Consider the following 72,089-nt stretch of genomic DNA (forward strand, 5'->3'; position numbering starts at 1 on the left):
AGTTCTTACTAAATATAAACTTACTATAAATAGAAAAAAAACTAGTTCTTTCTAAAAATAAATTAGTTCAACTAGTTATATTAATTATCTTACTAAAACTACATTAGTTCTATTTATTCAACTAGTTCAACTAGTTTATTAATTTACTTATTAAACTAGTTCAACTACAACTAAAGTAGTTCAACTACAACTACTAAAAATCTAGTACTAACTAAGCAACATCTAGTACTAGCTATGAACCCTAAATTAACATCTACTACTACTAAATCTAGTACTAACTAGTGGCAGGGTGTGGGGGTGACAGAGAGGTAGCTAGGGGCGGTGAGGTCGAGGGCGGTGGGAGGAGGGCTGCCGGCGGAGGAGGGAGGAGGGGCGGCCGCAGGCGGAAGGAGGAGGGCGGCGGCGGAGGAGGGAGGGGCGGCCGGAGGTGGAGGGAGGATGTGCGAGGAGGAGGGAGGAGGGACGGAAGGAGGGGAGTACCTTGGCGGCGGACGGACGAAGGCGGCGACGGCGGCGACGCACGACGACGGTTATCGGCACGCGGGCGAGAGTGAGAGTGTGAGTGAGGGACGGTCGTGCGCGTGGGGATAAGGTAGGGATACTTGTAGCGCGTTTGCCAAAACGCACTACAGCTAATCTTAATAGCAGTAGCGCTTTGCATATAAACCGCTACTGCTAAGTGTAACTATACAAAAAATACATCAATGCAAAAATACATTGGCCATCAATGATCTTTTTGTGTACAATCTGACTTGTCAATATGAGTCCTTTCCAGTAGGAACCGGAGAGGACTCATATTGCGGCCAAAAAATTTACACATAGAATTCAGTGAAGACCAACTGGTTGTGGTAGTTTCAGAAATAACATATTTAAGGTGGTAAACACCCTGTTCACGGAGCGAGGTGGGACTAAACTTGTGGGCTGATCTTAGCAGTAGTGGTTTTCCTAGAAGCGCGCTGCTGCTAACTTCTATAGCAGTAGTGTTGTTCAGTATAGTGCACTACTGCTATAACTAGCAGGGGGCGTGGTCATGGCAATTATAGCAGTAGCGCGGTTTGTGGTGGACGCGCTACTGCTATTTTCCTGTCAGCATCGCGTTTTGATAACATGCGCTGCTGCTAAATAGCAGTAGCGTGGTATTTTGAGCAGCGCTGCTAGTAAGAAGCTTCGAAGGAAGAACCACGTGGTAGAGGACAGTGAGGCGGAACAACAATGGCCATCCAATTTTGTGCAGTTCCACTAAAATTGAGGAAGACATGCCCGGGTATGGAGACACACATTGTTGTTTCCAAAAATATAAAAAAGGGTTAGCAACGACATCTCAATTCTCAATAAGAATTAATGAAAAGTACACCAACAAACAGAAGCATCATAATTATCTTGATGGGAACTAAACCGGGATACCCAAGAAAAAAAGCATTTCTTCATTTAACCAGTGATAGTACTACCACCATATGGACAATGACCGCACAACCACCATGTACTTTTTGTCAAAACAACATGTATACCTCCACCGAGGCATAAATCTGGACAACTTTTCGAGTGGCATTTCCTCTATAATAGTACTAGTAGGTGATGTTGGACCAGCCGGCGAACCCTAGCTACTATGCATGGGGAGCTAGGGAGTAGTCGTATAGAAGAAAACCCGCACGCAGCGACCTGGGGAGCTGGACAAATACAAGAAGTTATACCTCAAGTGGGCGAGATGTCGTTTAGGCGGGCGGGCGGGATCTGCCCACACGACGGCAGTGAACAAGGGCGCGGAGGATCTTCGTCCGCGCCAGTGCTCGCTCCGAGAGGACGGTGCACATCGACTTCCTCCGTCACCGACGGCGACAACGTCAACGCTGCACCTCCTCACCTCCCGCAGCGGACAGGATTCGGCCGGATCTGTGACCACCGGTGAGGAGAGAGATAGAGTGGACACTATCATCTTGTTTTGATATGGAGAGGGTGAGAGAGCGAGACGCGAGAAACTCTATCAAACAAGAGGCTATAATGGAGTAAAAAAATCTCTCCATAGCAGGGGTTTTAAATAGAATACGCGCGTTCCCGGAAAAAAGAAACGAAAACTGGCGGACAATTTTTTAAGGGTCTATCTAGGACGTTGATGTCCACTCTGTTTGTGGTCTATTTTTTTTTCCTAGTTTTTTTTGTTTCTTGTTGCTACATTATATACTTGTGGGAGCTTAGATGTGATATCCTTAAATAACATCTAGATGTGAATTAGAAAAACTGATTTTTGAACGTACCAAGAAAGAAAACTCGATCAAAACACACGCCCTCGCTTCCAGGTCGCGAGAGTCATCGCACGCACACACATCGACATAGACATGCATATCCGTGTTTACGTAAAATTCCATTTCCATCTCCATCTCCAATCATATTTGTCCAACTGGCACATTATTTACGTTGTTAATTATATACGCAGCAATATTAACGTACAACATCTCTTGTTTGCGTAAGTTCGGATCGCTGCCACGGCCGGTCCTGACCAACCCGAACCCTCTTCATCATCCGCGCGTGCTTCCCGCCCAAAACGGTCAGTGCCGCATTCATGCCCGGCCAAAGCGGATGCGACCTCTCACTGGCGCCGGCATTGAAGCGGCGCACCGGCCGAGAGAGCGTCGCCCGCACCGCTTCCGGGTGCACGCGGCTGCTCCACGTTCAAAGGTCGCAACAGCTGGCTACAACATGCATGTAAAAGTTCTTGGGAGTCCGTGCTACAGCTAGCTGTCCTCCCCCAACTCGTCAATCTCTTCCAGTAGTGCTAGTACTCCATGGCGCGATCCATCGACAAGCAGGCAGGAAAGTTATCGTATACTCGGTTTGCGGTGAGTGGCATGCCGAGCGACCATGTGGGGTCGAGCCGTGGAGGAGGGTGAGACACGAACACGGCAGACGTGATTTAAACGTTGGTTTTGCTCGATGGCGCGATCTAACGAAACAAAACGTTGGTTTCTCTCCGTTTCCATTTTTTCTCCGGAAAAACGGAAACTTTCCACTCCATTTTCATTCCTATTCCAGGGTTGTCCCGTTACAACATTCCATCAAATTCAAAGGAAAACTAACACACATGATGATGCATCTCAATGATTCACAGATCATAGCTGACATTTACTTCACAACTAAAGAAAAAATTTGTGAGAGCGTGTACGAAAGAAAAACTACTGATGGGGTCACTACGACTTAAACCCTAAACCCTAAACATGATTTAATTTCCTGGCCAGGTAGAACCTGTCGAAGGAATTTGGCTGGCACCCTCAGATCATACGATGCTTTTGTGCAGTTCCACTAAAATCGACCTGAGCATCCCTGATGGCAAAGATATTGAAGAAGTGTGATTAAAATAATAGTACTGGCACTAGTTCATGAGACATAAACTCATCACAAGTAGAAGCCGGTAGAAGTAGAGAAAGATTGACATAGAGATGGAGGTACGGCAGTGGAGCAAGCCGACTCCAAAAGGAAGATGGACTACCTGGGACCTCGGGCTGTCACTAGAAGGGCAGTTGGGACGCGGCATCGGCCCATACCGCGGTGACCCTCGATTGGGACGCACCGACTGTGGGTTTTCTCCCTCGCCGATGTCGACCGCGTCTACGCAGAACATTGTTCCCTTCCCCCAGTTGCGGGATCAGGCCCGTCATTCTATGCTTGTGAAGAGAGCAACCTAAGCAAGCAGGCTTGTAGCTTAGGCTCCTGCTAGTGTATATATAGTGGTTGTATTTTTCTCTCCATATCAACCATTTTATATTGCGTACGTGTCATTCAAGAGTGAAATGATGGTTGCTTCTTCCGACTAACTTACTGTGTGATTTGACTGCTCCTTAGTGGCCCCTACATGTACTCCCCCTACCTGTATGCAACAGTCACACGTACACATGGATGCAAAAACGCGCGCGACGCCCTAATGCATGCATGTCCGAGCACACGAAGGAACACACACGGTCACGCTCAAGTGCTCAACCTACATGTGCATGCCCACACATACTTAGTCAGGGTGAGCTAGTGACCGTATAAACACCGGAAAATATATATATTGAGCGCAATGAGCGTATTATTAAGTCCACTGACCGTATTTTTACAAATAGACACTGACAGGAAGTGTATTTATCTCATTTGAAATTAAGCCATATTACAAATGAGAGGAGGCAGTATGGACTAGCATTACTTTGCTGTGTCCCGTCAACTTGACGAACGAGGAGAAGGTTGCAGGACGGGAGAAGCTTGCGCGTGGTGGCTCGAAGGACAAGGAGAAACTTTTGACTAATGCAAGCTCTCCCTCGCTCAGGCGGTGGATGTGCAACAGTTAATTCCGTGTCAGATTGCCAGAAGCATACACTATACTACTAGTGCTATTATTGTTTGACTTCCCGAATAGGCGAATAGCCAAGCGCAAAGTTTACTAGTAGTACTAGTACTACTACTATAGTCTGTAAAGGTACATACTATACTAGTACTAGGAACCGGATGGAGGAGTGTCTACATTGTTATTATAATTTTAAAATGTGATAAAGCAATCTTCAACACATTTGGTTCTCTTTGAGGGTTCTCGCATGTGATAATGGAAGTTGATTGCATGGAACACTCGCCACAATTTTTGCTTAATTCTGCCTCATATCCTGTTCCAAATAGTAGCGCTTGGTAATATTTCCCCTTTTTTTGTTATTCAGCATGTAAACAGGTCAGCAAACCTTGCGGCGCATCTTTGTGCGAACCGTGCTTGCTGCACTTTGAATGTGGTTGAGAGCTGGCTTGATGAAACACATTGCTTCCTACTTCTTTTTTTGCGGGGTACCTCCCTTCCTAGTGACCAGTGTCTTGGCTGATCGTCCTAAGAGTGCTTATATATATGAATAAAGCTCTCTCATTTACCTGAAAAAAGATTAAGCCGTATTAACCGAAAAGGAGGGAGTATGGACTAGCACTACTTTTTGGTGTGTCCCATCAACTCGCAGAACGAGGAGAAGCTTGCAGGAAAAGGTGAAGCTCACTTACGCCTTTTGACTAATGCAACCTACCCTCACTGGACATGCATCAGTCCATTCGGTGTCAGATTGTCAAAGGCATACACTGTAGTACCCAACATGCGGAGTACCATCATTGTTCGACTTCACGAAGAGGCGAAGAGCCAAGCGCAGTAGTACGAGTAGTACTACTACTAGAACCGCATGGTGGAGTGTCTATACTCTTATTTTTTATGTCTAATAAAGTACATGTTTATTCCGGAGAAGGGCGGAAAACGGCAGCCCAACATGTAATGAATGATATCAATCAACCAACCATGCTCGAATATATCTTGGCCTTCGTGCGAGCCCGTCTGCGTGTTCTCGCTCCTCGTCTCTCTCAAGGAACGGCGGGTTGGCTCTTTGCCGTCAATTGAGATCAATTTGCTCACACTCCTGTCCCACATGTCAGTGATATGCCAAGAGGAGGTGCGTTGACCGACTGGCAATACGTATACTTGGTTTTGCACCTTCATACTACTCCTCCCTCCGTCACAGTTTACGGGGCGCTCTTCATTATGATGCATTTCTCTCAATGCATTTCCACCACCAGAGAGACTTTAGATGCGTTTGGTTTAATGCTCAATTAATTAGGGCATGGTAACCGCAATCAAGTCCACAATTTTCTCTCCGTGTACTATACTACTACGGAGTGGAGTAAGTGCATGCATGTTTGTACCCGGGGTGGAACCACTGCATGCATGTGTGTACACATTATTCCCTCTAGTAATAGACACCGTGTTATAACTACCAATGCTATTTTTCAGGCCGATCGCTAGTCGCCTTGGTCCCATAGATTTTTTTTCTTTTTTCTAAAGCGCGCTGTATAAACAGTGACAGATGGAGTAGTATGAGCGGATTCAAAGAAGAGCGTATTGATGGTTGCTTCTTCCGAGCAACTTACAGTGGGAAAGGTGGGGCTTATGATTTGACTGCTCATTACTCACTATTAGTGCGGCGCAACGACCGGGCTGAGTCTCCCATGCGGTTGTGCACTACCCCCTCGGTTCTAAAATATACTCCGGAGTATTTGTCTTTTTAGACATATTTTAGAGTGTAGATTCACTCATTTTGCTCCGTATGTAGTCACTTGTTGAAATCTCTAGAAAGACGAATAGAATATTTAGGAACGGAGGGAGTACACATACACATATGCCCGTTTGAAATTTGTAAAAAGACAAATATTTAGGAACAAATGAGTATAATTTTTGCGGGCTTCTGGCAATGCTATCAAGCTTCCATCATTTGTTTACATAATTGACGTAATATACAAATAATTTTCCAGCGACATGAAATTGTACAATGGTGTGAGCTTTCAGCTTTTGTTTCGCGTGTCTTGCCATTGATGCTCTTTCAGAAATAATAAAAAACTAACTTCCTTGCTAATGCATGTCAATTATTAGCAAATCAGAGCTAATAATTACATCACAACTGAAGATAGAGTTGTGAGAAGGTGTTAAATTAAAATTGATCCATGCTTTCATTGGCAGCAACGTCCCCCCGGCTCTGTCTAAATCAACAAGGCATGTTGGGAAAAAAAGTAGCTGTCTGGAGCATGCAACATTCCGATCATTTTGTGCAGTTCCACTAAAATAGAGCTGAGCGTCCCTGTTCCAAAGATATTAAGTGTGATTACCATAATAGTGGACTGCTGATGAAAAAATAAACACAGAAATAGAAGCCGCTCACCTTTGCAGTCTCTCTTAAGACTAACTAGTTGGAGAAGATTAAGCTCGGAGTTGGATGAGGAGGATAGAGCAAAACCAATCTCCCTTTGTGCAGTCGCACTGAAATGTAGAGACGTTGCCCGTGTGACATTTTAGTACAACTGCACAAAACACTCTTAAGAAAAAAGTGATTTGTGCAGTTCACCAAAAGGTCGCAATAGCAACGAGGTGAAATGGATAGCCCTGTTTGCAAAAAAGAGGTAGAAAGGAAACAATTATTGGCCAATAACAGTTGATGACACATGCGATGACAAAAAAGAAGCATATTTTTTGTCCTAAGGGAAGATAACAGCACAGTTGTGTTTGTCTAAAACGGTGTGAGGACGAGAATGCAATATGGAAAGTACGCCGAACAAGCTATGTTTTGCGCAAAGAACTATGGAAGATCCACATGTAGCGACATGGGAAAACGGGCAGTGGAGCAAGGCCAGAGGGGATACCTGTAGGTCGTCGGGATGTAACTAGGTGAGCGGCGGCGGGCGGAATCTACGAGCAGGTGGTGTAGGCCCTGCAGCGCCGGAGCTTGGTCAAAGAGAACAACGTGTACCGCATATCGGGAGTGCTGCCTCGGCGCCGTCGAGAAACGATGCACTTCCTCCCTTTCCCCCGGCAGAGGAGATGCGGCCGGATCAGTGACCAACGGTGAGAGAGAGAGGCCACCACACTCTCTTTCCCCCGGCGGACGAGATGCGGCCGGATCAGTGACCAACGGTGAGAGAGAGAGAGGCCACCGCAGCCTTGTGTGAGATACTCTGAAGAGCGACAAACCAGGCAGGCTGGCTCCATTGTATATAGTGAGCGGACTACCTTTTTCTCCATAAAAATCATTTTATATTCTGTGTATGTGCCATTGAGCGCTATAACTTTATTTAAAAATAACGCGGCAACGCGTCAAGTCGAACTTTGTTTCATGCACGCGTGGTACACGACCTCCCTAGGTAAACAATTGCTACAGGCGTTCAAATTAGCATGTGGGCTGCCATTACGTAAAGAAATGAGCTCCACCATGTACCCGCGTGGGTGTGGCTGGGCACGAAGCGTGAGTACGTGCATGGTGCACCTATTCTCTTCTTGTATATGTACACCACCTACGTGGGGTTGTGTGAGAGAGATACAAACCTAGAGAGATATAGTGTGTGGGTTCCTGAGAGTTTTTGGGGGGGGTCAATCAAAAAATGTAACATATGCAATGTGTGTGAAATAGAGTCCTGGATATAATATATATAGAGAGGGGGCGATCCACGAGAAGGGAGTGGAGGTATCATTGGCTTGAGGTGTCCATAGAATCGAAGAGAGGGATGATGTGTGTATGTGTGCGCGCGCGAAAAATAAAGAGTGCCGTCGAATTTGTGTGTGCCCACATCAAAGATATAGAGTGGCTGGCCTACTAGAACGTCAGAGGGGATATGTGCAGTTTGTCTTTGTGGCATGGATACCTACCTGCAGCGCTCAACTATTAGTGTGTGGTGGGGGAAGAGGGAGGCCCAATTAACTATAGAGGTACAATGGCTGGTATATGTGTGGAGGAGGAGAGAGGCCTACCTCATGTATTAAGGAGATCGATCTGCCTCATGTATTAAGGGAGATCGATCGTCATCCATGCGTATGTGCAGGAGAGGAATAAGGTTGGGAGAGAGATAGAGCTAGAGTGTTGGAGGGGGTGGTAGTGGAGTTGCTTCTAACAAATGGTGGGATAGGCTTGCTAGACAAACGGAGGGCACGCCGGCAATATCAATAAGAGAGGAGATGGCTGCTGGTTGTCTATGCATGTGCGTGTGAGAGACGGCTCAGGAGGCAAGCATGAATGATGAGGGGGGACGATGTGGCTGTGGTAAGAAGACGTAACTACATAGGAAGATCAATCACCCTTTGTTAGAGAAAGGAGAGACATAACCTGTGAGGTACGTCGATCGATGGGGGGGGGGGTAGTTAAAGCCGATCTAGATATATGTTGGCAGATCGATCAGTATACATGCATGTGTGTGTTAGAAGCAAATGAGGCACGAGGAGAAGGATAGAGAGAGAGGGATGCATGTAGGAGGTGGTACAAGAGGCATACTATATCGACGGGGGAGGAGTGTGCGAGTACGAGAACGATGAAAAGAGTGGTGGGAGTGAGGCATGGACGGTGACAAGAGAAGAGGGGAAGCTTGTGTTTGTGCTAGGCACACCTGGCTAGAGAGGCATATCGATCGATGTGTGCCATAAAGAAGGAGTTGGGGGGCCTACACACACCGTGGGTGAACGACCTAAAGTGAAAAGATGAATTTGCGTGATGGAGCTAGAGAATGCTGAGGGAGGGTGAGAGGGATGCGGGCGTGTGCATGCACAAGAGAAAGTTAGCGCTAGCTACAAAGATAAGAGGGTTGTGTGGGTGTAAAAGACGAACAAAGATCATATATACTTCATTATAAAAAGCAAATTCGAATATTTGAAGAATTTATCATAGTGTTTTAAATCGACGCATGTGTGAATATATATAACGGTAATACACATGGTGTGGTTATGAACATGTTATACTACATTTAATATATTTTATCTCTACTCTTATAAAAAAACGGAGTTGTTGATGATGGTGTGCCTGCCATCCTGCATTATAGGCCGTTCGATTTATATCTGGCAGATAGCAAGGAAACTATGATGGTTGAAGTTGTTAACAATCATGATTGTAGATTCTTATTGAAATAGAGAAACGAATTCAAATTTAGTTTGAATTGCAGCGGTAGTATATACATTTGGAATGGACTAAAATGTTGGTATGAGTAGGTTACATACATTATACAACAATCAAAAAAATTTAATCGGACATAACATGGATTCATACTCCCTCTTTCCATCTATATAGGGCGCAATGAGTTTTTTAAGACCGCCTTTGACTATTGACAAGATTGATAGTACATGACATGCACAATGTGAAAATTATATCATTGAAAGAACCTTTCACAGACGAATTTAATGCTGTGCTTTGTGTAAGTTGCATGTGAAATATCATTGCTCTAATATTTGGTCAAAGTTAGCATCAAAAAACGCATTAGGCCCTATATAGATGGAAGGAGGGAGTAGCTTTGAATAGCATTTGTATAGTAAAACGGGGCAAGACTCTCTCTTTGTGTGGTGTGAATAGTTTTAATTTTTTTTGTTTTCTTTTTGGTTGAGGGAAGTGCGAATTAATTTGGTACATACAAGTACAATATTACTACACGTTAGGCTTGTCCCTACAATTCAACCCGCGTCTTGTTATATCCCGAAAATTCAGATATCGTGCTCCCAAAACTGGCGCCTTCACAGCCCGCGCCTTGCTATCCTGAAATTACAACGCGTGCGAAAACTCCCTCCAGCTGCCAAATCACGACACGCGAAATCCCCCTTCTAACCCTGACCCGAAAGGGCCGCTAGTTCAAATCGGTGGGGGGTACGTTTGTAACACACCCTAAATTTTGGACAAGTGCGTCCCTAAGTCATGTTTCACCCCCTCCCATCGCCCCCTTTTCGCCATTCAAAATCCCAGGCCGCGAAACCCCACCCTCCTCTGTCCGCAATAGCTTGACGTCCCTCATACACCTCCCCGCATTAGGATCCATCGTCCATCTCGCTGTCCCGCTGGTTCAGCCGCCCCGTCCACCACCTCCAAGGAGCTGCTCCGACGATCGCCTCGTCTATAGTGGCTGCTCCATCCCCACAGCGCCGCCTTAACCTACTCCACCGGAACCGCAGCATCCTCACCGACTCCTCGGATGAAGCCGAAGCCTACTCCGCGCCACCAAAGAGGTTGTACACTCATCGCATCGCACCTTCTCCTTAACTCGACCTCCCGGCGCTGACGGTGCTCCATCTTGCACCCCCATTGAGGGGCTACCTTGAAGCCGGCGCCACGGGCGACATCTCCACGGCGGCTCTCCCCCAGTGCGAGGCCCCTTTGGCGGCGGCGTCCATACCAACCGGATCTGCTACTGCTGCTCCGGCTCTCGCTCACTCACTCGCGCTGCTACTGCTCCGGCTCTCGCTCGATCGCTCGCTCGCCTAGCTCTTGCTGCTGCTCTCCCCTATGCTTGTGTTGCTGCTTTGCTCCGATTAAGCCACACTTCAGTCGACTGAATCGACTTTTGGGTCAGTCGATTTTCAGGGCTTGGGGGGGCTCGCCGGGGTTAAGGAAGAACCACCCGCAGCGGGGATGGGGGCTCGCCGGAGAGGTACCCCACTATCTATCTTAGGGTTTAGGGTGGGGGCGGGAGGCCTAGAGGGTTGGCCAGGGCGGCGGTGGCGAGTTCTTTCGGGGCGGCGAGGCGGCGCTGGGGCCGGCGGTTCGGCTGGTGGTGGCTGGCGGCTCAGGGGGGTGCAGGTTGAAGATGAACTGCAGGCCCTCCCTAAACTACATGTCAAGTGCCTCTCTGCTACCATTGCGTTCAGTTTCGACAGTAGCATTCAGATTCCAGAGTAAATTTCAGTTTCGATAGTTAAGTTCAGAGTCAACAGTTTTTATCTCATCTCTTGTAGTCAGGTAGTTTTTGGTGATGTTAATTTTACATCCATTTTACATCATCTATTGGAGATGCTATTAGAATCCCACTTGAGATTGACGATGTCTGTCTTGTGCTACTTCAGCCTTGACGTCTTACGGCTCACTGGAGCTGCTCCAACGACAGAACGATCCATCACAACAAAGCGGTTCCCTGGACGCCGTCTACAGATTCCTCAGATCTTCCTCCACACCTCCGATAGCCACCTCTGCCTCAACTGCTTCAGCGACCAACCCAATGATGTTGAGGTCGATGTGGCTACGGCAAAGAGGTGGTACACTTGTTGCATCCCTTATTACTATACATTCACGTCGATCCACTAGGGCTATTTTGGTTCAACGGAAAAACATCGATCCACTGGCTGTTACCATCACTCTAAATTTCTGCATGCTCTCCTTACATAATCTCACCTTATTTTTTCGTATGCATGTCAGATATTGTACACAGTCATGCTGAACATGTAGAGAAAAAGAGAAGAGTTTTGCGCGGCAATACAATGTCATACAGACATCGCTCCATGGTGGGTTCAATGGCAAACCCTCCCCACCCCTCTCCAGATTGTAATCCAGAGGAAGAAATCTGTTCTGAGGCGGATTCAGATGCCGCTGACCACTCCTATTTACCCCCAAGGTGTTTGCTCTACCTTGGCATGATGATTTTAGTCATATCATGCATATGTTGCCTTGTAGTGCCTACTTTTGACATCATATATGTCATCTGCTTAGCTTAGACATGTTCTGTAATGCCACCTGTTTAGTTTCTATATCATATATGGGAATTATGCAGTCTCATGTCTTTTAGCCAGCCATAATATATGTGAAATGTGCAATGCCATCCTATTTAACCAGGCATCATATATTTGGATGATATCTTGCCCATCCTTTTCTTCATTACATTTCCATTTGTCGATAATGTTTGTACATGAAACTACTCTTCGTGTGAATCAGCCATTTGGGTGGGAGAAGGAAAAATCTGGAGTCAAAACAAGGCCTTCAGAGCAGACAGTGCTACCTGTCGAAGGCGATCTATTGTTGGGTCCCGATAGCTCCTCAGAGATGGATTCAGAGACAGATGACCAGTCCTATTCCCCCACTGAGGTGTATGCTCTAACTTGGCACGGTTATACTGCTCATATCATGCATACGGTGTCTTGCATTGCATAGTTTAGACATCATATACACAATATTCAACACCATGTTCTTAGTTCAGACATCATATCAAATGCCCTCTGTTTAGCATATAAATCACATATGTGAATTAAATGATGTGATCCTGATTACTTAGATAACATGTAGGTGAATTATGTCATGCGATCCTGTTTAGTTATTCATCATATCTTTGAATTATGTTATGCTATGCTATCTAGTTTAGATAGACATCATATATGTGAAATTATGTCATGCTATCCGTTTTAGTTAAACAATATACATGTCAACTATTTCATGCCCTCTTTTTTCCACACTATCTATTGCATCTGTCTCTCATACAATGTTTGTACATTCAACTATGTTTCCTGTTTATCAGCCTTTTGAATTGGAGTGGGTGATGCCAGTATATAGCGGACTAAAAACACGATCTTCAAATAAAATAGCTACCTCTTGGTGGAGATAGCACCCCGGTTGTACATGCACAAGAACCAGCCCTACCACACATAACCCAAACTCCCGTAGATTATACCCCTACTGCGATGGACAAAGAACCAGCTTCACCCAATCTAACCCCAACCCCAGCCGATAGTAACCCAGTTCCTATTGACACAGCACCATCTCCACCACAGAGCTCCCAAACAAGAGCAGTTAGTAAGGCAGCTCCAGTGCCCAAAGGGCCAGTACTATCACGGCAAACCCCAACTCCACCAGTTAGTACACGTATTCCTGTGGAGGAACCACAACCAGCTAGTCGTAGTTTAGCATCTATCGCATTTGATGTTGTTAAATCGTATGTGTGTATCTTCCCATCTTGGAAATATTATACTGAAGATGAAGGAAACTGCTAGCTGCAGGTGTTTGTCCAGGAGTTATGTGCAATTAATGTTATTCATGGCAATTAATTTGCTTCGTCCCATACATCCTACCTCCATGATGGTTATAATACATCAAATTTTCCCATTTTTCTCTTTAGAGAAGGACCGATTTGGAAACTCACGATGAGGTAACCTGTGCTAATACCTCTACTATCTTCAAGAATGCTTGGTGGCAGTATCGGAATTACCTGAAGAAAACGTACTTCACCGGCAAAGAAACTCATCAAATTCCCTTACGTTCTCCTGAGACACATTTACTGGACGATGACTGGGAACGCCTTGTTCTGTACTGGTCCCGAACCAAGAATGTGGTAAGGTCTATAAGCTCATTTTCTATTTTTAAGTATTATATTCTTGCATCTTACTGTACTCTGTTCATGTAGAACAAATGCCTAAACCTGAAAAACAATTGTTCTAATTTAAGATTCCATTGCTATCATAGTTCAAAAAAGCGCTAGGCGTTAATTGTGCGTTTTGCCACCGCCTTGCGCTTTACTGACCAAAGCGCATGCTTATGCGCAGTTATGCATAGATTAACTGTAGTTACGCGCAATGCATTTTGCCAACGCCTAGAGCCTAGGCGCACTTAAGCGCTCGCTTAGGCGCGCCTTTTTTAACTATGATTGCTTTGCTCTTGTATCACTGTATTTACTCATACAAACTTATTTTTAAATTGAAGGATCCAATCGAAACTCCAATGGCACAGCAGGTATGTTCACGCATGTTTCTTTAATAGGTTTGCTCTAATCAATAGCTTTGTTGATTTCAATTTCAATTGTGTATACAGTTGACTTTCATATCATGCACATTACTAGCGTCACAACAGAGCCAATAGTGTTGTTGTACATGTAGACACGTGGTACCCATCTGAAATCTTGTTATGCCGTGTAGTTTCCCACACTTTGTATTCTTTCACTGCTGCTTTGTCTTGAACTGATATGATTTGAACCGTGTCTCTATTTTTATTTGGAAAGACAATGCAGTGACCATAGGACATAGATATATGTTTGTTTGATGCTTTTATTATGTACTAGTACTTGGCAATAGAAGACTTGGTAGTTTAATCATGTCCACCTTACTAATGAACTAGTTCACTGAAATGAGTTTCATATACTAGTACATGCTAAACTTGTTATGTGTCTGCTTGTTTCTTCTTTTAGAATGCTGACAGAATATTGGGGAAGAGTGCCTTATTAAGCAATGGTAAATGAAGTAATGCAGATAAGGTTCAGGATAGTGACACATCCTTGTTGGTCTCCAACAAAGCTGATAAAACAGCTAAGGAAGACTATCTTGAAGACAGCGAGACAACCCCAAAGTCCTGTCTTGGTTTAGTGTTCGAGTTACTGGCCACTACCGCTTGCACAAGCTATTCAAACTCACTGTCTGAATCAGTTCGGTTTCTTGAAATCAACTACAAGCTAACAGACATCGAACAGCTGTGCTACGACAAGAAGCGGAAGGACTACGGAAGTCCCTGGAGCATTCAGATGCATACTTTCTGGTGCAACAGCAAGCGTTGGAGGATTTTAGCGCCAAACAGGACAAAGCTAATCAGCTTGCTAAGCTTATTACCAGCATGGTGGATACCCAGTATAACGTTTCTTGAGCTCTTCTGAAGTTGTTTCAGTTATGCTCTTGTTTTGCTGCCGCGTTTATTTGCACTGGTGGCCAATTTTGACGGCCAGTGTATGTAATGTGCTGCTTTGTTCCCTATATTTGCACTAGTGGCGAACTTTGATGCCCAGTGGATGTAATATGTGTAATAGCGGTAATAGGTTAATTGCTTGCTTATTTATTTCCTTATTGTCTTGTTTAGTTGTTTGCTTCTAGTCAGTACAGTTCTTTTTCTATGTTTTTCTAGTGGCTATAATAGCCTATTTTTGGTAACTAGGCCACAATAATCATGGCAACACATGGACTGTTGTAACCATGGGCCTTCTTCCGGCCGTAGGATCCATTGGCCTTCTATACGGCCGTAGGATCCGTCGGCCTTCTATACGGGCCTTAGGGTCCATGGGCCTTCTACGAGCCGTAGGGTCCATGGGCCTTCTATGGGCCGTACGATCTATGGGCCTTCTACGGGCCATACTATCCATGGGCCTCATACGGGCCGTAGGATCCATGGGCCTTCTGCGGGGCGTATCATCATTTCGCCAATCATGGGCCGTACTATTCGTGGACCATAACAGGCCATTAATAGGCCGTATTTGATAACTCTATGAAAACAGCCCAACGATTTTTTTGACATGAAAACGGCCCAACGTATTAACGGTCCGCAAACGGGCCAATTGTAAGGACGGGCTGAATTTGGCCCACAAGCAGAAAATGACAGCAATGGGCCGTATGTAACCGAATGCTGCAAATGAGCCCAAGAATCAATGGGCTATGAGAAGGCCGAAAGATAACTTGGGCTAGAAATGGCCCAATGGAATAACGACCGTTAATGGGTATAAAGTGATACACTGTTCATTACAGGCCAGTTTCACCACGGGCCGTTAATGGGCCAAGAGTTACAAAGGGCCTCATATGGGCCGAAAGAAGTCATGGGCCGCACATGGGCCCGAAGTTAAAATGGGATGGAATCATATTGGACGGCCCAGATGACGCTATTGGGCCTAATTCGGATAGGGCGTAACGGGCCCTGGGTTAGCGGGCTGTAAATGGACTATATGCGAACAGGCCGTTAACAGGCTTTCCGTGGGTCGGCCCGCCACCTTTTGACCAAGTCAAACAGGCTGGCCTTTTCATAGGAATGGGCCTTTGTTGGGCCGTGCCACGTGTCGCCGTATCATAGGCGCCTTCGGTCCAATGAGAGGATGACATCTGTCCCAACGGTGAGCCGACACGTGTTTCCTCCAGCCAATGATGATTTTAACGGGTTATCGGATCCAAAACCCGACCCGATATCTTAACGGCATTCCGTTACGGTGGATGCCACGTGTCAGTCACCGTTGATGAAAGCACTTTTGTGACGCGCGATTTATCGTCATGGAAGTGGACACTTCCGTGATGATAATTTTGGTAATGTCATGGAACACTTTTACGACAGCATAGGTATGACTATCTTGATTCTGTCATAAAATCGTCATGGATGTACATGCATGAAAAAAACGCGACGTACTATGACAAACATGTATCATCACGAAAGTTTATTTTTTTGTAGTGCTTGGATAAATTTGTGGTGGTATTCATTGATGACATCCTCATTTACTCCAAGAGCAAGGATGAACACAAGGAGCATCTTCGAGCAGTTCTGCAAAGGCTTCGCGACCATCAGCTTGATGCCAAATTCAGCAAATGTGAGTTTTGGCTCCAACAAGTGGGATTCCTCGGGCATGTCCTCTCGGCAGAAGGAATCTCAGTGGACCCAAGCAAGGTGAAGGATGTACTTTATTGGTCCGCACCCACCACAGTCTTAGAAATCTGGAGTTTCCTTGGACTAGCAAGATATTATCATCGTTTTATCGAAGGCTCCTCGGAGATCGCCAAGCCTATGATTGAGCTTCTGGAGAAGGATAAGAAGTTCGTATGGACTGAGGAATGCGAGCGGAGTTTCAACGAGTTAAAAATCAGGCTGACATCAGCACCAGTATTGACTCTTCGAGACATCTATCGCAGTTTTGATGTTTACTGCGACACATCCAGAAAGGACTGGGGTGCGTACTCATGCAAGATGGCAAAGTGGTGGCATATGCATCTCGACAACTGCGGCAACATGAAGGAAAGTACCCTACTTAGGATTTGGAATTGGCCGCGGTAGTGCATGCTTTGAAGATCTGGAGACACTATCTAATTGGAAAGAAGTGCCAGATATTCACCGATCATAAGAGTCTCAAGTATATAGTCACTCAGCCCGATTTGAACCTTGACAACGAAGATGGCTCGAATTGGTTAAGGACTACGACCTCGGGATAAATTATCACCCAGGCAAAGCTAATGTGTTGGCTGACGCCCTCAGCCGCAAACCAACCAACCTTAAAGCTCTAATGGATTCCTTGCCTCTGGAGCTTTATGAAGAAATCATGCAGCTCAATTTCGTAATCATCGACGCCCATCTTGACAACATATTGGAAGTTTCCCCTACTCTCGAAGAAGAAATCCGCAGCGCTCAAGGAATGATAAGATGTTAATTCAAAAGAGCACCAAGGGCGTGCACCAGACTTCTCTATGTATCTTCAAGGTTCGCTAAGGTTCCGAGGAAGACTCTGCGTACCCAACCAAGAAAGTCTGAAGAAGAAGATATTGGCTGAAGCGCATGAAGCACCATACTCAATTCATCCCGGTGGTACCAAAATGTATGAGGACAGTCGTCAGGTATTTTGGTGGGATGGAATGAAGAAAGACATCGCATACTTTGTGGCCTGTTGCGACATAAGCAATAAGGAAAAGGCGGAACACCAAAAGCCCGCCATACTCCTCCAACCTCTGCCAGTATCCCAATGGAAATGGGATGATATCTGCATGGACTTCATCACTGGACTACCAAGGTCTCATCGAGGAAAGGACGCAATATGGGTCATAGTTGACACCTTAACAAAGGTGGCACACTTTCTTCCTATCTGGACCACATACCGTTCAAATCAACTCGCACAGCTGTGTGTGTCAAGAATCATCAGTTTGCACAGAGTACCCAAGACTATCACCTCCAACAGGGGATCTCTCTTCACCTCCGCATTTTGGTCCCAACTACATCAAGCCTTGGGGACCGCTTTGAAATACAGCGTGGCATATCATCCTTAGACAGATGGACAGACTGAACGAGTAAATCAAATACTCGAAGATATGCTCAGGGCATGTATATTGGCCCAAGGCACCAAGTGGGAAGACTGTCTGCCCTACGCCGAGTTTTCCTACAACAACAGTTTCTAGGCCAGCTTAAATATGTCACCCTATGAAGCCTTGTATGGCCGAAAATGCCGCACTCCATTGAACTGGTCTCAAGCCGGAGACAACCGCATTTTTGGGACAGATTTAATACTCGAAGCAAAGAAGCAAGTCAAGGAAATCCGCGACAGACTGCAATTGGCCAAATCTCGACAGAAGAGCTACTATGATGCCAAACATCGTAAGATCAACTTCGAACTCGGAGAAAACGTATATCTCCGAGTCACCCCTATGAAAGGAGTCAAGAGGTTTCAGACCCGCGGAAAGTTGGCACCCAAATATATCGGTCCATTCCCCGTCGTGGCCAGAGTCGGCACGGTTGCATATCAGTTGGAATTGCTACCGGAACTGTCAGAAGTACACAACGTGTTTCACATATCACAGCTAAGAAGATGTATCTCACCACCGGAGAAAAGGACTAATATGGCGGAGATAGAATTGGCTAAGGATTTGACTTCTGAGGAAAAGCCAATCAGAATATTGGATCAGACAGAAAGGGTCACTCGCAGCAAAGAAATAAGGTTTTACAAGGTTCAGTGGGAACACCACACTGATGAGGAAACGACCTGGGAAAGAGAGGAATTTTTAAGGATTGCATACCCAGAATAGTTTTCCCAAGAAACCGAATCTCGAGGACGAGATTCATCTTAAGTGGGGGAGGGTTGTGACAGCCTAGATTTTTCCTTCTCTCTCATTCTGGACTTGCCTTCTCTCTATTTTCCGGACGTGGTTTTTATCGTGGTTTTTGCCCTGATTTGAATTGGAGTTTGAATCTTTGCAAATGGACTTGTCACTTGGGCATATCCTTGACTTTCACCCAAGTGACCTATCTTCTTTATTCCTCTGATCAATCCTCAAAATAATCAAATGAATATTTTTCATAAAAGAAAAATATTCATTTCTCTCTCTCAAACTCACTTCAGAAACTTGTGCTCCAAAGCAACCTCAATTCTTGCTCAAAAAACTCTGAGATAATTTCAAAATATTCTTAGCACCTTGGCACACCTTCCCATGCAAAAATATTGCGCCACTTTTTGTAATATTTTTGCTATAGAATATCTTTTCACTTCTGGACCAGAAATGCACTTTGTACAACAAGTACATTTTTCCTTGAGCTTTTAGCCTTGATCTTTCTTGATCTTAAACACCCTCCTAACAAACTCTAAACCCCCGGAGATCAGCCCTAATGTCCTTCTAGAAGGTGGCCAAACTTGGCGACCAAGTTTCTGGACAGAAACTTGTCAGCTTAGCAGAGTCAAGTCTGGTCGGCCTGGGGCATGAAACCATCACCTCTCCTAGACTAAACACTGCACGGTCGAGCGCGTAGACAAGGTTTGGCCGCTCCTGGGCGTCGTTTTGACCATGCTAGATTGGTGACTACGCGTGGACACGGCGCCTGGCAGCGTCTCGACGCGCTCTGGCTGGCGCCTTGCTCTCTGTTTCACGCGTGCTCGTTCCAGCGCTGGCCGCCGACTGCCGCACTGCGCAACAAGCCCCGACCCATCATCCTTGACCGCTCCCTGGAGCTTGCCGACGCCGGAGTAGCCACAGCAAGCATGGGCGCGTCGCAGCCAAAATGCCACAGTGCATGCGTGCACTTGTCCGCTTCCCCAACCGCCTCCTGTGCTCGTCCACGAGCGTGGGCAAGCTCCTGTGTTGACGCTAAGTCTTTGCAGACCTCTGGCGGCGACACGTCCCCCCTCGCATCGCTCCGGCAATATATAGCGACCCTGCCTCGATATCTTGCCAAGTACCACTCCACACCACCTCCACGAACACGTAGACGAGCAGAAGCTCGGTCAGGCAGGCTTCTAGCCGTCGCCCCGACCAGAGGACTCCGGTGATCCCTGCAGTCCATCCGCCGTGCTCCGATGCCTCTCGAGCTCAAGTAGCTGCTTGGGCAGGGCATTGGGGATCTGCTGGTGCTGCGTGGACACCATTGAGCCCTCGGAGCCGCCTCTAGCCGTCGTCTTCAACCTCTCCGGCGAAACCCGTATGCCACCATAGCTTGCGAGCTCAACTGCGAGTAGCTCCGTCCACCTCTCGCCAAGCCACGGGTACGGGCAGGTGCGCCTCGAGCCCCGCTTCAATCCTATCCCTCTAGACTAGCGCCAAACCCCCTCGTTGCCAGTGTGAGCTCCGGCGAAGCCCCGCCTCTCTTTGATCTCGCGCCCCTCCTCTCTCTTCTGACGTGCGGGACCCACCTGTCGGTCTCACCACTCACGCCCGAAGCGGTATGAGTGGAGGCGTATTTCTGTTTTACGCTTTCGACGTCACCCCCCCAGGATTTCTGTTTAATTCAAATATTATTCAGAAATTTGACTGAACTTTGACCAGCCACCATTTCTAAACCACAAGTCCAAATGATTTGATTCTTTTTGCATTGTCTTTGTTTCAGAAAGCTCTAGCAGCACACCAGAAGGTGGATTTTTCCTTGCTGTCTGGAATTTCTGGTGATTTTCAGAATGTGTTTTGACAAATATTTTTGTGGTTTAAATTCTTTTTCAGAAGGAGAAGCTTGTCTTGAAGCAAACCAAGAGGGGTGTGATCCTCCTCTACACTAAGGCAAGCCACACCAGCATTTGGATGGTGTTATTTCGATATCTATGATTTTCTACTTGAATATGAGTTCATATTTGCAATTAAAATTTGATAAATAACTTTGGTTAATTTCTAGATTCTTTACGATGCTTGATATGCTTGTTTTAGTTACTGGTTTAATGCATGAGCTTGTTTGGCTAAGTAGAGTAATATTTTGCACTATGCATATTGCTATGGAAATTAATGGTAGTTATTTTACTAGTGATGGTTTCATTTAAATAAAGAACTAATAAAAATATTGTTTGATAAATAAAAATGAGTTCTAACCAGAGAAGTTTGGTTCTAAGTATTGGAAGACGTATATGTTGTTAAGGTTGATCCATGAATATGAGTTGTTTGCTTGGCATGACGAATAGTTGCATGATTCTTCTTGGGGTATATCATGTTGATGATAAAAAGTTTTATCAAAGCTAAACTTGATTAAGTTCAACTTGAATATGATGTTGATCACATGGTGCCACTGAATCGGGTTTTAATTCAGTGCGACCACATTTACCTTATGGGAAGGTCTTAATTCGGTCCTTTGTTGTGGCTCTCACCGGTGCCTCCCGCGAGGGAAGGTTATGGGCGTGCATACCCTGGCCCGGTAGGCAGACATAACCTTGTGTGCTCGTTTTTTGTTTTTATGGTACCTTGTCCCCGTTTGGGACCGTTTTGCCACGATGGTGGCCGTTGGTGTCTTTGGTAGACACGGGGCAACCCAAGACCTAGCCCTGAGGGGGAGTTGGTCGGAGTGGCCGGTGAGAGTGCATGACAAAGGGAGGGTTTCGTGGGAATGCTTTGGTCCACCCGAATGGGAATGCGAGGCCAGGTGTTCCGTAGTGTGGGTAAAGTGCGCTACCTCTACAGAGTGTAATTAATCTATCGATAGCCGCGTCCTCGGTTATGGGCATAACTCAGAAGTAAGTCACACCATGGATCAACCTTTCTAATAAATCTTGCAAACTAAGTGAGTGTTGTGATGCATTAGTTCGTGGTGAAGCATGAACACTTCAGGTGTTCATGAGTGATTGATTTCAGGTGTGACCCAGGTATGGTCACCGTTTGGTTACGAGGTAACCGTCTGGTAAGCGAGTCTGTGGGACTCATTGCATGAAACATTTGTTTTCCTTTGGTAGTAGTTTTGCATTGTATTAATCTGATTAAATATCATGATATTGTTTGTCATCATGCTTATATTGTTGTGAGATGGCAAGTACATTCAATGTACTGACCTGGCGTGTTATGCCAGTTTTTAGGCAAGTCAGCTCGCATCGGAGCGCATCTCGTGTCTAGGCCCTGTTCACGTTGGTGTCCCTATGCTATGGAGTTCCACTTCGTCGTTCTTCTGCTGCTGCGTAGTTCATGTGATCGAGGCCCCGTCATGTTTATTAAATAATGTGCATATTATCCAGCAGCACCGTGTGTGCCGCTTGGCCCCGAATCTCGATGTAATATCAGACCTATGTAATCCGCTAGCGTCAATAAAGCGGTTGTTTCTGTACCATGTTGTTGTGTATTGCCAGAAGACTTGATCTCTGGGATGGAAATGCAAGGTAAACAAGTTGCTATGAGCCGGGGTCCCGCAACCCCTGCACGCCGCATCTAGTAGCTCGGCGACCTTGTCGGGTGGTTGGTGCGACATATGCCAACGGGTGGCTTATCATTGTGGGAGCCAATAAGACGCCGCCGGTTCCTGGAAACGGGATAAGGCGAAGACATGCACGCTGGCGAATCTTACCTAGGTTCGGGGGTCTCCATGGAGATAACACACCTAGTCCTGCTCTGCGGGGTCTCCGCATGATCACTAGATCAACAAGTAACTACAAGAGGCTCCTTGAGCTGTTTGGCGACAGGAGGAAGAAGGGGCAATGCTAGCTCTCTTCTCCTCTCAAAGTTGTGTATAAAACTATCAAGCTCCAACCCTTTGCATGTGTGCCTCGGGGGCTTTATAAAGGCCTACCCCCCGGGGGTACAATGGTAATCCGGCTGGGCCTGGGCCGAGCCGTCAGTGTGTGCGCTGGCTGGCTTCTCCGCCGACAGTTGGGGCCCGCCGACTGGTGGGTCCCGCCGGCTGCCGGCTGCCGGCTGCCTGGTAGACAGGTAGGCCCCACCGCCTGGGGGTCTTGTCGGGGGCTGGTTACTATTACATCACCCTTGATGATGAGGGCTTGGTCGAGGTAAGCGTGGCTACATTGCCGCCGCCTTGCGGGTGCTCACTGTAGCCTCACCTCGTCTTGTCTCCTTAAGGAGGCTCATTCTTCGAGGGGGGGGGAACAAGCCGGCTAGGGAGAGCCGGCTTCATCCCTAGCCGACTAGGAGGCGTGCGACCGCCTTCGGATGTCCCTCTGGCCAAAGGGGCCCGCCGCCTGCGGGCCGTACCATCAGTCTATTGTGGGTGATGTCATGGTCAGCATGGCAACAGTGCCGCGCCGGACTGGTCATGGCAGCCCCGTACGGCGCACTGTAGCCATGCGAACCCCGGGATTCGGGGGCGGTGTATTTCACTGTTGCCACGCCCTGACTCGTCGTCATTATGTTGGAACAAACTTCGAGGGCCCGATCTAGACCGCCCATTGGGGGTCGGCTTCTCGGAATCGGCTGTGTGGTGGCCGGCTTTATGGAGTCGGCCATGTGGTGGCCGGCTTACTGGAGTCGGCCATGTGGTGGCCGGCTTTCTGGAGTCGGCCCTCTCATGGCTTTCTTTAGGAGGGCTCTTGGCCGGGCCGCCCCGGTAGCAGGCCGAGAGGGTAGCTGGCCGGGGGAAGGCGGCCCTGCATCATGGATGCTCGACGGTTCGATTAGCCTTATTATTTTTTCAAGAGCCTGGGGGAGCCGGCTAGGCTACCCGTGGTCATTTACCCCGACAGTAGTCCCCAAAGCTGGTTGTGCTTCGCGGCTGCGAAGGGAACTAGAAGCTCAATCAGCTTCCTATCCTGAAGAGCCGGCACCTAGGAGCCGGCATCACTTTATGCTTGCCTTCTCGGCGAAGTCTCCTTCGAAATCCGAAGGCGAGAACGAGTTGGCGCGCTAGCCAAGCTGCGGGCTGACCGCCCACCGCCCATGCGCCACATGGTGCCCTCTGACTAGAGGGGCCTGCCAGCCCACGCGCCCGACGGTACGCTACTGCAGACCGGGGCCCGCCACTAACACGCCTCGGCCCAAGCGAGGATCCTTTGTGGCCCGATCTGGCCGCTCGCCTTCTGGCGGCGGTTTCCGCACGCTGTTATGGCGCGGTAATCGCGGGACGTGGGGGAGTGGGCGCAGTTAATCCCACGTCCCCCCACGCCTTGCCTCCTCGGCTTCGCCGCGCGAGGCTATAAGTAGGGGGAGGGGGAGAGCGGCTGACGCACGCGCGCTCGCCCCAGTTCCACCTCTCTCTCCTTCTTCTTCTTCCTTGCCGCCGCAGCAGCAACGATTCGCCGCGCCACCGCCTTGCCATTTTCCTGGGCGCGTCGCTGCCTCGCCGCCGCCGACCCGGGCGTCCTCCGCCGCGGCGCGTGGCCAGGCACTTTCCTGTCCTCATGGCTCCAACATCGAGCAATTGGGACGGCTCCAATGTTCATGAAGACCATATCGATTTCCTCCGTAAGACACGGAGGTTGCCGGGCAAGGAGTACGTACAGGTCTGGCTTGCGCCGGAGGGGGAGATTTCGCCGGCGCTGGAGCAGGGCGAGCGGGTGATCATCCGCTCGCACTGCCTGCGCAGCGTCGGCCTTCCTGCGAGCGGCTTCTTCCGCTTGTTCCTCGAGTTCTATCATCTACAGGCGCACCACCTTACTCCAAATACGGTGGTGCTGCTGTCGGCCTTCGTCACCCTATGCGAGGTTTCCTCGGTGTTCTCCCCACCCTCGAGCTGTGGGGGGAGTTTTTCAGTCCAAGCTCGGCATCGTCACCGCGGGCGTGCCGACTCCATGTGGCGCCTTCATCGCCATGCGGCGGACGACGGCCGATAACCCATTCCCGGCCATTGCGCTGATCCACTCGGTGAAGCTTTGGCAGAAGTCCTATTTTTATGTGAAGAACGTCTCCCAGCAAGGCGACTACGTCAACCTGCCGGCTTACATAGCCGGCCCGCCGGCTGGGAGACAGCCCTCGTGGTCTTATCGGGCCAGGTCGCTGACGCCGGCTGGCGTAGGCGCTGCCCGCCTTCGGGTTCTGATCCAGTCGGAGGGCCTGACCGGGCCCGATCTGATTGCCGCCTTCATGGAGCGCCGGGTGCTCCCGCTTCAAGGCCGCCCTCATCTGATAAGCCAGATGAGCGGCCACTTCGACCCATGCCGACTCAACACCAGGGAGATGTCTCACCACGAGGTATCTTACATGGTGAACTACATCACCAACTGCAAGCTCACTGAAGACTGGCAGTATGGTAAGGCGCCGTATTCTCGCGCCAATCCACCACCCATGGTAATCTTTATTTCTTTCTTCTTTTTCTTTGTTGCCGGGTTTTTCTTTCTGGCCGACTTCCGACCAGTCGGCTTTCTGTTCTTTTAATCAGAATCCCCTCCTTCTTCAGCCGGCCGGGACCGCGGGGGCGGAACGCGAGTTCGCCCCTGACCGCGCGACGGACGACTTTCACGACCCCGACTTGGGGGCGGCTGCATTGGAAGACGACGCCATGGGGGAGGAGGCGAGCGAGGCGGCTCTGGGTTCTCCCCCACCTTCGAGGACTGGCCGGACGATGACGAGACCGAGCCGAATCCACGCCACCAGCCGGCGTCCGACCATCAAGGTGCAGGCTCGTCCGCCGGGCCGGCAGCCCGAGGCGGCATACGGAAGCGCCGGGCGGCGCCGTCTCTCTTCGGCAGTCGGCCGAAGAAGCCCAAGGGTACCGCAGCGGCGACCAAGCGGGACGAGGCGGCCGCGATGGCGGCCCGCTTTCGCAAGGTGGTGAAGCAGCCGCTAGCGGTTTCGGCGTAAGTGTTTAACTCTCGCATATATTTCCTCTTTATTTTCTTCGGCTGGCATCCTCTGAGCCTTTCTTAATTTATTGATCAGGGCCCCACTCACTCTTGAGCGGACCTCAGCCGCCTCCATAGTCGGAGGGGCGGGGGGATCCTCAAGCTCCCGCCGCGTGGACCCCCGCACCGAGCTCCAGGCGGCGACGGAGCGGAACACGCGGGAGGAGCGGGAGGCAGAGGAGCAGAGGGCGGAAGCCGCCAGGGCGGCCCAGGAGGCAACGGTGGAGTCGGCGGAGATGCAGGCCGACGAGGCAGCCAGGGCCCAAGCGGAGGCGGTGGCTGCGGAGAGGGCAGCGGAGGCCCTGCGTAACCAGCCTCCGCAACTCGTCATCCCCCTCCGCGCTGTGTACCCCGAAATCCCGGTGCCCCCGCCAGAGGAAGCCGGCTGTGACCAGCCGGCCACGGAGAAGGAGGAGGGCGAAGTAATCATCCCGGAGGGCGAAGTAATCATCCCGGAGAGCGAAGCAGTGCCGCCGCCGCTGGCCGGGACGGGCCAAGGCGGCCGACCGGAAGCGCCGCCTGCACAGCCGGCCGGGGGCGACCCGTCCGTGGGGGGCAGATCTCGTAGTCCTCTTGCCGACTCGTCGGCGCGCAGGAAAGGCAACATCCGAGCCGGAGCCGCAAAGGGCCGCGGGCTCCAGCTCGTTGTCCCATGACCTGGAGACGGCCAGCGTCAGCTCGCCGGGATGGACGCCGAGCGGAGGGACGGCCGTGCTGAATGTGGCCGCGCAAGATATCCGGAGCCGGCTTCAGGCCCAGGCCACCTCGCTGAAGCAGTGCACCCAAGAGTTCCTTGCGACGAGGTCGGCCATTCGGGTAAGTTTTCTTGATTTCTTCCATGGGGGCACGTCAGTGCACCCACTGGATGTAGTCCCCGAGTGCCAAGCGGGCTGCTGAGCAGGCGGCTTGGAACTTCTCAGGAGGCTTTGGTTTCAATGGCTTGTGCTTGTTTGCGCCTTCATTTTATTTGTATGACTTCCACAACCTCCATGCTGCTGCCTTCAACTCCCAGGCCCGGGAGATGGGCCAGAAGATCGTCGATTTGCCGGAGAGCCGGAGTAAGTGTATTCATTTTTCTATCTCATGTGGGGGCGCATCAGCACACCCACTGGGTGTACTCCCCGAGATGCGGGCCGATTGCTGAGCAGCCGGGTTGGATCTTTCTTGACGACTTCGTCCTCATCTTCTTCTTCTTTACGTCTGTAGGGGCCAATGCCGACTTGAGGGAGCAGCTTGGCATAGCTCAGACCGCATTTCGTGCCAAGGAGACTGAGTGCAGCGCCTTGGCCCAGGAGCATGATCGCCTGGCCAAGAAGCTGGCCGACCAGGAGGAGAACCACAAGGCGGCCTTGAAGGCGGCGCAGGACAGCGAGGCCGCCCTCAAATCCGAGTACGAGACGGAGGCGACAAGCTAGGCTGAGGCGAGGCAAGCACTGAGCGAAGGTTATAGCTGGGTTGAGGATCTGATCGACGGTAGGCCGCCTTCCTATTCGTCCCTTTGCTCATCCCCGTCCTCTGATCGGTCTTCTGACTTGCTTTATTTCTTTCCTCTTTGCATAGAATACTTTCCCGGCTACTCTGTTGCCGCCAACCAGGCCATCGAGGCTCAACGCAAGGCCCGACGCCAGACTGGGGCCGAGATTCCACCGGGTGCCAACCGGACGCTTGAAGAGCAGCTTCTGGCGATTCAAGCCCGGCTTCAGCTGGCCTACCACATGCTTAACCGCCTTCAGCGTGCCGGAGCACAAGTGCTGACCGCCCTCTGGCCCGGCGAGGTGATTCCCCGCACCCCCAATCATACGGCCGACTGGCTGGAGGTGGCAGTCGGCCGCTTCGAGGCCTGGAAGGCTTCTGCAGCTTGGTGCGGGGCTCGACGAGCGCTGGAGTTCATCCGGGCCTGGTATCCTAGGCTGAACTTGGACCAGCTGCGCACTTGGCGGCAGGAGGCTGACGAGGAGCTGGAGGTGGTGCGGCCGGCTATTATCCACCGCGCTTCGGCGATCACCGACTTCACTGACACCAGCGCCTTTGCTCCTGAGGTGAACAAAGACGGTGTCGCTCAGCCGGAGGAGTGGTTCGGGCTAAACCCGGCCGAGGGAGAGGACTCGGTGGAGGAGATTGACTCCAGTGACGAGGGCGAAGAGGAGGAGGAGAGGATGATGAAGATGTCATGCCGGATGGTGGAGCGACCGACCAGCCTCAGCCTGACCGTGCCTCCAGCAACGAGGCGCGCGTGGGAACGCCGCCTGCCGGAGGTGGCGACCAAGCCGAGACTCGTCAGCCGGCCACTCCCCCGGCCAATACTTCCGTTTCGACCATCCTGCCCGACACGCCCGTTGTTCCCCTGGCCTGACTTGCCGCTTTTACCTTCCTGCTAGTTACTTTTGAACAACTTTTTATTAAGTTTGCGCAGTTCCACCCACTTGGGGTGTATTCAAACTATGTTGAATGCCGGCCTTTCGAAGGCCTTTTGTGTAAATATAATTTTGCATGTGCTTGGCTTCCATTCCTAGTTGCTTTTTATCTTTGGCTCCTTTCCTTTGCTGCCCTTCCTTGGCCGCCGCCTTCCCAGTCGGACAGCTACTCCGCAGTCTGTGGCCGGGTAAGGACTTGGTCGTCTGGGAGGGCAAGTACTCGAGCTTTTAGATTATAGAAAGGTAAGAAGGGAAGACGGCCAGCCGGCTGTTCTGATAGCCGGTTGGCAGGGGGAAAGCCGGCTTGAGTTATGTAAGTTTGCTAGTCCTTAGCCGCTTTTTCGTGTGGGCATCCTTTCCTGCCTTTGACTCTTGTTAGTCGGACAGTCGATTCTTTGAGCTGCGACCTTCAACAAGAGAGGGCTTTGGATGTCGGCACACTACTTGTCTGACTGCAGGTAGAACTTAAATATAACCCAAGGCGGCAAGTCCCCGGGCCGACTGATCGGACCCGGTGCCGGACGAGAAAATGGGTGTGATAACATAAACATGGGCATGATACTCATGATTCGTAGATAAAAGAGGGTAGTCCCCGAGTACTCCTTGGGGAGCCTGTTGTCTCATACTTAGTACAAAAGGTAGTGTGGTACATACTGAATTTTAACTGTAAAATCGTCAGAGGAGATTGGCGTTCCATGGTCGTTCCGACTCCTTGCCGGAATCATCCCTTTTGCGTGCCTTCAGCTTCTGTGCGTCGATCAAGTAGTAGGAGTCGTTGCCCAGGGCTCGGCTGATGATGAATGGGCCTTCCCAAGGGGCCGAGAGCTTGTGCTGGCTGGCTGTTCGCTGGATCAGCCGGAGCACAAGGTCGCCCTCTTGAAAGGATCTCGGCTTGACCTTCCGGCTGTGGTAACTGCGTAGACCTTGCTGGTAGATGGTGGACTGGCTGAGGGCTAACAGCCGGCTCTCTTCCAGTAGATCGACACCGTCTTCTCGTGCTTCTTTTGCCTCCACTTCCGTGTACATGGTGACCCGAGGTGAGTCGAACTCAATGTCAGTCGGGATGACAGCCTCGACACCATATACAAGGAAGAAAGGAGTGAAGCCGGTTGACTTGTTTGGAGTAGTGCGCAAGCTCCAGAGGACGACTAGCAGCTCGTCGAGCCAACAGCCAGTCGGACGTTCCAGCGGCACGACCAGTCGAGGCTTGATGCCGGAGAGGATGAGGCCGTTTGCTCGCTCAACTTGGCCGTTAGACTGTGGGTGGGCAACGGACGCTAAGTCCAGTCGGATGTCGTGAGTTACGCCGAAACGTGCCAATGCTCCCTTGGCGAAGTTCATGCCGTTGTCGGTGATGATGCTATGTGGTACGCCGTACCGGGTTGTGATATCTGCGATGAATGTTACGGTAGTCGCCCCATTCAGCTTCTTGATCGGCTTTGCTTCAATCCACTTGGTAAATTTGTCCACGGCGAAAAGCAGATGTGTCATGCCACCGCGTGCCGTCTTGATTGGGCCCACCATATCCAACCCCCAAACGGCAAAGGGCCAGGTGAGGGGGATGGTCTTGAATGCAGAAGCCGGCAGGTGTTGCTTGGAGCTGAAGACTTGGCACCCTTTGAAGTGTTGGACTAGTTCCTTGGCATCGTCCAAAGCAGTCGGCCAAAAGAAACCATGGCGGAAAGCTTTGGCGACGAGTGATCTTGTGGCTGCGTGGTGGCCGCATTCGCCTTGGTGTATATCTTCGAGGATTGCTATGCCCTTCTCTGGCTCGACACAGCGCTGGAAGACTCCAGTGACACTGTGCCTAACAAGCTCTCGGTTCATTATTGTGTAGGCTTCGGCTCAGCGTTGGACTTGTCTTGCCGAGATCTCGTCAGTCGGCAGCTCCTTGTTGATCAGGAAATTGAGGATGGGCTGGGCCCATGACGGAGCCGTGACTTCTTCTGTTGACAAGGTGGCCACCACAACCAGGGCGGGTGGGCTGGGGGTGAAGAGTTGGAGTCGGCCATCACCCGTTGTGTTGATGCAGTCCCCGGGCCGACTGCAGTAGTCCCTGAGCCGTGTTCAGAAGTCCCCCGGCCGGGTACAACTATAGAAGTCCCTGAGCCGCCTTCTTGGTTCCCCAAGCCATCTTCGACTGCGTTGGGGTCAGGTGGCACGAAGATGGAATCGGACTCTGGAGCCGGCTTGACAGACGGCTTAAGGAGGTGTTGGAGGGAGATGCCGGTTCGTATAGCTTGCCGGGTGGAGCCTATTCATGCCAGGGCATCTGCTTGCTCGTTGTCGGCCCGTGGCACATGGAGGAACTCGCACCCTTCAAAGTATCTGCTGAGTTGCTGAACGAGGAAGCGGTAGCTCGCCATGTTTGCGTCCTTGGCGTCCCAATCGCCGGATGATTGTTGGACTACCAAGTCCAAGTCTCCATAACACAGGATCCGGCGGATGCCGAGTTCTTTGGCTAGCCGGAGTCCGTGTATGAGCGCCTCGTACTCGGCCACATTGTTGGAGGCGGCAAAATGAATTTGCAATGTGTATGTGAGCTTGTCGCCCTTGGGAGAGGTGAGGACGATGCCGGCTCCCAAGCCGGTGCGCATCTTGGATCCATCGAAGTGCATCCGCCAATGGGTGGAGTCGGGCGCAGGCGACAGGTACTGGGTCTCGGCCCAATCGACGAGGAAGTCGGCCAACGCTTGGGACTTGATGGTGGTGCGGGGCTGATAGAAGATCGTATACGGGGCCAAAGTAATGGCCCATTTGGCCACCCGGCCGGATGCATCCCGGCTGCCTATGATCTCGGCCAGTGGGGCAGTGCACACGACCGTGATGGGATGCTCTTGGAAGTAGGGCTTGAGCTTCTTGGCGGCGAAGTACACACTATAGCACATCTTCTGATAGTGTGGATAATTATGTTTTGATGTGGACAGTACTTCACTCAGGTAATAGACCGGCCGTTGGACTGGCTGATGTCGGCCCTCTTCCGGGCGTTCAACCACGATGACAGTGCTGACCACTCTGCTAGTGGCGGCAATGTAAAGGAGCATGGGCTCTTTCTCAGTCGGTGCCGCCAAGACAGGCGGCATGGACAACATCTTCTTTAACTCGTGGAAATCCCGATCTGCTTGGTCGTTCCACTCGAAGTGAGTGGACTTCTTCATGAGTCGGTAGAGAGGGAGGGCCTTCTCCCCGAGCCGGCTGATGAAGCGGTTGAGGGAGGCCAAGCATCCGGTGAATTTATGGACATCTCTTAGCTTGGTAGGAATCTCCATTCTCTCTATAGCCTTAATCTTCACCGGGTTGCATTCGATGCCGCGTTCGGAGACCAGGAAGCCTAGGAGCTGGCCGGCTGGCACTCCGAACACGCATTTTTCTGGATTGAGCTTGATCTGAAACCGACGTAAGTTCTCGAACGTCTCTTTGAGGTCTTCCAGCAGGGTGTCGTGCTTCTCCGTTTTCACCACAATATCGTCTACATAGACGTGGGCATTTCTGCCGAGTTGCTTGAGGAGGCATTTCTGCATGCAACGCTGAAAAGTGGCACTGGCGTTTCTCAAGCCGAATGTCATAGTCAGGTAGCAGAAAGCTCCGAATGGTGTGATGAAGGCGGCCTACAAACGGTCAGCTGGGTCCAATTTTACCTGGTGGTAGCCTGAGTAAGCATCCAAAAAACTCAACAGCTCGCATCCGGCTGTGGAGTCTATCACTTGATCAATCCTTGGCAGGGAAAAAGAATCCTTGGGGCAGGCTTTGTTGAGGCTAGTGTAGTCAATACACATGCGCCGTTGTTTGTTCTTCTTCAGCGCCAGGACCGGGTTGGCAAGCCACTCGGGGAAGAAAACCTCCATGATGAAGCTGGCTGCCAGAAGTCGGGCTATTTCTTCTCCGACTACTCTTCTCTTTCCCTCTGACAGGCGGCGCTAGGGCTGCTTGACCGGCTTGGCGTCCTTCCGGACGTGTAGCTTGTGCTCGGCGAAATCCGTCGGGACACCCGGCATGTCTTTGGGAGACCATGCAAAGATGTCCCGATTCTCACGAAGGAAATCGACGAGCTCGCTTTCCTATTTGCTGTCAAGGCCGGTTCCCATGACCGCATACCTCTCCGGGTGCTCTGGGTCCAGAGGTATCTTCTTGGTTTCTTTGGCCGGCTGGAAAGAACACTTAGCCTCATATTCCTTTGAATCAAGGGACAAGGCCGGCTTTTGCCGGCCATGGCCACGATTCGGTCTAGCATCTTCTTTTCTTCAGCAATCACGAGGGACTCGGCCAGCCGGCTGCTAGCAGCCGCACACTCGGCAGATTTCTTGTAGTCTCCAGATATGGTGATGACGCCCTTGCAACTCGGCATCTTCATCTTGAGGTAGGCATAGTGGGGCACAGCCATGAACTTGGCCAACGCGGGTCGGCCAAGCAGCGTGTGGTAAGGGCTCTCCAGATCCACTACCTCAAACCATATTGCTTCTCGGCGGAAATGATCCTTGTCTCCAAAGAGGACGTCTATCTTGATCTTGCAGATCAGAGCACAGGACATGCCGGGTACAATGCCATGAAACACAGTCCGACTCGTCATGAGCTGCTTTGCCTTGATGTTCAGCTTCTCCATGGTATCACGATACAGTATGTTGATGCTGCTTCCGCCATCTATCTGCACGCGGGAGAATTGGGCAACCCGCCGATCTGTCGCAAGGGTGGCATCCAAAACCAATGCATAAGAGCCGGGCGACGGCATCACCTCTGGGTGACCGGCCCGACTCCAACTGATAGGTTTCTCCGACCGGTGCATGAACTCGGGCTTGTTGGATGCGACCGCATTGACTTCTTGGTGTTGTCGGCGCCAAATTCGCTGATCTTCCAGTTGGCTTGTAAAGACGACGTAGGCGGCATGCTCGTCAGGGAACTCGTCGTGGACGGCTCCGACTGCTGGCCGAGCGGCCGGCTGTTGAGGAGCCAGAGGCGACTGACCAGCAGGCGGAGGCGGCACCAGTCCCTCGCCTTTGGAGATTTGCGTGAGCCAATGGCACTTCCGAGTGGTGTAGTTGGAGGCCTTCGCACCGCTGTGGAACTTTCAGGGGGCATCAATTGCTTGCTCATAGGAGAAAGTCGGCTGCCAAGCTGGCCTGCCGCCCTTCTGCTTCTTGGGCGCGGGCCGCCCCTCAGGTTGTTCGTCTTCGATCGTGGCTACTTGCCGACTGGCGGAAGTCGGCATCGAAGCCTTGCGCTTGTTGTCGTTCTGGTACGAGCGCCGAGTGGACTCTCCAGCCGGCGTCTTGGGAGCTGGCACAAGCACCTTTCCGGAGGCGTCGACTCGTAGCTCGGTCTTCATGGAGGAGTCGGCCATGGCGTATTTGTCCGCGATGACCAGCAGCTCGTCGAGGGTAGTCGGCTCATCGCAGAGGAGTCGGTGCTTGAGGAGGGTGCCTTCTCGGCACCCGGCCGTCAAGTACTCTATTGCTTGACCCTCGTGCACCCCTTCGCAGGAGTTTCGGAGCTCGGCCCAATGCGTGAGATAGTCGCGAGTCGAATCGTTGGGTCCTTGCACGCACAAGGAGAGCTGTCGGGGCTTGGGAGCCCGCTTGTTGGTGCTGGTGAAGTTGCAGATGAAGGCTTCCGTGAAGTCGAGCCAGCTGTTGATGCTGTAGGGCTTGAGGCTATTGAGCCAGGTGCACGCCGTGCCCTGGAGCATCAGGGGGACATATTTTACGGCAAATTTCATGTTGCCGTTTGCTATGCGAACCGCGGTGGAGTAGTCAATCAACCAATCTTCCAGCTTCACGGAGCCGTTGTATTTGGGCGTGTCTCTTGGGAGCGAGAAGCCTTTGGGGAAGGGCTCGTCGCGGATGCGGGGCCAAAGCAAGGCGGGCCAACATCATCATCTTCTTCTAACGCCAGGGATCGCGCAAGGCAGTCGATCCGATGGCGGGCATCGTTTTCGCCGACTCCTTCGCGGCGAACTAGTCGGCCGCTGAGAGTCGGATGCGAGACAGGCGGTAGGGTGGGATATCTCTCCCCATGAGGCGAAGGAGGAGGCGGATTGCCTTGTCGCTCCATGGCTCGAGGGTGGCCTTCTGTGTCACGCTCAATAGTGACTCAAGTCCGGCTGCGACTGGCAGTCGACTCCTTTTCCTGCCTTGTGCGGGCTCCGCCCGCAGTCGGCGTACGCGACATCACGCCGTGCTCTCGGCGCGGGGGAGGGCTTTTGGCGCGGACGCCGGCTTCATGCCGCTTTGCGGCCGCGTCGATCAGCTGCTGGATTCGCCTGGTCATGTAAGGGAGCTCATCGGCCCCTACGCCGTTCAGCTCGTCTACGACCGACTGGGTGGCACGTAGGTTTTCAAGAGGCGTGGCGTAGACCGGGCGTTCTGCCCCAGCATGTCGGCGATAGCCGCGCCGCGTTTCTGGACAATGCCAACCCGGCTCAGTCTGCTGGGAGGTGGCGTGCCGAAGGCGGCGCGGTCAACCTCGCGCTGGTGGGCCTCGGTGCGGCGTCTCATGGTCGCTAGCTTCTCTCCCTCCGCGACAAGGGCAAGGCGGCATGCCTCCAGCGCCTCGGCGTCGGCGTCGGCCGGGATGGGGACGGACAAGTCTTGCAGCGCCGCTTGCAGGGCGCCATGGGTGTTCTCGCCTTAGGCGACTCCGTGGCTGATGACCAGCACCTCAGTAACGGTGCTGCCGCCACTGTCGGCTCGCGGGAGAGGATCGTCGAAGATCACCACATTGGTGGGGAAAGCGTCGAGTGATGCAGTGTCGGAATCGGCAAGCATCGGGTCGGTGGAGCCGACCGAGTCCAAATCCACAGCAGGCTCGCTGGAGATGTGGAGTTGGTCGAGGAGGCTGACGAGGCGGCTCTCGAGGCAGCCGGTGCCCGCATCAGACGCGGGCTCGTCGGAGATGCGAGCCTCGCCAAGGAGATCGGTGAGGCAGCTCGCCGCGCAGGCGTCATCAACACCTTGTAGCGCGTCGGGGGCAAGCGCCATCGGGCATGCCGGGCTGGCTACGCTCATGGGGGAGGAAGAGGGTTCCCGTCCATAACAGGTCTCCGGACGACGGTGCACCTTGCCCCACGGTGGGCGCCAAATGTCGGGTGGTTGGTGCGACATATGCCAACGGGTGGCTTGTCATTGTGGGAGTCAATAAGACATCGCCGGTGCCTGGAAACGAGATAAGGCGAAGACATGCACGCCGGTGAATCTTACCCAGGTTCGGGGCTCTCCGTGGAGATAACACCCCTAGTCCTGCTCTGCGGGGTCTCCGCATGATCGCTAGATCAACAAGTAGCTACAAGAGGCTCCTTGAGCTCCTTGGCAAGAGGAGGAAGAAGGGGTAATGCTAGCTCTCTTCTCCTCTCAAAGTTGTGTCTGAAACTATCAAGGTCCAACCCTTTGCATGGGTGCCCCGGGGGGTTTATATAGGCCTACCCCCCAAGGGTACAATGGTAATCCGGCTGGCCCTGGGCCCAGCCGTCAGTGTCTGCGCTGGCCGGCTTTTCCGCCGACAGCTAGGGCCCGCCGACTGGTGGGTCCCGCCGGCTACTGGCTGCCTGGTAGACAGGTAGGCCCCACCACCTGGGGGTCTTGTCGGGGGCTAGTTACTGTTGCCTCACCCTTGATGACAAGGGCTTGGTATAGGTAAGCGTAGCTACAGTGCCGCCGCCTTGCGGCGCTCACTGTAGCCTCACCTCGTCTTGTCTCTTTAATGAGGCTCATTGTCGGCGTCAAAACCGGCGGATCTCGGGTAGGGGGTCCCGAACTGTGCGTCTAGGCGGATGGTAACAGTAGACAAGGGACACGATGTTTTTACCCAGGTTCAGGCCCTCTCGGTGGAGGTAAGATCCTACTCCTGCTTGATTAATATTGATGATATGGGTAGTACAAGAGTAGATCTACCACGAGATCAGAGAGGCTAAACCCTAGAAGCTAGCCTATGGTATGATTTTTGTTCGTCCTACAGACTAAAAACCCTCCGGTTTATATAGACACCAAAGAGGGCTAGGGTTACATAGAGTCAGTTACAATGGTGGGAGATCTACATATCCGTATCGCCAAGCTTGCCTTCCACGCCAAGGAAAGTCCCATCCGGACAGGAGACGAAGTCTTCAATCTTGTATCTTCATAGTCTAGGAGTCCGGACAATGGTGATAGTTCGTCTATCCGGACACCCCCTAGTCCAGGACTCCCTCAGTAGCCCCTGAACCAGGCTTCAATGACGACGAGTCTGGCGCGCATATTGTCTTCGGCATTGCAAGGCGGGTTCCTCCTCCGAATACTTCATAAAAGATTTTGAACACCAGGATAGTGTCCGGCTCTGCAAAATAAGTTCCACATACCACCGTAGAGAGAATAATATTTACACAAGTTCAATCTACTGACGTATTTCATGGTGTGACATCACACCACGGCCAAGCCTTTATTTGAATCATTTTTACTGTTCCACCTCAGCGCGTTTAGCGAAGCGGTTTCCTTGGCATGTCTTGTCAAAGCAGAGATCGTGTCCCCTTATTCCAGGATTCTCATCAATACGGGCGTGGGTAACCCAACCGCGCCTTTGATTATGGCGCTTGGGATATAAGCGAGTTTTACCAGGCTGGTGGGGACGCATAGTTTCGTCCGTCCAAATAAGGGGATAAGGATCCACCTTTTTACCTACGCCTTCTTCCTCCTTTGCATATCCATTTCCGCGCACCCGAGCTCCAGCGCCCAAGTCCGCACATCTCGCCTCAACCTTCCCCGGCCATGTCTGGAGCGGGAGGCAAGTGGATGGCCTCCTCCGTCATGGAGGGGCACATCAAAAGGTTGAGGAAAGCCGGATACCTCCACAACGACATTGTGCACCGGCTTCCAGACGAGGGGCAGCTCGTCCCCACCCCCAGGCCCCATGAGAGGGTGGTGTTCCTTCCCCATTTCCTCTGCGGACTGGGCTTCCCACTCCACCCATTTGTCCGGGGGCTCATGTTCTACTACGGCCTGGATTTCCACGATCTGGCCCCGAATTTCATCCTCAACATCTCAGCGTTTATCGTCGTGTGCGAGGCCTTCCTCCGCATCAAACCCCACTTCGGCTTATGGCTGAAGACCTTCAATGTCAAGCCTAAGGTAGTGGGCGGCCAGGAGGCAGAGTGCGGAGGCGCCATGGTGGGCAAGATGCCCAACGTCACATGGCTCGAGGGCGCCTTCGTGGAAACTATCAAAGGGTGGCAATCGGGGTGGTTCTACATCACCGAGCCGCGTGACCCTGAATGGGCAGCGGCCCCCGAATTCAGATCTGGCATCCGCACACGGCTCACCTCATGGAAAGAGAAGGACCTGGCATGGGGTGATTTGGAAGAGCTGACCGGACTCCAAACCTGCGTCCAAATCCTTGTGAACAAGAAGATCAAGCTCGTTAACGCAGTCCAGGTCATGCTCATCCGGCGGATCCTCCCGTGCCAACAACGGGCTTTCAACTTGTGGGAGTTTAATCTGGCACCGCACCAGACCTTGAGCAGGCTCTTCGACACTACGTACGAAGATGCCTGGAGGGTGCTGTTCAAGGGCGCCGAGGCTCCTGCATCCGCTACCGAAGATCGCGGATTTAGCTCGCAGCGTCAAGCCGGTGAGGTAAGCTATTTTACCCTTTACGGGACACTTGTTTTTCATAGTTTGACTCTATGCGGGATCTAAACTCCCTTACCTTTGACAGGCCTGGCAGAAGAAGTCCGGGCAGGTTAACTGTCCGGCTCCCTTACCAGAAGACCCAGCGGATGCCCGATTGACGGGGCTGCTGCTTCCGGTGCCTTACGTGGTGCCGGAGAAGAAGGCCAAGAAGAAGGCCACGGGAACCCGAAAGAGTTCCCGACAACAGGTGTTATCGGACTCATCGTCTGATGACTCTGAGGCGGACTCCTCCCGTGAAGACAAGGAGGAGAAAGAGGAGGCTTCTTCCCCAGCGGGGGCAGAGAAGAAAAGGAAGGCCTCCCCACCTGGGGAGGCCGGCGGGTCCAAGAAGGGAAGGACCCTTCCTCCGGACTGTTCCACCAACGCCGACGACGGCGAAGAGGAGTGGCCCTCGAGGGCCAAGCCCCTGGCGAGATCGTAAGTGTCCGGATTCCAGAATAACTCATGATTTTTCTTTTGTCGCGTAGTGTCTTCTAACCCGAATACAACCATGTAGCCCGTCCAAGGACGAGCTCCCCGCTTCGTCGAGCGGCTCCCTGGATTCGTCGGATGTGAATAGCACTTCACTTACGACCGCCTCCTCCCCCCGTGACGCAGACGACGCCGCGGTGGAGTCCCAAAAGGGGCCCGGCCAGGAGGAGGACGAGGTCCCGGAGGTGCCGCAAGGCAACCTCTCGGACTTTGGGCACGAGGGGGATCAACCTCCAAAGGGTTATGAGTTCGGCCCTGGGCCGGACTCCGCACCGGAACCTTTAGTGGCTCCGGAGTCCGGCGGGCGGCCCCTTCATAAGAAGGCCAGGACTGCGATACCGGTGACCTTCGTCCAGCCGGAGGCACCGGATAATTTGCTGGAGGCACTCAATGGCTCCTCCATCGACGAGGAGCACCGCACTGTTATGAGTGCGGTGATCCAGAAAGTTCAGTCCGCCAAGAGCGGGCTGTCTGAAGCCTGTACCAGCCTTCTAACAGGCTTTGAGGTATGTAATTAAGATATGTAAAAATAGTACCGCATAGACAGTAGCCCCTGATGCTCAGTTTGGTGTTTGGAAAGAAAAGCCGAACTGAGGATCTAAAAAGATATACGCACGAGTCTAATATAAGCATGTCAATATGGGAATGCAGGCTGCGCTGCTGACCTCTGCCGCACTGACTGCGGAGGTCAATGCATTGAAGCAAAGCCTCGAGCGGTCCGAGAATGAGCTCGGCCGTGCCAAGAAGCAGCTCGAGGACAAGGAAGGTAAGTAATACCTTATTAAAGTAATACCTTATAGAAAGGATTTGGTTGCAAAAAATGACAGGAATAACGTGATTATTGCAGGGGCCACGAACGAGGTGGCGACCCTGAAGGAAGCGGTGTCCAAGGCCGAAAGCAATGCGGCCGCGGAACGCACCGAGCGAGAGAAGCTGGAGTCGCGGGTGGCGGAGGTGCGGCAAGAGCTCCAGGCTCTTGTGGAAAAACACGAGAGTTTGGAGTGTGACTCGAAGACTCGAGAGTCCGAGCTCGCCTCAGCTCTTGAGAGTGCCAAAGCCGCTAAAGCCGAAGCCCAAAAAGCCCTCCAGGAAATTGAGGAAATAAAGAAGATAGCGGCGGGTAAGGCTTTCTTCATGCAAAGCAAGCATGTAAAAGTGAATTATCTGTTACTTGCCCGAATTCGGAGCTCTCCGGGAGCGTTCACAGATCTGCCCCGTAGTGTGTCCGATGCTGCCACGTTCTACCGAGCCGAGGAGGGGAGCTCGACGGAGAAGGTGTTCTGGTCTCAATATGCTGAGGCCGGACATCCAGTGCCCCTGAGCGACCAGCTGAAGCAGCTGGCCGAGCTCCACAAGGTGGCCGAACAAGCCATGAAGGGCCTCATAGTTCGGCTGTGGCCTAAAGAGGCCATGCCTGGGAGCTACTTCGGTCTGGTGCGGTGGCTGGTGGACGCCTGTCCCTGGATTGAAGTCAACAAGCATTCCGTCTGCATTGAAGGTGCCCGTCGGGCCCTTGCCCGTGCTAAAGTGCACTGGGGCAAGATGGACGCCGAGAAGCTTGTGACGGACGCATCACCGCCGGGCAAGGAATATCACACGCCTGAGATGTACTATAAGGGTGTCCTGAAGGGTGCCCGCCTTATAGCGGGTGAGTGCTCCAAAGATGTAATTTTTGAGTAGACTCACATTTTTTATCTTGTGCGTTGAAAACTTTGTTCATATGCGCTAAGCAACGCTTGTTAATTTAAAATATTACCTTCTGTGCGGCCATTTATCAAATTTGAGAGATGGCAAGACGTTGGCTTCAGCCCCCATGCCACGAGTGCTGGGGTGTTCGGGATAAACTTGAGCGCTCTTGTTCCCATTCTTGGGTCCTTTGAGGGAGGCGCTCTACACAACGAACAAGGCAACCGGACTTATAATGCTTGAACACTACCACTTAGCCATAGAATTCTATAATTTTAAATTTCGGCGAAGCCCCGAGTGTTCGGAAAACCGAATTCGGGGTGCTATCCACGCCTGGGCCGGACAAAGACGGCTCCTCGCTCTAAGCGGCATAAGTCTTTAGGGACTTGAAAAAACCTCTCGAACAGCGACCGGCTCTCGCCCTATCACGATGGTCAGTTTTAGCTTTCTCCACTGAGGTGCTCAACCCAGCTCAACTGGGGCACAATCACAGTGGTTCTCCCAGCGCTACCTTAGCCGATATAACGGAACGTAAGGTACCAAAACATGGGAGCCGGGCAAACCCAACTATTGACAGAAGACATGATTCGGAGCCGATGCATATAATGCTATAAGTTCGGGGTGCCGCACTTGTGAAAGTGTTCGGACTTATCACACCATATTTTGGGGAACTTAAGCCCCTGGTGTATTTGGCCGTACCAAAGCGTACGGATGCAACCTGTCATAAGTGAACATATATGGATAAAAAAGGAATGCAATAATAGGCAAAAGCTATGCATTGTTTATTCAAAAAATAATGCAATGAAAGCAGAACAATGCAAATAGTGCGATAAGCAAGGGATGGGACTATTTAACATGTCCCCCTCCAGGGGTAGGCTGCGGGATAGTATGTAAGACAGGTATACTGCTCGTAATAGAGACCACCTGGATACTCGACGTAGCTTTTCCGCTTCCCTGGCTGTTGCATCATGAGTTCCGCAATTCTACTGCCGGACAGGGCTTCTGGAAAACGGAGTTCTGCGAATAAGAGAAAAAAAAGAATGACACAATTGGGAGCCCCTGGTGCGGTTGAGCTGCTCTCCGGGCATGCCGTGGTCGTGCCCCTACCCCTATGCCCATGGTATCTCCAAAGCGTAATTATGTACGCATGGTACTGGTCTCGCGATTTCGCGGGGGCTGGGGTTGGGGCTGCATTGCTACGCGTGCTCGAAATGTGCCAAGCGGTCTTGTTGTAGGTTACTCCAGGCGCGCTTGACGGTGTCCGGCCGCTTAACAGCCGGACTCGGGAATTTCCTTAAGAGGCTGCTTTGTTCTTCCGCCGCAAGAGCCGCTGTATGCTCCTCCGTTCAGAGAGAGCGTTCGGTGTTTCCGTTGACCGTAATGACTCCTCGAGGGCCTGGCATCTTGAGCTTGAGGTATGCGTAGTGCGGCACCGCATTGAACTTTGCAAATGCGGTTCGTCCGAGCAGTGCATGATAGCAGCTGCGGAACGGGACTATGTCAAAGATTAACTCCTTGCTTCGGAAGTTATCCGGGGATCCAAAGACCACTTCAAGTGGAACTGAGCCTGTACAGTTGGCCTCTACACCTGGTATGATGCCTTTGAAGGTCGTCTTTGTGGGTTTAATCCTTGAGGGGTCTATGCCCATCTTTCGCTCTGTATCCTGATAAAGCAGGTTCGGGCTGCTGCCGCCGTCCATCAGGACTCTAGTGAGGTGAAATCCGTCGATGATTGGGTCTAGAACCAATGCGGTGAATCCGTCATGGAGGATGCTAGTGGGGTGGTCCCTTCGATCAAAAGTGATCGGGCAGGAGGACCACGGATTGAACTCTTGGGCGACTGGCTCCATAGCATATACGTCCCTGAGTGCACGCTTCCGCTCCCTTTTGGGTATGTGGGTTGCGTATATCATGTTCACTGTCCACACTTGTGGGGGGAAACCCTTCTGTCCTCTACTGTTCTGCGGCCGTGTCTCCTCCTCGTCATTGCTATGCAACCCCTTGTCATTGTTTTCGGCAGTTAACTTGCCTGCCTGCTTGAACACCCAACAACCCTGTTGGTGTGATTGGCTGGCTTTTCGGGGGTGCCGTGTATCTGGCACAAGCGATCGAGTATTCTGTCCAAATTGGACGGGCCCGGAGTATTTCTTTTGAATGGCTTTTCCCACTGACCGGGTTTAGAGCCTCTGAATCCGGCATTGACTGCCGTATCCTCAGTATTGCCACCATTAATGCGGTGCTTGTGCTTGTTGCGACGCGACCTGCCGTTGCTGTCCTTGGTATCCAAATTACCAGGGCTCTTGGTCAGGTTGTTACTGCGAGCTAGCCAGCTATCCTCTCCCACGCAGAAGCATTTCATGAGTGATGTGAGGGCTGCCATGGATTTCGGCTTTTCCTGTCCTAGGTGCCGGGCAAGCCACTCGTCGTGGATGTAATGTTTGAAGGCTGCAAGGGCCTCTGCATCCGGACAGTCGACGATTTGATTTTTCTTGGTTAAGAACCATGTCCAGAATTTTCTGGCCGATTCATCTGGCTGCTGAATTATGTGTCTTAGGTCATCAGCGTCTGGTGGTCGCACATATGTGCCCTGGAAGTTCTCAAGGAATGCGGCTTCCAGGTCTTCCCAACAACCAATTGATTCTGCTGGCAAGCTGTTGAGCCAATGCCGAGCTGGTCCTTTAAGCTTGAGTGGGAGATATTTGATGGCATGTAGATCATCACCGTGGGCCATGTGGATGTGAAGGAGATAGTCCTCGATCTAAACCGCAGGATCTGTTGTGCCGTCGTATGATTCAATGCTTACGGGTTTGAAACCCTCGGGGATTTGATGATCCATTACTTCGTCTGTGAAGCATAGTGGGTGTGCGGCGCCTCTGTATTGGGCTATATCACGATGCAGCTCAAATGAGCTTTGTCTGCTGTGTTCGGCCCGGCCGGAATTGCTGTATCCGGCGTGACGGTTATCATCACGTATCGTGGGGCGCCCACGCGATCCGTAGATCGATCTTGTTTGCCTTGCCTTGTCCTCGAGTATATCCCGTAGGTCTGGAGCATTTTCCCGTGCCTTTGTATTTTTTGAGCGGCCCCGAGTTGCGGCTTGAGTGTAGGGCCGAGAGGCCTCTCTGTCGCGGCCACGACGTGGCCGGTCGGCCGCGTCATGCGCTGGTGATGTAGGTTCGGGTGCTTCCTCCTCTAATTGGGGTAGCAGCCTGCGTTTTGGGTAGCTCTTGGAGGGGCGATCGAGTTTATACTCTTCGGCTGCAAGGACTTCAGTCCATCTGTCGGCTAGCAAGTCTTGGTCAGATCTAAGCTGTTGCTGCTTTTTCTTGAGGCTGTTTGCCGTGGCCGTAAGCCTGCGTTTGAAACGCTCTTGTTCGACGGGATCCTCAGGCACGCCAAATTCGTCGTCGTCGAGGCTTGCCTCGTCTTCGAAGGGAGGCATATAATTATCGTCCTCTACCTCTCTGTCTGTCGCTCCCTCATGAGGGCCGGCTTCTCCATCCTCCTGCACTGGATCCTGCTGGAGGGGGTTGTCTTCGGCACTGTCCGAGGTGTTATTGTCTCCGGCACCGGAATCTCCATTTTTACTGTGGTGGGATTTAGAGCGGCGCCGCTGACGCTGGCGCTTAGGCTGTTTCTTGGAGGGGTCGTCCTCCGTTGTTCCATCGCCATTCCCATCCTTTGGGATGTCCACCATGTAAATGTCGTATGACGAGGTGGCCTTCCAGTGCCTTGTAGGCGCTGGTTCTTGGTCGTCTCCTGCATCGTTGTCCATACCATCGATGTCTTCAGAGTCGAAGTCTAGCATGTCGGTTAAGTCATCGACAGTGGCTACGAAGTGGGTGGTGGGTGGGCTTTGAATTTCTTCGTCGTCTGCATCCCAACCGTCTTGACCATAGTCCGGCCAGGGCTCTCCTGATAAAGAGAGAGACTTTAGTGAATTCAGGTGTCACCAAAGGGCGGGTGCTGAAAGATGTCCGCAGCGGTGAACTCCATGATCGGCGCCCAATCGGATTTGATTGGCAGGGGCGCAGAAGGTTCGGAGTCCGGAGAGGAGTCCGGCACCTCGGAGTCACGGGCTTTGCGAAGGACAGGGATGGTATTTGGCTCTATCGCCGTAGAGGTAGCAGCCCCTGAGGCGGTGTCCAGCCACCCGTCCTCGATCGGCGCAGTCGGCTCCAAGCTAAGGGTCGGAGCGGACACTTGTGCGGCCTCCAGGGCACTGTCCGGCAGCAGAGCTAGATCATGCCCATCATGACAATGCGGTGCGCTTGGCTGTGGCTCGAACCCGTCGAAGATCAAGTCTCCGCGGACGTCAGCCGTATAGTTCAAATTCCCAAATCTGACCTGATGGCCAGGGGCGTAGCTTTCGATCTGCTCCAGATGGCCAAGTGAATTGGCCCGCAGTGCAAAGCCGCCGAATACGAAGATTTGTCCGGGGAGAAAAGTCTCACCCTGGACCGCGTCGTTGTTGATGATCGAAGGAGCCATCGGGCCTAAAGGTGACGACACAGAGGAACACTCAATGAAAGCACCAATGTCGGCATCAAAACCGGCGGATCTCGGGTAGGGGGTCCCGAACTATGCGTCTAGGCGGATGGTAACAGGAGACAAGGGACACGATGTTTTTACCCAGGTTCGGGCCCTCTCGGTGGAGGTAAAACCCTACTCCTGCTTGATTAATATTGATGATATGGGTAGTACAAGAGTAGATCTACGATGAGATCAGAGAGGCTAAACCCTAGAAGCTAGCCTATGGTATAATTATTGTTCGTCCTACAGTCTAAAAACCCTCCGGTTTATATGGACATTGGAGAGGGCTAGGGTTACATAGAGTCGGTTACAATGGTAGGAGATCTACATATCTGTATCGCCAAGCTTGCCTTCCACGCCAAGGAAAGTCCCATCCAGACAGGAGACGAAGCCTTCAATCTTGTATCTTCATAGTCTAGGAGTCCGGCTAATGGTGATAGTTCGGCTATCCGGACACACCCTAGTCCAGGACTCCCTCACTCATTCTTCGAGGTGGGGGAACAAGCCGGCTGGGGAGAGCCGGCTTCATCCCTGGCCGACTAGGAGGCATGCGGCCGCCTTCGGATGTCCCTCCTTCCAAAGGGGCCTGCCGCCTGCAGGCCGTACCGTCAGTCTATTATGGGTGATGTCATGGTCAGCATGGCAACAGTGCCGTGCCGGACGGGTCATGGCAGCCCCGTACGGCGCATTGTAGCCATGCGAACCCCGGGATTCGGGAGCGGCGTATTTCACTATTGCCACGCCCTGCCTCGTCGTCATTATGCTGGAACAAAATTTGAGGGCCCGATCTGGGCCGCCCATTGGGGGCCAGCTTCTCGGAGTCGGCCATGTGGTGGCCGGCTTACTGGAGTCGGCCATGTGGTGGCCGGCTTACTGGATTCGGCCATGTGGTGGCCGGCTTTCTGGAGTCGGCCCTCTCGCGGCTTTCTTTAGGAGGGCTCTTGGCCAGGCCGCCCCAGTAGCCGGCCGTGGGGGTAGCCGGCCGGGGGAAGGCGGCCCTGCGTCATGGATGCTCGATGGTTCGATTAGCCTTATTATTTTTTCAAGAGCCTGGGGGAGCCGGCTAGGCTACCCGTGGTCATTTACCCCGACAGACCTGTTCCAGCAGGGCGTCGCGGCCGCTTTCCAGTAGCCTGCATCTCAGGAGCTCTTGAGCCACGATGACCGCGGCCCGCATGTTTGTGTGTTCCCTGCGCGTGTGCGGTGCGGTTGCTGCAGCGTAGTTCATAGATGCGCGGCAACGCGGTTGCGGCGTGGCTCTAGTGGGGATGGCTGTGCCCCGTGACCCCCGCAGCCGGCTGCCCCTAGCGGGGTACGGGCCGCGAGCAGGGCGCAGTGGAGATCCTCCTTGTCCGCGGGCGTCGTCGTGGAGGCATGAACCACCCAGTGCTCGACATGCGCCCTTGAGGCGTCGGCCATGGCGTTGGCGGAACGGCGGCGGACTGGTCGACAGAAGAGAAGATCCTATGCACCCCTACCTAGCGCACCAAATGTTGGATTATGGGTTCCGCAAACCCTTGAGAGGTTTGAACTCTAGGGTGTGTGCGGAGATCTCAACCTACCCAGCCTGCCTACTCGCGATTGTCCTAAGCCTAGAGCGTCGAGCTCGAAGGGACAAACAGACATGGCAGTTTATCCTAGTTCGGGCCACCTTGCGGTGTAATACCCTACTCCAGCGTTTTTGGTGGTTTGCCTCAGAGGGCTGAGGATGAACTAGCAAAGTGGATGAACTGGCCTCAGGAGGTGAGGTGTTCTTGAGCACAAGAGAGCTGGTGAGGTGGTCGGGTGAGAATGGATCCCCCTCTCTATGGTTATGGCTAAGTCCTATTTATAGTGGCCTTGGTCCTCTTCCCAAATGTTCGCGGGAAGGGATCCCACAACAGCCGGATTTGGAAGGGGACAAGTAGTACAAGTTATCCTGACAAAAGTAGTCTTCGCCTGCAAAAAGCCTCTGATCATGACGCTGCAGTGGGCTCGGCGATGATCTCTGTCCTGCCGTCCTGGCGGTCTTGGCCTTGATGAACCGGAATGGAAACCTTTGGCTGATTCCTCAGGACTCCATGCCCGCGGCTTGCCTCCCTTGCACCAAAGAGGAAACCTGCTCTCCGCATCTGCTGGGGCCGCCTGGCCTTGGTCCTCATGGATCACGTCAGCTGAGCCTCATGAGGTACACCTTGCATAGAACTCTCCGCCCCTCGGGAGCCATCTTGAATAGGCCGATCCCCTCGGGGGTCTTGGCATCGTCCGTCTTGCGAGGGTCTTGAGATGTTGATGCTGAAGCTGGGCTGTACCAGGCCGTTGATGGAGCCACGTGGTGGGCCGCAGGCAGGCAGGGCTGGATACCCCCATATCTAGAACGCCGACACTTTGTATTGGTAAAATAAATAATAGGATGACGCGGGGAGGCAGCAGCAGCCACACTTGTGAGGATGTCCCTGTTCGTCGCTCCGCAAGACAGGCAGGACATTCCCCCGAGCTGTACCAGCCACCACCGCCTCCACCACCACATCCGCCCTCCACTAAGAAAATCATACATATGTTTGAAGAAAGAAGGAACAATGACCTGATGGAGCTATTGAGAAGTGTGCAAGCTATGGTTGGACAGAATGGAAATCAGAATGGTCATTACTAGTTTTAGTCAAGGATCATTTCCGCAAGTATCATATTGGAAGCTGATGATTGGTTAAGGAATATTGAGAAGTTGTCAGATTTTCAGAGGACCAAGCCTCCTAGTTTTAGTCAAGTTATCAATCCTTTGGAAGCTGATGATTGGTTAAGGAATATTGAGAAGAAGCTGGAAATTGCTCGCACTGAAGAAGGAGACAAGGTTCCGTTCACCATGCATTATCTTGAAGGAGCTGCCGCTATATGGTGGGATAATGCTAAGACTATGTGGCCCGTGGAGGAAGAGATTACTTGGACCAAATTCAAGGATCATTTCCGCAAGTATCATATTCCCGCTGGGATTATGAAAATCAAACAGCGCGAATTCCTCACTCTCACTCAAGGAAGCCTATCAGTAAGTGAGTACCTGCACAAGTTCAACTATTTAGCCCGCTATTCTCTTTATATTGTGGCCATAGAAGAAAGGAAGGTCAACAGATTTCTTGGAGGACTGAACCAACACCACAGATGCAGTCTTAGTATGTTTGATTTCCCGAATTTCAAACTCTGGTAAACAAGGCCCTCATTGCAGAAAGGGAGCACAATCTTATGCACGACAACAGGCTTGCTAATAATGATCACAAGCGCAAATTCGAGCCTAAGAAGGATATGCAACCAATGCAGAAGGATTGTACTTGGCAACAGACTCAGGTTGAGTACAAACCCAATTGGCAACAGAATGTTAACAAGACCACTACTCAAGTCAAGAATGTCGTGACCAATTCGGTACGCGAAGAATGTCAGTGCAACAATTCCTGCTTTAGTTGTCTACAAACCGGACATTATGCCAGACAGTGCCCCAAGAACGGCAAGACAACTGCTCCACTCCATCCACAAGTCAACCACCTGGAGCCCTTTTCCGTCCCGAGGGCCATCCAAGGGAAAATCCATCACCTCTCCACCGACGAAGCCCAAGAGGACCCGGAAGTCCTCATTGGTATGTTTCCTGTTAATAACATACCTGCAATAATTTTTTTTGACTGTGGGGCTTCCCACTCTTTTATTTCATGGAGTTTTGTTGCCCAAAACAAATTTCCTTGCTTGGTTTTGGGGAAAAGTATGATGGTACAATCCCCAGGATCTATGCTCCGAAGCAATCTGGTCTGCCATAATTTGGAAATTGATATCAAGGGAGTCAAGTTTCCAACATCCTTGATAGTCATCAAGTCTGCCAAATTGGATATTATTTTGGGAATGAATTGGTTAACCCAATATCAAGTATGTATCATTAATGTGACCAGAGAAGTCACCATGACAAGTCAGGAAGATCGAACCACAAAATTTTATGCCTATGGGAGCATACCCAAGAATGAAATGATTTTCATGGTTGTGGCTGAAGAACTGGAATCAATTCCTGTGGTAAGTGAGTATCCAGATGTATTTCCTGAGGAATTACCAGGAATGCCGCCAGACAGGGAGCTTGAGTTTGCAATTGACTTGGTGCCTAGAACCGCACCGATATATAAGAAATATTATCGGATGCCTTCATCAGAATTAGTGGAATTAAAGAAACAGCTTGATGATATGCTGCAGAAAGGATACATCCGTCTAAGCTCTTCACCATGGGGATCACCCGCTATATTCGTGGATAAAAAGGATGGCAGTCTTCGGATGTGTGTGGACTACCGACAACTGAATGATGTCACCATCAGGAACAAATATCCACTGCCAAGGATTGATGATTTGTTTGATCAACTCAGTAGGGCCAAAGTATTCTCCAAGATTGATTTGAGGACCGGATACCACCAACTCAAAATCAAGAAGGAAGATATTCCCAAGACAGCGTTCACTACTCGATATGGTCTTTATGAATATACTGTCATGTCCTTCATCCTCACCAACGTCCCTGCCTTTTTCATGCATATGATGAATAAGGTATTTATGGATTTCTTGGATAAGTTTGTGATGGTATTTATCTATTACATCTTCATCTACTCAAAAAGTGAAGAAGAGCACAAGGAACACCTTAGAGAAGTTTTGCAAAGGCTCCGTGACCATCATCTCTATGCAAAGTTTAACAAATGTGAATTTTGGCTCAAGCAAGTGGGATTTTTAGGGTATGTTCTTTCAGCAGAAGGGATAGCTGTGGATCCAAGTAAGGTGAAAGATGTGCTTGATTGTGCCGCACCAACGGCAGTGTTAGAGATCCGGAGTTTCCTTGGGTTAGCCGGATATTACCATTGTTTCATCAAAGGATTTTCTAAGATTGCCAAGACAATGATAGAGCTCCTCAAGAAGGATAAGAAGTTTGAATGGACTAAGGACTATGAAAAGAGCTTCAACGAGCTAAAAGCCAGACTGATGTCAGCACCCGTATTCACCCTTCCCGACATCTACCGCAGTTTTGATGTATACTGCGACACATCCAAGAAAGGCCTTGGATGTGTACTCATGCAAGATGGCAAGGTTGTGGCTTACGCATCCCGACAGCTATGGCCTCACAAAGGGAACTATCCAACTCATGATTTGTAATTGGCCGCTATTGTGCATGCCTGAAAATTTTGGAGATAGTATCTTATTGGAAAAAAGGTGTTAGATATTTACCGAACACAAGAGTCTCGAATATATATTCACTCAACCAGACTTAAATCTTTGTCAGCGAAGATGGCTCGAGTTGGTCAAGGATTACGAGCTCGGGATAAATTATCATCCGGGTAAAGCCAATGTGCTTGCCGATGCCCTCAGCCACAACCTCCCACTCTGAATGCTTTAACGGATTCCTAGCCTCCTGAACTTCATGATGAGATCGTGCAGCTCAATTTGGTGATAGTTGATGCCAGTCTTGCCAGCCTATTGGAAGTTGCTCGTACCCTCGAGGAGGAAATTCACAGAGCCCAGGCAGATGATGTGTCACTGCAATCACATGCCAAGCGTATGCAAGAAGGAAAGACTCGGGATTTCTCTAAGGATCGGCAAGGTACGCTAGGGTTTCGAGGAAGGATTTGCATACCCAAGCAAACAAATCTGAGAAAGAAGATATTGGCAGAAGCACACGAATCTTCATATTCAATTCACCCAGGTGGTACCAAAATGTACAAAGACCTTCATCAGATATTTTGGTGGGATGGAATGAAGAAAGATATCGCATATTTTGTCGCTTGCGGTGATATATGCAACAAAGTAAAGGCGGAACACCAAAAGACCGCAGGACTCCTTCAGCCCCTACCCGTCTCGCAATGGAAATAGGATGATGTCTGCATGGATTTCATCACCTGTCTACCAAGGACCCACCGAGCCAATGGAAATGGGATGATGTCTGTATGGGTCATAGTGGACACATTAACGAAGGTAGCCCACTTCATTCCCATATGGACCACCTACCATGCCGATCAACTTGCACAATTATATGTGGCCAAAAATGTCAGTTTGCATGGAGTGCCAAAGACAATCACTTCAGACCGAGGGTCTCTCTTTACTTTAGCATTTTGGTCATGTCTTCATCAAGCCTTGGGGACCGCCCTGAAATACAGCACAACTTATCACCCTAAGACAGACGGACAAACTGAGCGAGTAAATCAAATACTCGAAGATATGCCTCGAGCATGTGCTTTGGCCCAGGGAACCAAGTGGGAAGATTGTCTACATTATGCCGAGTTTTCCTACAACAATAGTTTCCACACCAGCCTGAAGATGTCACCTTTTGAAGCTCTGTATGGCTCTAAGTGCCGCACTCCACTAATCTGGTCCCAGACCAGAGACAGCCGCATTTTTGGAATTGATTTGATGATGGAGGCTCAGAAGCAAGTCAAGGAGATCTGAGACACACTATAGTTGGCCAAGTCACGTCAGAAGAGTTATTATGATGCAAAGCACCGTTAGATCAGCTTCAAACTCGGAGAACACATGTACCTCCGAGTCACCCCTATGAAAGCAGTCAAGAGATTTCAGACTCGAGGAAAATTGGCTCCCAGATATATTGGTCCATTTTAAGTCATGACCAGAGTCGGAACAGTTGCTTATCAGTTGGAGTTGCCGCCGGAATTGTCAGAGGTACACAATGTGTTCCATGTCTCACAGTCAAGAAGATGTATCTCGCCACTAAAGAAAAGGACTGATATGGCAGAGATATAACTTGCTAAGAATTTAACTTATGAGGAGAGGCTAATTAGAATACTGGATGAGAGAGAGAGAGATTCACTCGCAGCAAGGTGATAAGGTTTTACAAGGTTCAGTGGGAGCATCACACCGAGGAAGAGGCAACCTGGGAAAGAGAGGAATCTTTAAGGACTGCCCACCCAGAACTGTTTCCCTGAGCAACCGAATCTCTAGAACGATATTCATCCTAAGTGGGGGAGGTCTGTGACATCCTGGATTTTGCCATCTCTCTTTTTTCTGGACTTTATTTGCCCTTGCTTTGGATTTGAGTCTTTGGAATAAATTCAAATGAACTAAGCACTTGTGCATGCCCTTGACTTTCACCAAAGTGACCCATCAATCTCTCATTCAACATCCTTTCTCTGAAAAATCCCAAAATGGCCCAAGGAATATTTTTCATAAAAGAAAAATATTCAAATTCTTGTCTGAAACTCATTTTAGAAACTAGTGCTCCAAAGAAACCCTCATTTTTATTGCTCCAAAAATCCTGAGATAATTCCTAAATATTCTTTGAACCTTGGACCACCTTGCTGAGCAAAAATATTGCATGACTTTTTGGAATATTTTTGCTACAGAAAATCATTTCACTTCTGGCCTGGAGTTAAGCTTCTTCGATCCAATGGAGCTGGTTTTTCTTGAGCCTCATTACCCTCCTAAGAAAAGCTTAACTCCAGGAGATCAGCCCTAATCACCTTCTAGAATCCCTCCAAACTTGGCGACCAGGTTTCTGACCAAAAACTTGCCATAAAGCTTGAGTCCTATCTGGTTGGCCTGGCAATGAGTTATCAACTTTCCTAGACCTAACACTGCATGAACAATACCCCATACATGGTTTGGCCGAGCGTGGGCATCGTCTTGACCATGCCAACATGGTGACCATGTGAGGACACGGGCTTTGGCATGCGTTCGACGCGCTCTGCATCGCGTCAGTGCCTCTGTTCGGCGCGTGCTCGATCCAGAGCTCGCCGACGACTGCCGTGCCATGCCACCAACCTCAACTCATCACCATTGACCCCTCCCTAGCACTCACCGACGCCGGAGATGCCACAATGGGCACGGGCACGTCGCGGCCAAAAGCTACAGTGTGCACCGTGCCCCTGTCTTCTTCCCCCTCTACTTCTTGTGCTCGTCCGCAAGCAGCAACAACTCTCACATGATCGCTGAGCTCTACCACCCCTCGCTGGCGCCCTTCGTTGTTGCTTGCCGGCTTCCAAAGAACTCTGGTGGATCCACGTACCCCCTTCTCCTCCGGCTATAAATTGAGCCCCTCCCACCACTCCGAAGCCTCAAACCTCACCACCCAACCACCACAACCCCGTAGCTTAGTCGCAACCCGGCCGAGCAGGCCTCTGGCTGCCGTTCCTGACCCGAGCTTGCCGGCGACCCTCGCACCCCCTCCACCATGTTCCAGAGCCCCTCGAGCTCGATCCACCCCATAGGCGCATCTCTGGAGGTCCACTGTTGCCGTCTGGACGCATTGGAGCCCCTGGAGCCGCCCCTCTCCGTCATCTTATTCCTCCCCGGTGAATCCTGACCGCGACCGCCGCTTGCGAGCTCGATTGCGAGCAGCTCCGGCCACCCCCCAGCAAGCCACGGGCACAGGCAGGTGCGCCGTGACCCCCTCTCCACTTTTATCCCTCTAGAATCGGCCAAGGACCCCTCCTCACTGACGTGAGCTCCGGCGAAGCGCCGCCGTGCTCTGTTTCCGTTCCCTCTCCTCTCTCTCCTGACCGGTGGGGCCTGCTGTCAGCCTCTCCACTCGCGCCCGAAGCGGTACGAGGGGAGGCATATTCTGTGATTACGACATCGACGTCACCCCCCTGGTTTTCTGTTTAATTCAAAATAATTCAAAATTTTGACCAGAACTTTGACAAGTGATAACTTTTAAACTATACTTGCAAATGAGTTGATTCTTTTTGCATTGTGTTTGTTCTGAAGAGCTCTAGGAGCACACCAAAGTGTGGATTTTTCCTTTTTGTCTAGAATTTCTGGTTATTTTCAAAATGGATTTTGATATTTTGTTTTGTGGTTTTTAAATATTATCAGAGGGAGAGACTTGTCTCGAAGATACACAGGAGGAGTGTGAACCTCCTCTACACTAAGGCAAGCCACACCAACATTTGGATGGTGTCATTTAAATATCTATGATTTTTCCTACTTGAACATGAGTTATTTTCATGCATTTAAATTAGTTAATTTAATATTTCTTAGTGCTAGTTACTTGGTCATGCTTGAAATGCTTGCTTAAGGTACTGGTTGAATGCATGGACTAGTTTTGGTCAGTAGAATAAAATTTTAACTAAGTGAATATGCTTTTATGAATAATGGTAGTTTCTTCATGATAAATGGTTTCTCATATAAATTATGAGGTAATTGAAATGATGCATGATAAAAACCAGTGAAGTAGAATTAGTAAGGTTTAATTATGAGTAGTGCAAGAAAATCATTTTGATGATGTTGATCCGTTCGTGTGAGTGGTATGCTTTGCATGTCGAATAGTTGCATGGTCATGGCATCTGATGACTTGGGTGATTTTATTTTCAAGCTAACCTGATAATAATCCAAGTTGAATATAACGTTGATCAAATCATGGTGCCACTGAATTGAGTTTTTCCTCTGTGCGACCAGATTTACCTTTATGGAGAGGTCTTGATTCGGTCTGTTGTCATACCTCTTGCCGGTGCCTCCAATGAGGGAATGCTATGGGAGTGATGTACCCTGGCCCGGTAAGCGAACATAACCTTGTGTGCCCGTTTGTTTTTATGGTACCTTGTCCCCGTTTGGGACCGTTTTTGCCATGACGGTGGTCGTTGATGCCTTTGGTAGGCACGGGGCCACCCATGACTTATCCCAGAGGGGAGTTGGTCGGAGTGGCCGGGAGAGTGTCATAGAAATGGAGGGGTTTTGTTGGGATACCGTTGGTCTACCCGAATGGGATGCCGAGGCCAAGGATTCCGAGGTGTGGGTAAAGTGCGCTCGTGAGTAAGTCACACCATGCATCAACATTAACAAGTAAACTTGCACACTAAAGATTTATTGTTGGCACTTGTTTTGTGGGGATCTATGGGATCATGAGATGATCGTGAGTGTTGGCTTCAGTTGTGATCCCGGTATGATCACTGTTCGGTTACGAGGTAACCCGTCTGGTAAGCGAGTCCGCTCGGTGCACAAGTTGGTTTCATCGCATGAATAGTATGATTTGCATTGCATTAACCTGAATAATTTTCATGATATTGTTTGCCATTATACTTATGTTTGTTGTGAGCATGCAAGTACATTCAACGTACTGATCTAGCGTGTGATGCCAGATTTCAGGAAAGTCGTATCGGATCGGAGAGCTTTCCGCGTCTAGATCGTGTCCACATCTGTGTCCCTGTGCTATGGAGTTCCACTTCATCGTCGTTCCACTTCCGCATAGTTTATGTGATCGAGGCCCCTTCATGTTCATTAAATAATGTACACATTGTTCAGCCGCATCGTGTGTGCTGCTTGGCCTCGCAACTTGATGTAATACCAGACTTATGTTTCCGCTAGCACAAATAAAGCGGTTGCTTCTGTACCATGTTGTTGTGTATTGCCAGAAGACTTGATCTCTGGGCTAGCAATGCAAGGTAAACTGGTTGCTCTGAGCCAGGGTGCAACAGTGGTTTTCATAGTATGCCTAGTAGTTGAAGAAACATCTGTATCAACACTTCGAATATGCACCGTGCGTTTGTTCTCCTTGTGGGCAACACCTCGTTTTATTTCCTGTTCAGCTTTGCAAGCAAGACGAAAAAAATGGTCCATAAGATAACAGTCTTCATGAATTAGTATCTCTTGATTATCATGGTTTAACCCTCCCCAAAATCGATCCATAAAATCTTCTTCAATTTATTCTAAGAATGAGTGCAACAATGTAGTTTGTAAATCATCATAATATTTTGTTACCATGCCAGTGCCCTGTTTTAAATGTTGTAATTTTTTAATCATGCCACGAGTATAATAAACATCAACGAATCTATCTCTCATGACAAGTTTTAAATAATCCCAATAGTAGGTATAAAATCAGGGTTTAACCTATATTCACTCCACCAAACTAAAGCAAAGCTACTGAAAGTACTAACTGCAGCTTGAAATTTTCCACGCTCATCAAAATTATGGGAAGCAAATATAGAATTTATTTCGTACTCCCATTCAATATATAAGTCAGGCCTAAAACGACCTGTAAATGGTGGCATGGAAACATTAACCTGATTATGTGCATTCTGATGTTGTTACTCCTCTTATGACAGTTGTTGTATTTTCTTAGGTGATGGCAAATCTCCCACGACCGATGAAGCCCAAGAACTAACAACTACGAAACCTACCATAGTTAGTATAAAACAATAAAAAAACGAAAATAATGTTCCTATGAACTACTAGGATGTGGTGGTAAATTGTTCACAGTATAGCAAATATCAATATCTTACAAGTTCTTACCATGTAGCAAGTGGTGTCAGGCAATCAGCGGTGTCAAATAACTCTGAAGATTGATTAAAGTGATTCCCGGGGGAACGTATGTATATATGGTGTAGAAATATGTGGAGCTTGGAAGGCTTAAATATATGGTAGCAAAAGATTATCAATAATCAATTCAGAGATGCAATGTTGAATAAACGCTCAATGACGGTACTGTGCTGGTCTTATGATAGACCGGACTAGAGACGCGAGCCTAGAACACTAATGAGGTCACCACGTAGCACATGTAGCATAAATAAAGGATATGAAGTATCTCTGGACAGCAAGATAAAAGTGAAGATCACAATAGCAGTAAAGATAATGATGTGAAACAACTGTCACGCGGGATATACCAACAAGTTTCTCTCCAACTTTCCTTTTGAAAAGTTCGTGCCAATTTTCTTATAATTTTTCTAAAGAATGGCACTGACTCAAGCTTTCAGATGCGAAAAGAATCACTCGATTCCGAGTTGATATGAGGTTTCAAAATTTTCTAAAACTGCCCTGAAAAACGGAAACAAGTTGTGTTCGCGAACTTTGGAGGGCAAAAAGACCTATTTAGAAGCCGATTTTGAGGTGTCAAATATTGAACTATCTTCTACAAATATTTAGATCTGGGTCGTCGCTAGTTTTAATTTGAGTAATCACGGAGCCAAAACGGACTTCATATGAGGAAGATATGTCTATTTTACTGAACAGTGCACAAAACAGATTCCAATTGGAAATTAGCTACGAGATTGATTCTAGATACATCCAGATTTTGTTTTTTCTTCTCTCATTTTTTTCGTCACACTTTTTTTATTTTTCTTTCTCCCGTTTTTTCTATGACTTTTTTTAACTTTTTTTCTCTCTTTTTTGCTGACTTTTTTCTCTCCCTCTTTCCAAAACTAACTAGATAAGATGAAGATTGAATCAAGCAAAGATGCGAATGACCTCAACTATGATTATGACAATGAATGCTGGTGGCACGTGGTGGAAATTGATGGATGGAGCTGGTGGACAGCGAAAGGGACAATGATGCAGCTGCGGCGTGACTACACTACTAGGGAAAAGCCTATACACAGGATCTTACCAGCAACGCGTTTTAAAATAAGGCGCTGCTGCAATGTAGCAGTAGCGCGCTACATCAGAACTCATTGCTGAAATAAATGTAGCAGTAGTGCGCCTCCTCTATGCCGCGCTATTGCTATAATTCCCATGACCCCGCCGCAAAGCTAGTTATAGCAGCAGCACGTTAGTTCGAAGTGCGCTACTACTAGGTAGTTTAGCAGTAGCGCCTTTACCTATAGCGCGCTACTGCTAAAACTAGCTATCTCCCACCACCCACACTCTGCTCTATCCGATCCACACTCACACTCACACTCACTCAATCTCCCCCTCAACTCCCCCGCGCCGGTCCTCCCCCGCCGACAGCTATCGCCCCCGCCAGTCGCCATCACCTACCCCTCCTCCCTCTGCACCACCGTCACCTCATCCTCCTCACTGGACTCGGTAGCACCCTCCTCCTCCGTCCTCCCTTGACTTGCCGCCGACCGGCCCCACCTCGCTCCGCCCTTCCTCCTCTGTCCTACTCTCTCCTTCCTCCTCTAGTCGCCCCTCCTTCTCCCTCCTCCCTTCTTTATCCACAACCCCTCCTCCCTGCTACATTTTGATTTAGTAGGCTAGTTCATATGCAACATTTTGATTTAGTTGATTTAGTAGGCTAGTTGATTTAGAACATTTTGATTCAGTTGATTTAGTAGGCAAGTTGATCTAGTAGGCTAGTTGATTTAGTTGATTTATAGAACATTTTGATTTAGTTGATTTAGTAGGCAAGTTCATTTAGTAGGCAAGTTGATTTAATAGGCTAGTTGATTTTCCTGCTAGCTGTTGGTTCTATTCTAGAAGGTGTTAGTAAGCTATGAAAATATAACTGAAGAAGAACCAAAAAAATCACATGCTACTGTTTTTCTTTCCTCTGAAGTGGATCTTTAATCCTTTGCTCATATTGCTTGAGGAAATGGGTGCCACTACCACCACCATGTCGATTGTGCAAGTCAAGGTGCGCCAGCAGCCTTGCAACTGGGAAGTTGTTCGGCATCTACTTCCAGCCGAGTTTTCATCATGCGGCGGTAAGAAATTATATGAAATGTAACAATTATTTTATTTTTAGTGTTGGCATTACTGCATTGTGTCATTTTGATTTTTTTACACAGATCGTCCCATGCAATGTGTGGTTGAAATTCAACAAGCTGACAGGAGACACTATGACATTTGAGGCTCCTGGGGGGCTGTACACTATGGAGGTCGAGAAAGGGCACAAGATGTCGCAGATTGGAGGAGATGGATGGGCCCGTTTCCTCGCCCACATGCATCTTACTGGTGGTGAGTTGATCAGCTTCTCCTTGAGAGCAGAAAGACCCAACCTGGCTGTCATTTATATCAACCAGATGGAAGATGATGAAGATGACAAAGATGATGAAGATAATGAGGACCCACTCGATCAAGATGACGAGGACCCACTTCATGAAGCCATCATAGCACAAAGAATGAGGTTAAGCGAGGAGGAGGTGTGCAACCTATGGGACATAATTCCGCCGCGTGCTGACTTTGTCGGGGTGCCATTCATGACCCGCCTGACAAGTACCATGGTCGATCGACATGATATGTTATGTTATACTTACAAATGCAAATTATCCGATGATATGCTTACTGTAGAGTCCAATGATATGTTGTGTGGAATCTAGTCGATGATATGCTTTAGTGTAGAGTTTGATCACATGCTTATTAGTGTAGAATATGGAACTATTAATAGTGTAGATAATCCATATATACTTATTTGCAAGAATTTGTGCGAGGCTATTTATTAATTGATATGTTTTTCTTATTCAGAAATTGGCAAAGAGCCTATCTGTGAGTTATGGTATCGAGCCTGATGAAGAAGGCTCAGCTAGACTATGCCTTACCGCAAGGGGCTCCGTCACAACCTGTACTTGCCGCATGGACACAGTCGGTCGCACACACTTAAACTCGATTGGGTGGAAGAGATTCCTCAATGGCAAAAATCTTCGTGTTGGAGAGGCCATCCTAATTACTATCAGGAACACAAACCGCCCAGGCTTGAGGATGATGATCATCTTTGATATCGTCTAGAACTACATATGTGTGGGCGGCTATATCATCTAGTACTACATATGATGATCGTCGTCGATATCATCTAGAACTACATATGATGATCGTCGTCGATATCATCTAGAACTACAGATGATGATCGTCATCGATATCACCTAGTACTGTTTGAGGATGCATGTTGACTGTATATGAAATTGTTATCTAGTACTCCCTTCATTCCAAATTACTCGTCGTGGTTTGAACTAAAACCACGACGAGTAATTTGGAACGGAGGGAGTACTACCTAGTACCAATAATGCTTTATGAAATTGATATGTAGTAGTACCTAGTATCTGGAAATTGCAGTTTATTGAAACGAAACGGGGTAGGAAGCGGGGGGAAATGATGAAAGATATAGCAGTAGTGAGGGGCTAGGAAACTGGTACAACTAACTAATTCCCTCCAGAAAAGCGCTACTGATATAGTCAACAGTACTAGCGCGTGAGCGGACCGCGCTACTACTAACAGTTAGCTGTAGCACCGTAGTAGTAGCGTGGCTGCCCGCGCTGCTGCCAGGCTCAAAACTCGTGCTACTACTATGGTTTTCCCTAGTAGTGCTAATATGAACCAAACTCGGAACTCTAAATGAACTAGACACTAAGACTAGCAACTCGACACGATGATGCAACCAATAATTTAACTATGCAAGCAATGAAAAGAAAAGTGCAAAGTCCCAGACTGGCTTGGACAAAGGATGAATAGATCTAACTTTTTTGTGGCTTTTTCTTGGACAATATGTAAGAAAATAAATCTGATCTATGAAAAATTGGAAATTCTCACCGAGCAACCTGAAAACTGATACCACTTGATAGAGGCAAGGGACCTGACCTTTTGATGAGATCATAACTATCGATTTGGTGGAGATGACTTTGACAATCCGACTACAAACATGCACAATGTTGCGCCTTAGCAATCGCTATACCAATCTCCTGGGGTTACTGACGATGCCAGAAACATGACCAGCCTGACCACAAAGGTCTATTCCTGCATGTAATCAAAGAACAAGCAAGAATATGATAAAGCAATCTGAATATTGCAAATATAGATGAAGTTTTGATAAAGATGGGGATCTGTAAGTGGTCTTGGTCTGGTCGTTGGACACAAAGAAGTACACAAAGTTGCAATGGCTAACTTTAAACTAAACAAATCCCAAGTAAAAAGCTACTAGATGGATCTACTTATATAGGAGAAAAGGGTGGCGGCCAAGGTGGGAGGACGTCCCAAGTTATCTTAAACTAACCCTAGGTCGTGCAAGGCTCATGGGCCCAAGTGGAGGTGAAGCAACACCTTTGGAATTGTAGTTTGACTCGGATTGTGCTGCAGCGTCAGATTATTTCATCGATAACTCAACGCTCTGGATGAATTTGAAGGTGAATCCAATTGGTTTGGAAAGAGAACAAAATCTAATTTCCAACAAAAAAATAATTACCCAATTTGGAGTCCGTATGGAAGAATTCTTGGTGTTTTGAGTCAGGTATGTCTGTGTAGCCCGAATCTAAATCGAGAATGTGAGAGACTTGGACTCTATCTTCTCTTGGTCCAAAAGCGACATGAGAGGACTTTTTGAACTTAAGATAAACTTATCTTTTCCCTTATATTAATATGTGGATTGTACAAATGTCCCATACACCTGCAATTAGACATGGCACAAAAGTTTGTGAAGTATTTTTGTCCTGGATAACATAAATAATTATTGCATAGTTTGCATTAGAAATCACCTCAAATATATGCATATATGCAATAGTTTTGGCCGTATCCAAGGTACTCATGTCTTCATGAGGAGATGGCATTCAATTGCAAAACTCATGGAATATTGAGCATCTCCGCAAGTTCTACCCGTAAGGCGCGGCTATCAGGCCCTGCCGGGTAGCCACCCTTTTGTACAGGCCTTGCCTCAGTTGCATGTAACCCCTTGTACAAAGCCAGGGACAGACCCTGAGCAAAAGAGAAATAAATGAAGCGTTGGGGGTCACCCAACAAGTTGCATGCATGCGTAAGCATATTCATGTAGATAAGATCGCATCTCGCATCATTTTCATCTACATAAACTGCAGGCTCCTGCCGTGGATTCAGTCCCTAAGAGGAGTTGAGAAGACAAGCCAGCACTGCGATCTCCGGCAAGCCAAATAGATAAGTTCTTCCTCTTATCCATATGTATTATGTAAGTGAAAACTTGTGCATGGGAAAGCCCTGCTACCCCTTTGAAACTTAGGTGCTCCCACCCTTTGACTCGAACGCAGTCTGGATGGTCGAAGTGGCCTTTGATGGATAAGGAACGACAGGGGGTTGGTCCCTCTTTATGGTTTGTGCCTAGTAGGCCTACTCCCCGGAAACAAAACGGAGGGTACTAGCAGGATAGCCTGCCGGGGGAACTTGTTTATTCAAAAATATAGAGGCATCCCACCTCTGCATGGACATACAGATGCATGAGTCCCCGACAAGGTTCATCTTTTTCATTAACATGCAGATCAGACAAGTACAGACCTTACAGGGCACAAACATGGGTTTGAAAGATTACATTATTTGAACTAAAAGTTGGCAAGTGCCTACAAATTAAAGATTGAAAAAACATAAGTGCCCTGTGATGCCCTTTCTTGTCCCTCTCCTCCTGGGTACTGCAGTGGGTAGTGAAGAGGGCAAAAGGAGCACCTGGGCAGAAGCTCAGCCTGACCTTGTCGGGCTCCGGGAGAGGTAGCCTGGTAGGAGTAGCGGGGCGCAGACGAAGGCGATGGTGAAGAGATCGATGGAGACGACCCGCCACCACCAAAGCCAACAGGACGGGGCAGGGCACATGGAGCTGCAGCCCGCGAGGAAGCCTGCCGGGGTCTAGCTAGAAGGCTGCCGGAGGAGATGGAGGCACCACCTTAACGTCTACTCCCAACTCCCTAGAAAATCATCTTTCCGGAGAGGAGGTGCAGATGCAGATGATGGCGCTGCCACCTGACAGTGATTGTGTGGCTGGTGTTCAGCTAGAGTTGGAGTTGTCGGCCTCTTGATCGACGCCGTCGTCATCGCCGTCACTGTCCTCCACGTCACTATCGCTCGAGGAAAAGCTTGACGGAACCTCCATTAACTTAAAATGGAGGACGTGCCCTTCCGACAAGATATGGGGATGAGCAAAAGTCTTTGAGCCTCGGTGGAAGTACATGACATGAGGGGCGGGGAAGTCTACATCCACTCATATGCTGCCATTCCCACAGCCCCTCATATGCAGTTTCAACGCTCGCGGCTGCTCAAGCCCCATCGCCCTTGTAAATGGAGTAGGAATATGGAGCCGACCATGCGGAGGCTTGTACAACCTGATGACGAACTCCAGAGGCTGGTCTCCGACATGGACTTCCATCCGAGGAGGAGCAACCGTTGGGGGCGCAGGTAGAGCGCCACCCCGTCCTCCTCCTCCCCGACTGCCATTACGACCACGGCCTCGTCCTCTCCCTCCTCATCTTGCAGCAGGTTCCACCCCCGCACTCTCAGGAGGGAGAGGAAGACTCTGTCGAGCAGAAGCTCTCGTCGCCACCGATGAAGCACCACAACATCCTTGCCCTCTCGCCATGGCGGGTAGAGAAAGTTTGAGCAAAGGAAGAAGGAAGGTGTGTGGGAAAACACGCTACTCCAACCTCCCTTTTAATAGGAGAACAAGGCGGGGGCTGGCCTCTCATTCTGAAGGCAACTGCCCTTCTCCTCCAATGTGGCTTCCATGTGCCTTCAACTGCTTAAGAAATCAGGGCCGACCCTCTGCGCCAATCAGCGACGCCTGGCTTTCTACCATGGCGCCCATTTCTGCGCCCTCTGCATCCACCACCTACCCTATGCAATGCATGTGGAAGACGTGGCGGATGCGCCAGGGACAGAGGTAAGTGGGGTGGAAGTTTCTGCCCCATGATCGTGGGGCATGGGCGCCCCATTGATCGTGGTTTGGTTTCTCCCGTAACATTTCACACGACGTGCGGGAAAACCGGAAACTGACCCAATCTTGGATTAAAGAAGAAGCAAATAATATATCAAGGGGCGGAGCCGCTCTTGCGCTCCTGACTGTGTGCTGGTTAGGTCCTGCCCCGACGCCGCCCAACAACGCGTTCGTGCTAGGCCCGAGGGCTCCTGTTGGTGCAACAAACCCTGGGTTCGTTGACCAGACTGTGCACAGGCCCATGGACAAGATTACGGCAGCAAGACCAGACCAAGCAAGAGGGATCAATTCTTTGAAGGGTCCAAGTGCAGATCAAGATGAGCCAGAGAAGCAAGATGTCGCTAAGGAAAGAACCTCCCTTGCCGGGCAGGCGAGCCTGGCAAGGTAGGGCTTGCACCGGAAGGAAACTTCCATATCATCCCGACAGGCCTACCGGGGCTTGCAGAGGCAAGCCACTCCACCGCTCCACCTCACAAGCGACACAAGTCATAGATCAGTGCAGTGTCAAGCCCCAAGGTGATTAAATGGCTGCATTTTGCCACATGGCAGCCACTTCCTACAGCAAACACCTCCATATTACACCCTTCATGAGACGTGTCAAGCAAGCAGGCGCGAAGGTGGCAAAACAACCCGGGAAGGGCTGTCGGGCATGCTGTGATGTGACACGAGACGGTGCATTTATTGCGCTCTGTCAGCCTGCAGAGTTAGGTATGATAGCACTGTTTGCTATCTAACCAGTACGTAAAGACTGATTTGCCACTGTTGCGACCCCTTAATCTATAAAAGGAGGCCGATGGCAACCGTAGAAAGGGTTCGTGAGGCTAGCAAGCTCGGACCCTTACATATCCATATGCGCGTAGCCACTTCCGCTCTGAGGCAACCCTGCCTGGCAAGTGTGCAGCGCTAACCACCACCTTTTCCACCAACAATCCACCAAAGCAGGAGTTGGGTTTTATGCCTCACGGCGGCCCGAACCTGGGTAAAACTGCCTGTGTGATCTCTGTCACGCTGCACTAAGCTTCTCCGCTCTTTGTGCAACGTGTCCATCCCCCCCCACCGAACCAAAAAGGTTCCCCATGACACACATCTCAATGATTCACAGCTTAGAGCCAATCGTAACTTTACAACTCAAACATTGTGAGAATGTGAACAAATAAATAAAAATTGATTGATGCTTCATGTAAGCAATTTGATCCAAGGATTTGCTAAACATTGAAATCAGTCCTTTTTAAGGCCACGTAGTTCAAACATTGGCAGCTGAAATATTTTGCATCACTGGTGGCACTACCACTTCCAATAGATGCACAAGAGGGCCTTCTAGATTTTGAAGTAGTGTGTATAGAGCCTCATCCTTAGTATTTAATAAATAAACATAGCAGAATCTAGTGGAACGATCAATTGAAGTCTTGAAATATCTCTTTCCACCTTGCACACACGCATGGCACTTTAGAGCCTTTGGATAATGTGAATCTTGTGATTAAATCCATCTTGGCTAGCCGTGTCATACAACCTTGGGTGAATGCTTTTGACCATCACAACATCTATAGTTGAGTATTCCCATTTGCATAGATAAGAAAGAGCATGATTACTATAATATTGGCACTAGTTAAAGCAACTTTATTTCCAAAATGAGAAAAGATTGCGATAGAATAGCTTTATTAAAAAATACAACGTTGGCATCGTATGAAAAGCATAATCATCTTGATAAAGGACAATACTGACATGTGTGAGATGACATTGGAGATCAAGTTATTCTTCATGTCCCCGTATCTTGCCATGAAGACGATTTGTTGACATCCATTAACACCTTAGTGTGGCAGTGGAAGGAGGAGCATCGACTCATTTCAATCACTTTTTTTGTGTAGTTCAACTAAAATTATGGCGCTCGATAGTTAAAGAGGTGGCCCGTGCCACCTCAACGGTAGGCGTGATGGACACAACTAGTTCAGTGTAGCTATGCAATTGATGTAGTCCACATGGACTAGATTCTGCCGGATATGTCTTCTGCAAGTTATCTACATTAGAAATGAAATGGTAGCTAAGACATTAGCTCTATTTTAAATGTATTATTACTTCATTTTATCAGTGGCAGTAGCAGTGCCAAAATAGTAGCATAAGATCACTAGTTGGATGTAGAGTCAAAATCAACGAAGAAGGAACATACCCGGTAATGGGAACCATAACTGTGAGTGGGGCGCTACGCCGCCACGACTCGATGTGGTGGACCTGAAGATCCACTTGGATGATTCAGTTCATTCCACCTTTTTCTGTAGTCTGCCTGAAACGAAGCAAAGGTTGCATCATGCAGCTAGAAAGAAGTACTTGCTCTCATGAGCTGGCAGGTTCTTCTTTAGTAGTTGCACTAAAATTGAGCAACATTAAGGTTAACTGTCCTACTCATGGAAGGTGCAACTATAATTCGGTTATCCTTTTGTGCAGTTCCACTAAAATAAAGTGCCATTGTGGTCATAGTGATGGCTCATCTTTCAAAAGCTAATAAAATGTTGCATGAGATTACCAATAGAGTTTGACGGAGATGTTGGAAACTCCAATCAACCTTTGTGCAGTTCAACCAAAAATTGAGAGACGTTTCCCACGTGACATTTTAGTTGAACTGCACAAGACACTCATTCCAAAAGAAAGTGTTTTGTGCAGTTCACCAAAAGGTCGCAATAGCAACAAGGTGAAATGGATATCCCTGTCCGCACAAAAAGATAGAAATAAAACAGTTACTAGTCAATAACAAGATAGGAAACATACACGAAATGAAAAGAAGCATCTTGATTTTGTTCATGGCAATCACACAAGGACAGTAGAAAATGGTAGCTTTGCTTCATGTTACCGGAAGCTTTACGATCAACAATGACATTCATCAAATATGGGATTACTTTAATGGTGGCATTGCTTGTTTACTAGATACACTAGATCAACAGCAATTAAAGAGTTGGTTTAAGGGCATGGGACAATGGGGACACCAGGACACTCAGTAGCGTAAAGAAGCAACTTACTTATCATACTGGGAAAAAAGCAGGAGTACCATTTGTAACATAGTTTAATTGCACCATATTACTGGAGGCATTAGATTAACAATAACACTGGTTAGACATGTCCTTATGGTAACAGTGTGATTGATTCATTTTAAATGAGCCCTTACATTAACAACAACAAAAATTTGGTATAAGGACATGCGACAGTGGACGCATCAGCACAATGTACCTACAAGGAGGCATAAAGTGGTGACACCGAGTTTGTTCATACTCTGTGAGAGAAGCAAATCTAATCCTAGAGAACTTTAACTACGTGAGGGTAGCAAATCTAATACTGGACATACTCTGTTGACTTGTCCACCAGCAGCCACTTTCTATCCTTTTTTCAACCAATAATAGATCTATTCCTTATCTAGTTTGTAGTGCCTTTTAGCTTTATTTCCCTTTTCAACCAAGAGTCTGGTTGGGTATCCAATTTCTACTACTTTCCCTCTGTTATTTCCTCTTTGAATCAAATCCTAGATTCATGCTACAACTTTCCCCACTTTCTTCGTTGTTTGAACCAAGTCCTAGATTTGACTGCATGAAGTAGCTTACCTCTAATAATACTAAAAATTTAGGTGGCTTTGGAAGAGCTGATGGAAGTAGAAAAAGATCCACATGCAGACACGTGGGGAGCTGGGGCAGTAGAGCAAGGCTGCTTTCGAAGGAACTTATACCCGAGGGTCGTCGGGATGTGGCTAGGAGGTCGGCGGCAGGTTGGATCTGCACACAATATGGCAGGGAGGAAGAAGGGTCTTAGGACCTCTCAAGCCGACACTGTGTCGGAGACAACGACACCAGCAGAGGATTGGGACCTACCGGCAGCTGTGGGTTTCCTACCTCGCCGCCGATGATCGCGTCCATGATGCACCTAGTCCCCACACACACCAGCCAAAGGGATCCGCCCGGATCTGTGACTAGCGGTGAAGAGACAGTAAGTGTTGCTAACTCTATCGTGTTTAGGTCTAGAGAGGATGAGAGAATGAAAAGAGCAATCGTAGTAAAGCACGCGTTCAGGCCCCTGCCTATATATATAGTAGAGTGATTATCTTTTTCTCTCCATGACAAGCGTTTCAATATATCTACGTGGTATTAAAGAAAAGAAACTCTCTATTTAACATGACAAACTGTACTACTCTTAATTACCAGTAGTAGGATTATTCACTTGTGCTCCCTGGCCCTCCATTCATTCAACATCCCAACAGGTGAATAAACATATAGTACTATTTATATAGAACGAACAAGCTCGAATTATTTTTGCTTTGAGATATCCATGGTACAATTTGACCACATTGCACCAGACTCTATACTATGAAGTAACCTATACATGTAAACACATGCATGGTTTACATTCCGAATCACTAGCTAGAGCTTGAACTGTATTTGTTTACATGTACCATCTTTTTCTTGGTTTTCTACTCCATGGCGCAATTCTTCGATACAAAATTATACTATGAGTTAAAAGCTGAGGGTGGGGCTTTTCTCGGACAGTACGCGTGGTAGTTTTTGTGTAGCTGGTGTCGTGGTCCTAAGCCTGACAGTAGAAAGGGGGGTAGGTATGGAGAAGCAAGATCTCTGCTATGGTGAAGGTGTACACACAAGATTTACGAGTTCAGGCCCTTCTTGGTGGAAGTAAAAGCCCTACGTCTCGGTGCCCGGAGGCGGTCGACTGGATTATATGTGTGCGGTGTTACAGGGGGTGCCAAGCCTTGTGCCAGAGGAGGGAGGTGGCTTATATAGAGTGCGCCAGGACCCCAACCATCCTCCATTACAAGGGGCTTAATGTACATAAAGCAGGAGCGTTACTGATAACGCCAGCCATAGGTGCTATTAATGACCTTAAAGACTACGGAGTGAACATCTGACCGTTGCAGCGCTGAGTGACTCCTGGTCTTCAGTAGGTCGAGTGATTCCTTGCATGGTCGAGTGACAACAGGTAGGAGAGGTTCCCGAGTGATATGATTGGTCGAGTGGATTGCACTCGACACCTTTGACTGGGGGTTCTTTGTTGCCTCTTGGACTTCTTTGGTTCTAGGGTATTGACCTTGGGTAGGGCGTATAGGTCAGGTCTATGACCCTACCCCGGGTCTGTATCCTCATCAGTAGCCCCCGAATGGATTAAGGTCCGAGTGGAAAGTAGGGTGAAGTTGAACTTGCTCCGAGCTTTGCGTTTCGCAAGTGTTTTATGCAGGACGGAAGGCTCATGTTGGTACTTCAGCTTCGATTCAGTCGCCTTGATCGATTCAGAGAGTCGTCAAGTGAACTTGTAACATCATATGCCGAGTGTTGTCTTGGAGCGCAGAATCTTTGGCGCGATTGATTGCTGTGTATCCCGGATCTCATGGGATTCGAAATTTTGGGGAAGCGCGCGGGACGGAGCGTGACGAAGTAAGCGGGGTGGATAAGCAGGAGCGCCTCGATCTCCGCACCACCTTTTTCGCCACGTACGTCGCGCGCGACTGTTGCGGGATATGACAGGATTGTTTGGTCCAACGCGTCAGCCACTCGGAAGCGGCCCTTTATAAGGCGATGGAGCCGAGGTGCCTGTACTATGCGCTTCTGTTTTTCTGTGTTCTTCCTCTGCTTCTCCACTACATTCGGCTCCTCCGCTCTCGACACCGTCGCTCCGCCACCATGGTGAAGGACAAGACGGCGCCGCTGGAATGCGCGAAGAAGGCTGAGGGAGTCCTGGATTAGGGGGTATCCGGACAGCCGAACTATATACTTCGTCCGGACTATTGGAGCGTGAAGATACAAGACTGAAGACTACGTCCCGTGTCCGGATGGGACTCTCCTTTGCGTAAAAGACAAGCTTGGCGATCCGGATATTATATTTCCTTCTTTGTAACTGACTCCGTGTAAACCCTAGCCCTCTCCGGTGTCTATATAAACTGGAGAGGTTGGTCCTTAGAGGGACGATTAGAATCATACACATCATAGGCTAGCTTCTAGGGTTTAGCCTCTACGATCTCGTGGTAGATCAACTCTTGTACTACTCATATCATCAATATCAATCAAGCAGGAAGTAGGGTTTTACCTCCATCAAGAGGGCCCGAACCTGGGTAAACATTGTGTCCCTTGTGTCCTGTTACCATTAGCCTAAGACGCACAGATCGGGACCCCCTACCCGAGATCCGCCGGTTTTGACACCGACATTGGTCCTTTCATTGAGAGTTCCTCTCTGTCGTTGCTGCAAGGCTCGATGGCTCCTTCAATCATTGTCAACTGCGGGCCAATTCGCTTGGCCAACTGGAGCAGATGGACAGCTACGCTCCTGTCTGCCAAGTCAGGTTCGGAAACCTGAACTACACGGCCGATATCCGTGGAGACTTGATCTTCAACGGGTTCGGGCCTGCGCCAGGAGCGCCGGACAATCACGATGAGCACGGCTTAGACCTGCTATCGGACAACACTCGAGATATCGCCCCTGTAGTAGCCCCGGACCTAAATCTGGAGCAGATTGCATTGCCCAAGGACGGATGGATGCACCCCGTCCCGCGGGACGCACACTGATCGGCGGTAGAGCCGAACACAGGCCTCACCCCTAAAGAAGCCTGTGACACCGGACCCCCGGACTCGTATCCGGCTGTAGGTTCCAGTTCGTGCACTCCCGAGCCCGCCGAACCTGGTTGGCCTCCGGTAATGGAGTTCACCGCCGCGGATATCTTCTAGCACTCGCCCCTTGGCGACGTGGTGAAGTCGTTAAAGTCTCTCTCTTTGTAAGGAGACTCATGGCCGAACTATGTCCGGCTTGAGTGGGAAGCAGGCGACGAAGGAATTCGTTGCCCACCCACCCACTTCATTGCCACTGTCGACGATGTATCAGACGTGCTTGACTTCGACTCCGAAGACATCGACGGTATGGACGACGATGCAGGAGAAGACTCAGAATCACTGGGGCGCTGTACTACCATCACTGGGGCGTTGTACTACCACCTCATCATACGATATATACATGGTGGATACGCCTAAGGAGGACGACGGAGACAATCCATAAGATAAAACTCCCGGGCAAAAGCCAAAACGACGGTGCAGATGCCGCTCCAAGTCCAGTAACAGTAAAAATAGCGATAAGAGCGCCAGAAAGATCGACACCCCAGTCAACTCTGAAGGCAACAACGACCATATGGACCCAGCAATGGAGCAGGATGAGCCAGGTCATGCCAAACACAGCTTGGAGCAGACTCCCAATCACAATGATCCCGAGGGACGAATTAATCAAACCGCCCCGTGACAAGAACACAGTCCGGATGACGATGCATTCATCATCCCAGAAACACGCTTGGAACAAGGAAACCTCCACAGAAGGCTTATGGCCACTGCGAGAAGTCTAAAGAAGCAGAAGCAATGGCTAAAGGCCGCATAGGAAACGCTCAATCGCAGATGGAATAAAGTGCTAGACACTGAAGAGAAGTACGGCGACAATCGCCACACGAAGAGCTATCCAAAACGCAAGCTGCTGCCAGAATTCGATGACGAGGCCGTTCCACCAAAGAACAACACGGCCAGGAGGCCGGACAAACCACTTCATAACCGCAACAGAGCAGCTACTGACGCCGCACACGATTTACACGAGCTCCTGGATAAGAAAGCCGGCGTGGGTAGGTCCATCTATGGATCTAAAGGACACACCCCGGCGCAGGACTATGGTCACCAAAACGATCATTCCGATCGGATACCAGTTCGGAATCAACACCGGACACAACAACAGCCGACGGCAGGCCACAACACGTCCAGATATAGAGGGGCTGCTCACCCCCTGTGCTTCACCGAAGAAGTACTAGACCATGAATTTCCATAGGGTTTTAAACTTGTGAACATGGAGGCATATGACGGAACGACAGATCCAGGGGTCTGGATCAAGGATTTCATCCTGCATATACACATGGCTCGTGGGGACGACCTCCACGCATCAAATACCTTCCCCTCAAGTTGAAGGGGCTAGCTCGACACTGGTTGAAAAGCCTCCCCAAAAATTCAATTGGAAGTTGGGAGGAAGTCGAGGACGCTTTCAGGGCCAATTTTCAAGGGACTTATGTCCGGCCTCCGGATGCGGACGATTTAAGTCACATAATCCAACAGCCCGGAGAGTCCGCCCGCAAGCTTTGGAACAGATTCCTCACTACGAAGAATCAAATTGTCGATTGTCCGGATGCCAAAGCCTTAGCAGCGTTCAAACACAGCATCCGAGACGAGTGGCTCGCCAGACACCTCGGCCAAGAAAATCCAAGGACAATGGCAGCCTTAGCAAGCCTTATGACCCACTTTTGTGCGGGTGAAGATAGCTGGTTGGCCCGTAAAGGCACCAGCGACCCAAGCACATCCGAAATAAGAGATGGCAACGGGAAGCCACGGTGCAATAAAAACAAACGTCAAAACAAGGAAGAGAGCCCGGACAACACAACGGTCAACACCGAATTCAAGGGCTCTCGACCAGGTCAGCAAAAGAAGCCATTCAAAGGCAGCAAAGAGGGACCGTCCGGTCTGAACAGAGTCCTGGATAGACTGTGCCAAATTCATGGCACCCCTGACAAACCTGCGAACCACACTCACAGAGAATGCTGGGTCTTCAAGCAGGCTGGAAAATTAAATGCCGAACACAAGGGAAGGAAACACCAAGTGAAGACGAGGATGAGCCTCGCTAGCCGAACACTGCGGGACAGAAAAAATTCCCACCAGAGGTAAAAATAGTAAACATGATCCACGCGACTCACACATTCACGAGAAGGCACGAATGCGTGCTTAGTGACACATATGCTATAGAGCCCGTCATACCCAAGCCTAACCACTGGTCGGCTTGTCCAATCACTTTCAATAACACGATTTGCGTGACTAGTATTCGGCGCGGAGGATTAGATGCCTTGGTGCTCGACCCAATAATCGATGGATACCATCTTACTCACGTTCTCATCGACGGCGGCAGTAGTCACAATTTAATATACTAGGACACTGTCCGCAAGATGGGGATAGACCCATCCAGAATCAGCCAAAGCAACACCACCTTTGAAGGGGTGATACCAGGCGTTGAAGCCTATGGCAGGGGCTCCGTTTTACTGGAGGTAACATTCGGCTCCCCAGGCAACTCCAGAAGAGAAGAACTACTCTTCACCATCGCCCCCTTCCAAAGCAGTTATCATGCATTGCTTGGGAGAACGGCCTTCGCCTGCTTCATCGCAGTACCGCATTATGCCTACCTTACAATCAAGATGCCCAGTCCACGTGGTGTCATCACTGTTAACGGAAACACAGAGCGCTCTTCACGTGTGGAGGAATACATGACGGCCCCATTGGCCGGGCTCTAAGCGGCCTC

Source organism: Triticum dicoccoides, chromosome 1B (genome assembly GCF_002162155.2).
Source record: "Triticum dicoccoides isolate Atlit2015 ecotype Zavitan chromosome 1B, WEW_v2.0, whole genome shotgun sequence".
Lineage (NCBI taxonomy): Eukaryota > Viridiplantae > Streptophyta > Magnoliopsida > Poales > Poaceae > Triticum > Triticum dicoccoides.